This window comes from Manihot esculenta, chromosome 17 (genome assembly GCF_001659605.2).
Source record: "Manihot esculenta cultivar AM560-2 chromosome 17, M.esculenta_v8, whole genome shotgun sequence".
Classification (NCBI taxonomy): domain Eukaryota; kingdom Viridiplantae; phylum Streptophyta; class Magnoliopsida; order Malpighiales; family Euphorbiaceae; genus Manihot; species Manihot esculenta.
Window position 1 is genome coordinate 32,957,592 of NC_035177.2, and position 70,436 is coordinate 33,028,027.

The window sequence follows — 70,436 nt, forward strand, 5'->3', positions numbered from 1 at the left end:
TGAGAAAAAAAAAGATTAAAAAAGAAAGGAAAATGATAAAAAAATAATAAAATATAGATTTTTCCTTGATAGTAGAAGCGCTTACGGCAAGCCAGTCTTTCAAGAATGAGGGGATCAAAAGTTGAAGCCCATAGACGACATCTCCACTCTTTTAATTACAATAACAACAGCATCAAAATTTATCTTCAAGAGATTAAATATAGATAGAATCAAGTTGCGTTTGATCCCTAAAGGTTCTGTTTCAGAGGCAGTAACTTCAAAGTTGTTTTACCAAAAACTTAGAGCATTGCAATTTTTCCAAATGTGCCAAAGAAGAAATCCAGCCACTTGAATCAAATAGTCTCTTTCTGAATTATTGAAGAGATTAGCACGTAAGGCTGACCAATACTTTGATTCACCAGCATGGATGACCCAAGTCTAAGGCTTTAGACGGCCGATTTAGGTCCCCATGTTCCATAACAAACAGACAAAAATTTCCAGTGTTTGGACTGATAAGGTGGTCCATAAATAATTAGTTAAATTCTAAAATACAATTGGTGTACTAATTTTCAATAGGGCAAACAATAATTTACTAATTGTTTACTGAAATTTACACATATCTTTTTTAATTTTGAAAAAAAAAACTATATATTTAATTCTAATAATTAAAAAAACTGAAACTAATTTTTTTAATTACGAGAAATAAATTAATCTCCATTAATTAGGGATGAGCAGTGGGTGCAGAACGCCGTCTTTGAAATGTCTATTTCAGTTATCCTGATTTGATGATATCCCGACTTCAAGTTCAGTTTAAAAAAATACCGAAATCCGTGTAATTCATTTAATAATTTAGTGATAACTGGTATTGAATACTTATCTAAAATGGTGGCTTTGTTGAGAGCTCTGAAATCCACGCAAAATCTCCTACTTCTATTTTTCTTCCTAACCAATAAAATAGGACCGAAAAAGGGACTTGAATTGAGACGGATGATTCTCGCACTGTGGGAAACACTGGTATGGGAGGCCCAACATCGGATGGGGAGACTCTGATACCAAGTTAAATTTGGGCCAGGCCTAACTCACCCCAAAAGCTAGCTCAAGGGGAAGGATTGTCTATGGCCAATATAAGGGGCACATTACCCCTTTCCACAACCGATGTGGGATTCAACATAAAGTTTCCAACCACATGATTTCTAAAAGTATATCCACCCCATCCTAAAGGAAAGAGAAAAAAGTCAACAGTGATAGAAAAGTCCCCCATTAGAAGTGAAACACTCTACATTGCCCAGTCGATTACACACGATGACCATCTCCTAATTTCACACCAAAAAGGAGGGGTTTCCGTCACATGCAACTACAACCGAGAGACCAAGGTTCCCGAGATGAAGTTATAGCTCCTTCCGTTGTCTATCATCATTGTCATTATCCTGCCTTGAATAATACCATGGATCTTCATTGTTTTTGGAGAAGAAATTCCGCCAATAAAAAAACAAGGATATCTATACTCCGGAAGCATCAATCTCAATATATCCACCTTCTAAATCCGAATTAATGGAAGGAAGTTAATCATCCCCGAAAATCAGAACTCGGAGGGTCTTATTAGGGAATTCATACATGGGATGGATGGAAAGTTTACACTTGTAATAAAGACATTTGGCTCTCAAGTCTAAAAACTCTTGGTGAGAGTACTGTCGGGTGGGTCTTTGGCAAGAATACTAGGAGAAGGATTTGCAGTGGTTGGGTTGTGGGCTTTTTGCTTTTACAAATTAAAAAAAAAAAATTTCAGGAAAAATTTTTCTCGACTCTACTGCATTTTTAAAATGCGATAGAGTCTACCGCGCTTCAAAAACGCGATAAGAAAGAATAATTAAAAATAAAAAATAAAAAAATATTTAAATACATTACCGCACTTCAAAAGCGCAGTAATGCATGAGTGCGGGGTGAGCTGATTGAGAGTATAAATTTAATATTTAATATTTAATTTTATTTATTTAATTATATATTAAATTTATAAAATATAATTATAAAAATTATATTAATATTAATTAATAAATTTTTATTTAATTAATTATTATATTATATTTTATTAATTTAATTAATTATATATTAAATTTATAAAATATAGTTATAAAAATTATATTAATATTAATTAATTTAAATTATTTATAATATAATATTATATTTATCATATTTACTACTTTATTTTATTAATTTATATAATTTAATTAATGATAAGAATATATATAAATGTATTAATATAGTATTCACAGACTTAATCTTGCAGTAAGTTTATCTAAGTAAATTTGAGAAATCTTAGATTCTACTCTTCTATCTCAACTTTCAATTTAAAAAATATATTAGTATAATTTATTTTACAAATGCATTAACTAATGCTAAGGATATATACGATTTATTTTATTAATCATATTTATCAATGTAAAAAGTATAAAAAATTAAATAAAAAAATACATATAAATATTTAAAAACAGTAAAATATGATAAAAATAAATTAATATATACAAATGATAAAGTTAAAAAATAATATTAATAATGATCAAATATCCTCTTGTGCTATATAGATTTTTCGTCCGTTTTTGAGAATACCAAATTATATATGATGAGTCGCGTTGATACTCTCACTTTTCGCTATTAATATTTATGAAGGTTATAAAAATATTAAAAATTAATATTTATAGAATATTTTTATTTGAGAAAAAAATATAAAATAAAATAAATTTTAATTTTTTATAATTTTTATAATTCATAAATATTTATAAATTAATTGTAATAAAAATAATAAAATAAAATGATAAATATGAAAGATATAATGTTTTATTATAAATAAATTAAAATAATTAATATTTATAATAATATTAATATAATTTTTATAATTATATTTATATAAATTTAATATATAATTAAATTATATAAATTAATAAATATTATATTATATTATAAATAACTTAAATTAATTAATATTAATATTAATATAACTTTTATAATTATATTTTATAAATTTAATATATAATTAAATAAATAAAATTAAAAATTAAATTTATACTTTTAATTTATTGAGAGCCGCACTCATGCATTACCGTGATTCAAAGCGCGATAATACATTTAAATAATCTTTTTTAATTATTTTTTTATTACGTTTTTAAAATGCGATAGGTTCTAGTATATTTTTGAAATGCGATACCGCACTGTAAAAATGCGGTAAAATCACTTTTCACTCTGATTTTGGAAAAAAATTTTCTCATGGTTTAGAAATTTTTTTTTTTTTTTTAATTTGGAAAAACAAAAAGCCCTTGGGTTGTGCATCGTTTTGGGAGCAGGCAGAGGAGGATGATCAGGAGGTTGAGGGGCTGGAAGAGAAATATTTTTGTTAGACTAAAAAGTGGGCTGGGAAAGGTCGAGGTAGGGTGTAGGTGGAATCTGCGAGGCCCATTCTCACCCGAGTGTCGTGAGGAAGATGAGATCTATAGATATTTAGTCTCCATCTCAATCTCAAGAGTGAGAGTCATCGTAAAAACGAGATCGAAAGTATCATAGGAATGGGTCCGAACCCTTATCTCTTTCCATAAGCCACTAAGAAAATAGCCAAGAGATTGTTGATCAAACATACCTTCAACCTGTGCTGCCAACTCCATGAATACATCGGTGGACCCTTCTTACTGAATCGTAGCCAATTGTTCATATGGATTAGCCTGAATATCCCCACCATACTGATGCAAAAGTTTCCGAGAAAACTGAGACCAGGACAGACAGGGGAACGTTGACCTCCCATCGCAACCAATGAAAAGCTGGTCCGGACATACAAACCAATGCTAAATGAAGCTTCATGTCATCTCAGTACTCGTCAGCTCTCACGAGCCAACCCACTGGATCAACGCCGTCAAAATTAGACCGTTCAATTTTTTTAATTGCCAGGGATGTATTCTCCAGAAGAAATGGTGAAGGAGCAGGGCGGGAGGGGGGAACTGATGTCACCCATACTACCCATAGATGTTGGAGTGGAAGTTGCGCCTTCGTCAACTACTGCTTTTCCCGTACAAAGGAAGTGAGAAGGGATTCTAGGCGTGAAAACCTCTTATCCTACTCTGTTTGAAAAGTATTGAGTCGATTCTCTTATTCTAGTTTCATCGATAGGAGTTCCTCAAGATTGGACATGTTCTTCTATATTGTATCTACACGCCCTTCCATTTTTATTTTGGGCATGAGGGTGGAAAGCACCTCAGGTGGGAGTGGGACCAAAATTGATAGAGCGAAGAATATGGTAGAAAAGAACATTAAGAATTCGAAAAAGAAAAAGAAGGATTCAGGGACACAAATGGAGAAATCTCCTGAGTTTTCTATTTCAGTATTGATAATTCTTCTGCTAGTAAAATTCTAGCCCATAGCCATAGCTGTACCAAAAGCAGAATTCAATCAACATATATCTCTCCCATTTCTTGGTTATTTATACGCAGACGAGTAATCATGGCCTCCTTATTTCCATTCCGAGATTTCCGCTAACTAATTTCAATCGTCAGTCCTTCTTGGTTGTTCCGAGATTTCTGCTAACTAATTTCAACTGTCACTCCTTCTTCTTGGCTGTCTTTCTCTTGTGGAATATTTTCTCTCAGTCCCTTCTTGTAATATACCCTTAAAATTTCAAGTTCCCTTCTTATGCTCTCATTTTTCGATTTACTGCTATCAGAAAAGAAAGAGATTTATTCAGATCCGTAAATTCTATATTAGTGCAATGAACTTGTGGAAATAAAAAATCCTTGACCAACATTCCTAAGCTGGGAAATGGCATAGGAAACGGAAAGTTTTAGATGAACTAGATTGATAACAAATTTAAAAAATATTAAAGTTGATTTTTTTAGTGAAATTCATTTATTTGTGTTTTGGTCTATGATAAATAGAGTTCAAACAAATATCATCATAAAAAAACATGCCATGTCATTCTTTAGAGTAGAATAAGTCATGAGTTAATGTCAATCATTTCTCTGTGAGGTTCAAGTTCGGGAGTCTCTCCAAAGAACCAACAAAAAAAAAAAGTAACTTTCTTCATTCAACAAGTTTTTATCCTTTTTTATCTCCTTATTTTTCTCTATGTATGTCCTTTTTCCCATTAAAAAATAAGATAGTGTAAGAACATGGCGTATTAGGTGTATTTTGTCCACCCAAACCTTTGCTCGTGGTCTTTATAATAAATACTTGTCAGTATCATCACTTCCTTTTTCTTAATAGGATTTGCTTTAATTTTCTAACTAACAAAATTGACAAATTTTCTGTCGTATATGCAATATTTTTTGGACTCTTGTTTCAAATGAGGCAGAGAAGGAGTCCATTCATCCCTGCTATTTCTTGTGCTTACACAGATCCTCAATCCCAGAATTTCCTCTCAAAAAATGGATTTGGCTTCTTGGGTATGGAATTTAGCACCATTTGCAGCAATGATTGCTGTGGAATGCACAGATGTGGGTGCATCAACGATCAGTAAAGCTGCTTTGGCCCATGGAATGAGCAAATATGTTTCAGTTGTCTACTACAATGGCCTGGCCACTCTCATCCTTCTCCCTTATTTCATCTTTCACAGGTAATTTTCCCTTCTTTCTAGCAATACCCATTATTTCTCTCTTGACATTTGAAGCTTTCTTTTGCAGGAAGAAGCGAGCTCCTATCACTCTCTCACTTTTGGTGATCTTCTTCCTTCTTGCCTTAAATGGGTAAGTTCTTGTTTTGATTTTGTGTTCTTGAAATGGGATTTGTTTCTTGATGGGGAATGTTTCTGTTGCAGGAGTACTGGACAAATTTTGTTTCTAGCTGCTGTGAAGTTGAGTTCTCCTACTCTTTCTTCTGCGATGGCTAACCTTATCCCCATTTTCACTTTCCTTCTTGCGCTAATTACCAGGTAATTTTGCTAGTATCTGTGTTTTTGCCGCAATTTCTTCTTGGAAATAATTGTTTATGTGGGTAATTCTCTGAAATCAATAGGATGGAAACTCTAGATTTAAGAAGATCAAGTAGCCTAGCCAAATCTCTTGGGGCTATTGTTTCAGTAACTGGAGCTTTCATTGTGACCCTCTATAAAGGTCCTGCAGTCTTGACCCCTCCAACTTCTAGCTTTCACCATGATCAACTTCTTCTCTCACAGAAATCAGAGTGGATCTTAGGAGGTTTTCTACTTGTAATCGTCTGCCTTTTGTCTGCAACATGGAACATTGCCCAGGTATTTGGGAATTTCATCATATGTCTTCTTCCTTCTGATCTTTTCACATAGATTTGACCAAGAATTGAATTGTTGTTGCAGGGAGCTACTGTGAAGGAATACCCAGAAGAAATGACAATAGTATTCTTTTTCACGTTCTTTATCACAATCCAAAGTGCTATCTTCTCACTCATTTTGGAAAGAAATCCAAATGCTTGGAGATTGAATTCTACAATTGAAATTGTAGCCATTGTGTACACGGTGAGAAGAACTAGGAAGCCAAATAATTATTATATTTTTTTTTAGCATATAGCATTCAATATCCAAAATACACTTGCTTGGTTAATCCGGATTTGCTTTAAGCAGATCCATTAAAGAGATAAAGTGCTTGTACTCTATATCCAAAACTCAAATCTTGATCAAGTGAGAAAGGACTCATGTCATTCCATTACAGCCAAATAATTATTAGATTATGTTAATAATGCAGTCGCTTTCCATGTCCATTGTTGTTTGAAAAATCTCCTGAGTTTTATATGTAGTTGATGCTGATTGATGGTACTTTACACCAAACATGTTATGGTTGAAACTTACAAAGATTACTGATTTGGAGTCATTTTAATTAGGCTGTGTTTGGGAGTCTGTTTCGAATAGCTATTCACACCTGGTGCTTGCGCAAGAAGGGACCTGTATATGTAGCCATGTTCAAGCCCTTGGGAATTGCCATTGCTGTATTCATGACAGTAACCTTCCTTGGTGACAACCTTTATCTTGGCAGGTATATTTAACCATTTAATATTAATTATGTAGAATTTGTTAATTCTTTAATTTAATAAAATTATTCTACATATAATTTTTTTTTTTTTGGGAAATAATGTTTTAATATGATGGTGGTTGCAGTGTGATTGGATCAATCATAATTGCAGTTGGATTTTACAGTGTAATGTGGGGACAAATGAAAGAGATGAACATGGCCATGGCTTTGAATAATGAACCTTGTAGCTCTCAATCATCAACCCTAAAAGGCCCTCTTCTTCAAAGAGATGCCAGTGAAGAGATATGATGATACTTTTGTACACTATCAATATAAACAAATTTATGATTTTCCCCCCCTAATTTTGTAGTGAAGGAATTTGTTTTATGTGGGGAACTTTTGAATCTTAATTCCATTTCCTAGGAACTCTCACTCTTCACATTTCTGAAACTTTACAAATTTAGGAAGTCTTGTTCTTTAATAAATTATGATATTAATATAGATATTTTGTTATAATAGACACATAGATTTAAGGTTGATTTAACCTTTATATAATGTGTATGATTATTGTCACATTATTAATTTTTTTTATAATTTAAATATATATGGGGATTTTATTAAAAAGAAAAATATGATAGGTTGATTTATAAATAAGGGAAAATTTTTCTGATAATAGAGGCTTCATTTTCATTGTAGACCAAAATAAATCTTATACAATATAGTCATTTCAAAACTAATTAAATTTTTTACCCTCTTTAGAGTTTGCATCGCTATATTTTAATAAAAAAATAATAAAAAAATATTTTATAATTTCACTCATTTTCACTTTAAAATTTATAATTAAATTTATATTAAATTAATACTTTATTTTATCATGTGGACATGATCATAATAATAAAGAATTTATGTGATGACCATTAATGAAATTTATGTTTACAAAACGACATGAAGACAGCTCAGGCAGAAGTGGGAAGTATGTTTTAATTAAGACAATTCTATAAAGTAATAAAAGAATCTAATCCTGCACCAATCATATTTCATTTTCAAGGCAACAGTGATCACTAGGGCACTAACAGTATCAATAGAGCTCAACCCATATTGTCTTGCATTGATTCTTTTTGGACTTTGATATTATTTAAATCACGATTTGGAGAGAAACCAAAGGCAAAATGGCAGATGCTTGCGTGTAAAGATTCGTTAATCTGCAAAGAAAATTATATAATAATTAATGAAGATGTTTAGATACAGACAGATAAGTAAGTTTCTGCAGAATACTGCAAGGAGAAAACTAGCAGGTATCCTGGAGAGATAGCAAGCAAAGTTGATTTCTTCAGGGGAGGATTTGAAAATGGCAGCAAGATGTTATTACAAGGATCTCTTGCCTCTTACAGCAATGCTTGTAACTGTTATTATTGGTGTTGGCTCAAACATTCTATTCAAAGCTGCTTCTTTGAAAGGGATGAGCTACCTTGTCTTCCTCTTTTACTCTAACTTTATTAACACTCTTCTCATGCTTCCAGTTCCCTTTCTCCTTTGCCGGTATCTCTCTCTCTCTCTCTAGCTACCTTTCTTCTAGTTAATATTACTGGATTATTCTTTTTTTTTTTTTTTTTTAGATCTGAGTATGTACCTTTCTTTAATTATTAATTAGGGTAAAATACATATTAATATGCTAAAAATCAAAGATTAAAGTGTAATTTACCATATTAATTAATTTTGTTTCTGAATCTGTGCAGTAGAACTGTGTTTCCCTTGTTCAAGTTCCCTCTTCTCTCTAGAATCTGTGCCATTGGGACTATTGGGTATTGAAATATTTTCCAAGAAAACTTCTTTCTTTTATGTTACTCAAAATTATTGATAAGTATTTGAAGGCCCTCTTTTGATAATTTCTGGAGGTCAGGCTATTTTGTCAACTCATAGGATATAAAGGAATCCAATATAGTTCTCCAACAATGGCTTCTGCAATGAGCAATCTCATGCCAGCTTGGACTTTCTTATTTGCAGGCATTTTCAGGTTCTTTCATACTTTCTTGCTGTATAATTATCTTACTTTACATATCACTACTACATTTTAGGTCAGGGAGTGGTATTTTAGCAGCACTTATAAAATTATTGTCTTAATATTCTTAAGACAAAAATTTAATAACAGTTTCAAATTATTACAAATAAAATTTACTTTTTTTTTTATTATCCCAAAAAGGATGGAAAAACTGGATTGGAGGAGCTCAAGCACTCAGAGTAAAATCATTGGTACAATAGTTTCAATAATGGGTGCATTAATGATGGTTCTCTACAAAGGACCAAAACTTGAGTCATCAACTTCATCAAAAACTTCACCCATTTCACTTCATCATCAGCATATGGGATCTCCACTGTCACATTGGCTCATTGGTGGACTTTTTCTTGGCATCCAGCATATTGGCTTTGCATTCATTTACATTCTTCAGGTAATTATTTAATAATCAAGAACCCACTATAAAAACTCTTCTTCTCATGAATCTTGTTTTTCACTTTGCAGACCCAAATCATGCAAATATGTCCATCAGAGATCCTTTTAACATTCGCCTGCTTCCTGTACACTACTATAATAGCAGCACCAGTTTGTTTTATAGCAGAACCAGAGCTGAGTGCTTGGAGAATAAGCCCTGATATAACAATGGTTTCGATTCTATATGCGGTAAGAATTTGAAGGGTGATTATGCGCCCCTCGTATGACCTTAGCGCTTCTCTCGTTGAGTTAGTTTTTGGAGTAAGCTAAATTCATTCCATTTTCTTGAGATGGTATCAGAATTTTATGATTCAATTGTGAGCCTTCATAAGTATTTCATACTCTATTTACTTTATTCTGGATTGAGTATATTAATCTCCTATTAGTTTATGATAGAAGTAATGTGTTATATGTATGACTGTGAATTTACTGATATTACAGGGTTTAAATAGTAAATTTTCTTATATGGAAACATGTAATAAGAGATATTCACTGTGTATCTGCTCAGGGAGTTCTTGGAGGAGCTTTTCTGGGTATTATGCACTTATGGTGTCTGCACTTGAAGGGCCCTGTATATGTAGCAGCGTTTTCTCCGCTGACAATCGCCGTAGCAGCCGCCATGGCTAGTGCATTCCTTGGAGAAGCTCTTCATCTAGGGAGGTAAAGCTGAACTCTTGAAGCTACTTTGTCTTACAATTTTGCTGTTAGAATATCATTTCATTGGAAGAAAAGATTCAGATTAACAGAATGTTATGGATTTTGGATTGCAGTGTGATTGGAGCAGTTCTGATAACGAGTGGAGTGTACTCTGTGATATGGGGAAAGGCAAAAGAAGAAGAAATGAGAGAGATATTGAGCTCTAGTAGCACGGTATCTCCTTTGTTGAAAGCTCATGGAGTTGAAGAATCTCTGAACAAAAGTGAATGTTAAAGTTAGTATTTATGTATATTTTAAAAAATGCATTATAATAAATAAATAAATAAAAGCTAACACAAAGCAACAAGTTCATATATATAGTAAATTATTAAATATTTTTTTATATTATTTTATTATAGCATGATCCTTTCTTTCTTAATCAGAAGTTTTAAATTTAAACTCTAACGACTAGTAGATTTCAAACATTATATGATTTACATAAAAAAAATAATAGTTTTAAGATATGTCCGTAAAAATTTAATTGTGTTAATTTTGGTACAGCTTTGAAGATTATGTTAGTTACAGCTAGTGGATAAATCTGAGAACTTAAAGTATTGACATCCATGCTAATGTGACATTAATATTATTATTTTGACTATAATTGATGACATGGCAAAAAATTTTGTTAACTATGTTATAACAGTAATTTTTTAAAAAAATATATTATTTAATTTATATAATATTAAAAAATATATTAATTAATTTCTTAATTTTAAAATATATATTAAAATATTTTTAAAATTTTAAAAAATTATTAATTAATCTCCCTTTAATTTTAACGGTTAAATTAATAAAAAAAATTAAAATATTTTTAATAAAAAAATTATTTATAAAAAAAATTTAAAATATCTTTAATAAAAATGACTAATAAATAGTAAGAATATGCAATTCCGATTCCAACTTAAGATTTATGTAGAAACCAAAATGAAACTATAATTTAATACAATTCTAATTCATTATTTTAATTTGATTTGATATGATTTTCAGTAAGACTATTTGATTTTAATTCTAATACGGTTCTTATTAAGATTAGAATCAGAATTAAATCTCTAATTCTTCTATTGTTAAAAATTATATTTAAAATCAAATTTTGATACAGTTATGATATGATTTTGAGTAATTTTATATCGGTTCGATTTAAATTTTTATTTTTATTTTTTTAATTTTAGTTTGAGTTCAAATCTTTGAATTTTACAAATAAAATTATAACATTATTATAACATTATTATAATAATAATATTAGTGGATAAAAATGACATATGCAAATAGGAAAATTACAAACGAATTATAAATATATATATATATAATACAAATAATCACAAACGAAATATTCATCTGCAAAACAAACATCTTACAAATAGACAGTTTCAAATGAATTATAAATAGATTACAAATTAACCAGTTTCGATTTGTAAACTATTGGAAAAAATTAAAAGAAAATTACAAATGGATTTAGACATTCATTTGTTGTAATTTTGAAAAACAAATGATATTAATAAATCTTTATAATAATTATATTTAAAAAAAAAGCAAGTATTTTTTTGAAAAAATGGCTTATTTTTTTATTTAATTAAAAAATACTTTTTATTCACTAATTTTTCTTAGTCTTTTAACATTTTCTATGAGGCTTAAAGAAATTCTCATCTCCCACATTCTTATCTTTGGAAAAAAAGAAGCAAAGGAGCCAATCATTAAAGCACAAAGGAAGTAAAGCAATTATAAAAGAAACAAACAAAACCACTTGCTTGTATTGGCAAGTAATCAATCACCACTCACCACCAACAGTTCCAAATAAATTCTTACATAGACTCATCAGAATTGGTAGCTTGAGCAGAAATGGCAGGAAGGAATTATTGTGTGAGAGATGTTTTGCCATTTACATCTCTTGTAGCAATGGAGTGTGTCAACGTTGGCTTAAACACTCTTTACAAAGCAGCCACCTTGAAGGGCATGAACTACCTTGTCTTTATTGTATATGCTTACGCCATTGCTGCTCTTCTTCTTCTTCCTTCTCCTTTCATCTCCTGCAGGTTTCTTTCTTTTTTTCTTTTTTCAGCTTCTGATCATTCATACAAGAAAATTTTCCAAGTGGGTATTCAAGGAAATCAATTAACCATGAACAATCATTAATTTGTTTCTTTTTATGCAGATCAAGAGTACTTCCTCCCCTGAGCTTCTCCATACTCTCTAAAATTGGTCTTCTTGGGCTGATTGGGTAAGATTGATCAAAGCAAAGTATTTTTTTTTTTTTTTTTTTTTTTTTTTTTACTGATTATTATGAGTTGATGGAAAGCAGGAGCTCGTCTCAGATCATGGGTTTCACAGGCATAAATTATAGTTCTCCAACTCTTTCTTCAGCCATCAGCAATCTCACACCAGCTTTCACTTTCATTCTTGCCATCATTTTCCGGTACCTTCGCTTTCCTTTTTTGTTTGTGGAGTACATGAGTACCCTCATCTTCTTTATTATAATTTTTCCTAGCATCTATTTTCTTTATTTTGATTCTTTTTTTTACAATGTTTAGAGACAGAAAAATCAATAAACAGATTGATTGATTGATTGATTTAAGGATCTTATTTTTCAAAAATCAATAAACAGATTAATTGATTGATTTAAGGATTTTATTTTTTTGTTTAACTAATTTTTATCTTCAAACTAATTGAGTTGGAGTATATAAGGCTTGGTTTGATTTAAAATTTCTTCCCGAGAAGTATATTTGTTAATAAGTACACTTGCAAAAAATTTATGTATTAAAAAATATAGTATAATTGTATTTAGTATAAAAATTAATTTTCTAAAAATTAAAATTATTTATAAATATAAAAAATAATAATATTCATAATATGATTTCAAATGTAATAAATTAAGGGATAAATTGATAAATTTAATATAATTTAATTAAGCTAAGTGTAACTTACCAAGTTTCCCCTAAATAAGTTACTTATAAGGAAAGTAATTTCTAAGAAGTTAATTTGAAATGTGAACCAAATAAGAGAGGTTTTTGCACTTCTTTGGTCTACTTGTCCTCAACCAAACAAAACTTAAATATTTTGTAGTCACTACTATAGTAATAATAACTAAGAAAGAAAAACTATTATTAAATTTTTATATTGCGAAAAAATTTATTAATTAATTTTTTTTATTTTAAACAATATATTAATTATTATTAAATTTTTATATTATGAAAAAATTTATTAATTAATTTTTTTAATTTTAAAAAATATATTAAAATTTTTTAATATTTTAAAAAATTTATTAATTAGACTTTCATTGAGTTTAACAGTTAAATATTATAAAAAATTTAAAATATCTTAAATATAAAAAAATTAATTAATAAATTTTTATAAAATTAAGAGGTTAATTAATAAAATTTTTAAAATATAAAAATTATATAATAAAATATTTAATAGCAAAAGTTAATAAAATAATTAATTAGTATATTTTTTAAAACGTTAAATATATTTTAATATATTTTTTAAAATTAATTAATTAACCAATTAATTTCTTCTTAATATATTTTTTCTTAATACAGAAATTAAATAATAAATTTTTCATAAAAAATCAAAACCAAGCGATGTTTTTTCACTTTTTGCTTCATACAAGTGGATTGACTGAGACCCTATGCTACTGTTTATTCTCATCACCTAGTTCATTGCTCTTCAATTCACAGGACCACCACTAACTTTAATTATTCTCTTTCTTCAAATTCTTTTATCTTCTAATCCTTTTTTTTCCCTATATTTTCTTTGACAAGGATGGAAAGGGTTGCCATGAAAAGAAGAAGCAGCCAGGCTAAAGTATTGGGCACCATTGTTTCAATAGCTGGTGCATTTGTAGTCACTCTTTATAAGGGTCCACCAATTATCATTGTTTCTTCTCCATCTCTTTTATTCAATCAATCTCTTCAATCAACTCATCCCAATTGGATCCTTGGTGGGATCTTGCTCACAGCCGAGTATATACTAGTTCCCTTATGGTATATTGTTCAGGTACAGTAATTCCAAAATAAAAAACTTCAGCGTCTGTTCTTTCTGTAACACTTTTCAATGGTATTAGCTGTTTTAGTAGTTGTTAACTAAACTATATATAATCATTTTACTTAGTGTAAACACTATCTTAACTGAACTATTTAATCGTTTTACTTGGTGTAAACACGATCTTAAACGCTATTGTCGAACATGGCCTTGATAAAATCTGGCAATAATTGCTTGTAATACTTGGCAGACACAAATAATGAAGGAGTATCCAGCAGAGATGACAGTAGTCTTCTTCTATAATCTATCTGTGAGCATTATAGCAGCAATTGTAGCTCTATTCACTTATGGAGCTTCTTGTTCTTGGATCATACGGCCGGGTTTAGCTCTAGCTTCCATTGTATGCTCGGTGAGAGACGCCACAAGACTGGGAAATTTTTGGTGTTTAGTTCGTTTTCTGCCTTGTTTGTATGGTTCTTGTTCTAACTTCTGCACTTCATTTTGTACAGGGAGTGTTTGGATCATGCTTGAATAATACTGTTCACACATGGGCTCTGCACTTGAAGGGACCTGTTTTTGTTGCAATGTTCAAGCCTTTGTCAATTGCCATTGCAGTTGCTATGGGTGCCATGTTCCTTGGTGATGCTCTCCATCTTGGAAGGTATGGAATTATGACTCTTTTTCATGGAATTTTCAACATTCTCATCACTCTTCCAATCTATACCCATCTATTTAGACCTGAAGTATAATAATTATAGTGGAAATGGAATCCATATAAAAATAAGGATAATTTACTATGTAAATCTTGATATTTAGCAAAATCTACAGTTTAGCCATACTTTCTTAATAGTAAACAATTTAATATAGTTGCCAAATGTATAGAAAGGAACTTTCTTTCTTTTCTGTTCTTTTTCTTCCTTTGTTTAGGTAATAACTGGTTTTGCATGTTGTTGGTGCTGTGGGCAGTCTGATTGGAGCAATGATAATATCTATTGGATTTTACACTGTGATGTGGGGAAAGGCCAAAGAAGAGTTGACTGAGGATTACGGAGCTAGTACACTGGGATCTCCATCCACCCAGAAGGTTCCTCTGTTGCAAAGCTACAAAGATGAACATGTGTAGAGCAAAAAAATAAAAAGAAAGGCAAGACACAGATCAGTCTGGAAAAATGAGAATGCATCTGCAGTATACAACCAAATGCAGGGCCAGAATATAATGGAAATCTCTCCATTTTGACAGTTCGAGTCACCTGCCTGTACAGCTCAAGGGTGCAAAATAATCGAGGCCCAAGTGCGTGCTGGTCGACAGCTGATGGGAACTGCCTATACCAAATGTCTAAGTACTTAGTTTTTCTTTTTCTTTTTTTTTTTTTTTTTGTTTTTTTAGTGTTTTTAATTTGATTGCTCAATTCCATTTTTTATTTTATGAAACTCCTTTAATCTCAATTTAAATATTAGTAAAGTCTCTATTACCTGCATTTAAAGTAAACACAAATAAAGAATTATTTATTTGATCAGTTTAATTCAACATTAATTAAATAATTTCTTTCTCTTTCTCCTGATTCAACTATTTATTGTGTTGGCCTTCCATTCTCTAGTTTTAAGCTAGAGAGAATATTCTTTGTTTTTTTGTTTCAATTTCTTTTTTTTCGAGGAACTCGTCCTCTTTGATGCTAGCAAGCAACTTCTCCAGTCCGGTACTTCCTTTTTCCTCGCTCAAATTGTGGATTACTCTCTCCCCTCCAGTAGAGTGTATATATTTTATTTTAATTTGATTTATGTGGATGGTTAACAGCAGAGCTTCATGGCTGAGGGTTTTGAGTTTTTTTTTTATTGCAATGCGATTTCGTTTATCTTCTTTTTTTATTTTTTTTATTTTTGTGTTTGTAATTTCTCAGTAAAGATTTCTGGGGTGGCTCGTGTGTGTTGGTGCAAGTGGATAGCCTCAAGGTACTCCTCCATTGCCTTCGTCTAACTTGGTTAAGCCTATTTAAAGCCTCATCGAGCCTTGTGAGGCTTATCGAAAGTATCCCCTGGCTTGCATGTGACTTTTTCTTCTTTCCTTTTTGGACTAGAGTTGCCTATACATTTTCTTTCGAGTTTCTTCCGATTCCTCTGCGCTTCAATAAAATTGATTAGCTTGTTTGGCTATTGTTATGAGGACCTCTATCAGCCTCTAGAGGCGTTCTTCCTGTGCTCAGGCGATCAAAGATCTAAGTGGAGAAGGGAAATGAGGAAGCAACAATCCGGATCCTTACCGGGTCTACTTATGGATCGTGTTTTTAGGGCACAAGATATTTGGGCTTCTTTAGTTTCCTTTTTCTTATTTGACCCTTTATTTTCTCCAACGGTTTTTATGTTATCAGGCATAGGACCTGCCTTTACTTATGATAATGAAATCTTTCAACAACAAAAAAAACTATTTAACATACAACAGATAACAATTGGAAAAACAAAATAGCTTTGCTCTAAATGTGAAAGATGGTTTCGATTTAAGCTGATAGATGGCTTTTGTTTGTATAATACCAAATGGAGAAAGCCAATGTATTGACCTCGTTATGGTCACCATAATGAAAGTGATTGTCCAGGCTTTGGGACCAGCAGAAGCTGCGCAGGAGACAGAGGATATCATCAGTAGTGTTTCTCGTTGGTTCAAGTCCTGGTGAAAAATTAATTGGCTAACTGTATCTTTGATTTGAAGAATTTCCTGTTGTGATATCTGTAAATGAGAAAGAGTAGTCTCAAAAAAGAAAATTGAAAGAAAAAGAAGAAAGGAATGGGAGATGGAGAGAAGAGGCGAAAGGAAGAAGGGAAGAAACTAGAACTACAATTTAGAGGAAACGAAGGGAGGCAGCAGCAGCGGCGGCAGCAGAATGCAGTAAAACCAACTTTACCGTCTCTGTTTTTCTATCATTTGAATTTCCAGTTCTACATGATTCCATTGTATGCATGTTTATTTAGTAGTCCTTATAATGAATCACAAGAAATTGCAAAACTTGAAAATATTATTCATGCGCACACAATTGTGTATGTCCTATACGTTTGTTTAAAATGAAATAATTCAATTTTGCATACAGAACTATAAGTCTTGCATGAAAATATAAAAGAAAAAAAAATAGAGGTACAAATGAAAAACAAAGAAAGAAAAAAAAAAAGGGAAAAAAACACCCCTCGTGATGGAATAACTATTTGTATAATTTTCTGAAGGTAAGATAGGCCAAGAAATTGTATATAACCTGACAGAATTCTATGAGCAGGAGAAACCAATAACAAAAATCTCCTAGACCTAGGGAGAAAAAATCACAATGCTCCCTGCATTCTTCCACTTGCTACGGCATAAATTTGTGGATACAAATACAAATAAAAATACACACCTCAACTACCAAACAGACATCTGTCTGTAACAAAATAGTGCAACATACATACCAACCAACCATGCTACACCCCCCTCCCCTCCCCGAAAAAAAAAATGCTCCACCAAGAAAGAAAACCACAAGCAGGGACATGAAAACAGGAAATTACTGAACCTCCGAGACTGAGATAAATTGAAATGTTATATAGCAAAATTAGAATACTGGGCACCCAAAATGGCAGCAAGTTCTGTACCTTAAGAATGTAATTTTTTTGCTCTCAAGTCCTAAGATCTTCAGACATAGCAGATGGTATACAATGTGTTGCAAGGATATCTAAAGTTGCTGCACGGGCATTTTTGGTGTGTAGGACCACTATCTGCAGACAGAAAATTCAAAATTCTTTATGAATGGTAGAGAGAAAAGGATTGGAGAGAGAGAGAGAGAGAGAGAGAGAGAGAGAGACGAACCTGCTGGTATTCTAGGTCAAACTTTAAAAATTCATCAGCACAACTCTCCACCATGTCAGCCAAGCTCTTCAGATTCTTCACAGGTTGGCCATTGAAAGCAAGAACCTGCATAACATACAGAGTTTTAACACTGTACTTCAAGGTTCCTGCCACAAATGTACATCACCGATTGAGCAATATACCTGAGTATTGACAATTTCTTCATATCCAATATTAATGTCAGCCACGAGAACCTACACTCATTTCAAAAACAAATATGTAAGGAGTGAATTGTCTTTTTTCTTTCTTTCTTTTTTGCAGTAAAACCCAAAATGCTTGCCCAATAGTTTCAGAGAAATTATTTGGGGAAAAACATAGAACAATATTTTCTTTCGAGTGTGGTGGTTGGGAAAAACTGACCTGTGAAACAACCACCACTTGTTCATCTACAGATTGTGCCATTGCATGTAAATGCTTGTCCAAGAGTTTGACCGGAGCATCAAATTCATAGTCCTTTCCATACTGGAGCGAAGCACAATTTGAACAGTTATAAATTAGGCAAAATGCAAACCCTTTTATAAAGCAAACATAATTATACTACTTGCTACAGCATAATAAACAGGTGCTAGGATCACCAACTCTTGCACTGAGCTACCAATAAACTTAACTAGATACAGATTAAACCTATATTAGCATACATCCTATCACCAGCTACATACCAGTGTTACATATAAATATTTTCATAGATTCTTGCACTTGAAGGCAGCATCTCACAATAACCCAGTAAAAACGAAGACATGATCAGCCAAGAAATGGAAACCTTGAACTTGAATAAGGGCCTCCGTATGCAATATATTTTTTATTTGATATGTTACATGCAAAAAGAGAAAGAAAAAGGGGGGAACAAGCTATTGGTTTGATATGTTAGAACTAGATGCATTATTTAGAATCGAAGTAGAACATTCACAGTGCATGTCAGCAATTAGGACACAATTAAAAACTAATAACGCAAATTTGACCACAGGAGATTATAATCCTCTAGTTGATACATGATGTGGTACAAAGCAAAAAAATGGAACAAAAGAATTATACTTAGGGTGTCAAACCACAATTAAGTTTGACTTATCAACGGCATGACTAATTTGTATTTAATTATTATGATTTTTATAAGTTAGGTATTTAATAGGTTATGGTTTTAGTTCAAGTGTTTAATAGGTTAACCACAAATAGTATAAAGGAGCAAGTATATATTTAGCCTTATGAGAAGGAAAAAGAAAAAAGGAAAAAGAAAAAATAAACAGTAGATAAAACTTTTAAAAGAGAAAGGAACAAGCCACAAACAAAACAAAATGAAACTATTAATACACACCTCAGAACGCAGATATGGCACAGATACAGCAGTAAAAACAAATCCAGCAATAATGTAATAAGAAGGAGGTTTTCCCTTGATATGTGCTGGGATCAACCGTTTGTGTGTTGCAAGTTTTATGTTGAATTCAAGTATCTCTGAATTGCGAAGAACTTTCACCACAGCTTTGTCGCCAGTATACTTTTGAGAAACAAGGTAACTGAAACTAATTCGCTCTCCATGCCTGAATGGAACTGAAACAATCCAGTGGAGAGGATTATGATAATATGTGCAGAAATTATGACAATAATGATGAAACTGGTACAAGAAAATCCTTCAGAGGTTGACATTAATGAAAGATCAGCATGATAAGAAACACAATGTCTGGAACTAACAAAATTAAAATATTGGCTTAAATTGCAAATTGTTTAGGTCAATTGGTCCGTAAAGACACATAGTAATGTCAAATGACCTAATTCTTATGTGGTAAAAATAATTTTCAATACATAGTGTGAATTAAAGGTTAAACAGGGGGTAAAAAGGCGAAACAGAAGTTTATGGGCAGCAAACATGGCTGACAAAATTCACAAGAAAAATGCTTACTTGTTCCATCATTAGCAATTTTAACCCCATCAAAACTTAGGATAACATCAGATGGCTGCAAAACATGAGATTCTGGAGCTGTTGGTTCAATTCTTCTAATGCGTACACCCTTCATATCAGGTTCCATCCCCATTGACATTCGCAAATCAGGATTTTCCATCTTCTGCCACTCAACTCCAAGAATTGGGAAGCCTAAAACAACACAATTCTGACAGGATTAAGATGTGAAAAGCAGAATCTTTACAATCGCAACATCACAAAAAATATATATTAATAAAAAGATTATTTGCAGTTTCTAGTTGTAAGTCAATAAAGCGAGGAGAATACAATTGCACTTTGCATTCATCATTGCATGTCAGGGAAAGCTTTTTTTTATGGGGGGTTTTGGGGGTTGGGGGGGAAGAGAGTGGGATGACACTAGCAAAATGGGAGAAATGCCAAAGATACCTGTATAGGCCCCATTCTTTTCATAATCACAGATAAAATGTACTATAACAGGTGTGGGTATAACGTAGCCAATATTCTCCACATCTTCATGTTTCAGAGATTGAAATGCAATACCAACACATTTGCCCTTGTCATTAAAGGCAGGCCCCCCAGAATTTCCAGAGTTTATAGCTGCATCTATCTGCATTAAGAAGATATCATCCAGATATATCAATAACCAATCACTAAGAAAGCATGATTACTCATAGCACATAAAAATTATATTCTACAACCTGCAACCCTAAAAGCTCAGTTGATCCATGCACATAAGATAGTATCTCTATGCGTGAGACAACACCACTTGTCACAGAGATGGTGTCACCCCCAATCGGGTAACCCACAACAGTAACAGCATCTTGAAGGGCAGGCAAATCTCCAAATTCAACAGGGACAACCCCCTCCCAAAACTCGTCATCATTAACCGTCAATAATGCTAGCATCAAGAAAGAAGGGAATTGTTACAATCAAAAAAATTAAAATGTTTCACAGAAAGATATTCATTAGTGCGCCATGATACTGCTTAATTTGAAACTATATATTTTCAAAAATCTTTTCTTTTTCTTTATGCTTTAGTGCATTCATAAACACCCAACTGAACAGGCAAAGAAAGCAAAAGGATGTCAAATAATAGCCCAGCCAAGAAAATTCTAGGAGCAGTAATCAGGGTAAGATAGTTCTTAGGTCTCTCTTCATTTCAACAGACATATGCGAAAAATGAACTAGGAAAACAGTATCAGTTTTATGATCTTTAAGATCACAGTATTAAAGTGAATGAAATTTATTGCCACGCTCTCTTTTTTAAGGAAAATATAATGAAAAAGCCTTTACTATCAAGGCTATCCCACATGACAACAAATCCATAATTTCAATAAAATGCCAAAATCTATAAGTAAACCTAGAATTTAAAACCTCCTTCAGAACAGAAGTAAGCCCAAAAAAAAGAAACTCAGCGTTTCTTACATTCCCCTCCTCCTACATACTCAAAACCAGAAAGCTCAAACTGTCCAGTTTTTCATAACAGTTATCCAACCAACCCAATAAAACTCGCACATCATATCTTCTAACGAACAATAGCATTTATATTCCATCTTGAAAATCCAGAATCATGTTCATTCATTAGATTCCTAAAGAGAGCATTTATAGTAGTCATTTTAAACATATTCAAAAAGACTAGAACTTCAATACCAATATCGCACTCGGTGCCAATAGCCAAGACAGTAGCCAGATATTTGGTATCAGACCCTCGTTTTTTCAGCTTAACCTGAGTGTGATGCTCGACGGAATGCGCATTTGTCAACACTCTCCTTTCCCCAATAATAAACCCACTGCTACTCGAACTATACTGCCTTTTCCGCTGCCATGGCAATGAAAAATTTGGCTCAGTGTGAACACAGAACACCTTCACCACAGCATCCATTGCCGGCACCACTTTCACCACACTCTCCCACTCCGCCGCTGCAACCACCCCCACCATATTATTGTGCCTAATCTCACCACCGGGAGCATAGAATTCCCCGTTCTGCTCTCCATGGCGTGTCAGCCTCCGTTCTGGAGACTTGGGTTCCGATATTTCAGCGTGTTTTCCGATTTTCCTAGGTCTTCCACGGCCACGACCAGGGGGAGTAGGACTAACGCTAGTGCTAGGGGTTTCTGCAACAACGGTGGTGGCGGTGGCAGTGGAGGGGAGAGAAACGTTGTCGTTTTGGGTTGTGTTGGTGGTGAATTGGAAGTCCATAGTTTCTGGAGCCTGCGTTTTCTTGGGTTTTCGACCGCGTTTTCTGGGTTTGTTGTCCATTATTTTCGGGGTGTGCGTTTCAGTTTCAGGTGCTTGTTTTTCTGCTTTCAGGGTTTTGTTACGCTATTCTTCTGATGCTTTGATTCTGTGAATCAATGAAAAAGACGACTGAGAAGACACTGAATAGCCTTTTTGGGCCTCAAATGGGCCTCGTTCAAAATTAGGGCACAATTGATAAATGGATCAACGGGTCAGAGCCCTTTTTTTAAAAAAAATGGACCTTATTGAATTACAATTAAGCTTTTTTGTTTTTTCAAATTCATTGTATCAATTATAAAGTTTTCCCAATTTGATTCAATGAAGTATTATATTAATTTGGGAAATTCAAATTAAGCGAATTAGTAAATTTTTAATATGATATGATTTAGAAAATATCAATGTATAATTATAAAACTAGGGCACAATAGAAATAGGGTATGATCCACCACTAGAAGGCACTATTGAATGCTATTGTGCTTCATGTGCAAACATATTTCATATTTTTATTAAGGCTAAATTACAGAAACTAATTCAAATATTTTAGTGTTTTAATTTAAATAATTAATTTTTTATTTAATTATCTAAAATTATAAAATTTAAGAAAGTTGTATTCAAATTTTAAAATAAATTTGAAAAGAGTACTCCTCAATCAAACATGGCAGACCATTTTTTTTAATTAATAAATAGTTAATTCATGATAAATTCTTAAATTAATGTTGAATTTGATTATACGAGACTAAATCCCAAAAAAAAAAAAAATCTTTAAAGGTATTGAAACTCTAAGGGCGGAGTCGACGGCTAGAACGATCAAACCTCCTCTCTAGAAAAAAAACTAAAATACTTAATAATTAATGCTGGTACTATAATTTTTTTTAATTCAAAATTAGGGATAAACTTTTACTTTAAAAAATAACAATAATTAAATAATATTGAAATTAAGAATTTCTTGTTTAAATAATACTTGTACAACTAATTCAAAAAATTATAATTCTCTATAAAATTCAGATGAAAATTTTTTGTTAATTTTACTTTTACCAAATATTTAATCATTTACTTTTAAAATTAATTAAGTTTTATATTTATATTTTATAATATATTTTTATTATGTATAATTATTTATCTAAAAAATCCTAATAAGCATCTTAATAATTAAATCCTTAATTATAGCTAATTATATATTTATTTAAACTCTTGTTTTACATAAAGAGTATTTGGCTGAAATTCTAAATTTAAATTTAAATGGTCAAATTAAATGACAATTATATCATATAATTGACTATAAAATTTAATAAAAAGTTTATCAAAATAAACTAATCTTATTAATAAATAATTATCAATTAATTAAATATAAAAGATGTAAAATAAGAAGATAGTGAACAGTGATAACCTATAAATCTGCTATAGCATATTAGAATGATTTGTTTTACTATAAAAATAAAGTTGAATGATTTTACTAAAATAATATATATTTTTTTTAAGTGATAAGGTTATAGTTAAATGAGTATGAGAGAATAGACTATTTGATATTAGTATATAATATTAAGAAGAAATGAAGTATCATGTAAAGTCTTGACTGTCAAGAAATGAACAGCTTGATTTGCTTGTCTTCGTATATGTATGAAGGAGATAGACCGAACATGATATACCAAGAACTTGATATCTTTAATAATACCTTGAACTTGAGTCGGTGAAAAGAGACTGTCAATAGCAATAATAGTGTTTTGAGAGTTTCCTTCAATAAGAACATTGGTAAAACTTGAAATTTTTTGCAAGCAAAACAGCCTCCCTACCTGCTAAGGATTCCAACGTGAAGATATTTGAAATAGCAGGGTACCTCCTATAGCTCCAAGTCAAAGAATTAGTAAGTTTTAATATTTTAAAGTTTAAACGAAATGAGTTTTTGAAAGAAAAGAGCCAAGGAAGAAATGCGAGGTTCGGCAGCCGAAGGTGAAAGTTCGGCCGCCGAAGGTGAAAGTTCGGCCTCCGAACATGCATGAGTTTGGATTCACGTTAGGCCGCCGAAGGTGGTCTGGCCAGCCACCTATAAAAGGCCCTAGGTCGGTGAAATGGATAAGTTTCTTCCATTTTCACAGACAGAGGTGAGACCATGCTCTTCCTTGGGTGATCTTCATGATTTTTACAAATCTTTCAAAGTTTTGATGAATTTGTATGTTGTTTTGAAGGTTTTGAGCTAACAATCAAGATTTTGAAGTTTGGAGAGTTTGAGAGTGAGTTTCTCCACATCTCCACGTTAGGATCACATATCCTCTAGATCTTCAAGAGGTAAGTGTAGATCCTTAACTTCTGTGCTGTTTTATGAAGGTTTTATGGAGGTTTGTGGATAGAGAAGCATGATTAGGGTAAGTTGCGTTTTTGGTGAAGTTGTGGTCAAAGCATGCTTATGTGTTTAGTTGTGATGTTTGTTGGGGTTTTGAGGTAGTTTTGGACCCCTTTGTGCATATGCTTGAGTATATGTGTGGTGTAGAGTTGAGGTTTGCATGTTTGAGAAGTTTGGAGGAAGATTGCATGAAGTTGAGCAGGGTTCTGCCTTAGTGGTAAACCCAGTTTCGGCCGCCGAACATGCTAAGGAGGTGGTTTCGGCTGCCTAAGCTTGCCCCCGAAAGTTTGGACTTTCGGCTCTGGAGGGGGGTTTCGGCCGCCGAAGGTGCCGCCGAAGGTTAGGGACTTTCGTCTCTGGAGAGAACTTTCGGCAGCCGAAGTGCCGCCGAAAGTGCTTGAGTTTCGGCTCTGGAAGGGACTTTCGGCCGCTGAACCTGCCGCCGAAAGTGCCCTGTCCAGCCTTCTTTTGCATGTTTTTCTTGATTCTTTTAGGATGGTTTAAGGGGGTTTTGGGGAGGTTTATAGAGTTGTTCTTGAGTTAGTGTGGTCCCTCATTGGAGTCCATTTGTGTAGAAACGGACCAGAGGAACCAAAGAGATCAGCAGTGAGCACTGCTTCAGAGTTTTCAGCGTCAGTTCAAAGTCAGCCAGAGGTGAGTGGAACTAAACTAAACTTAAGCTTTTAATATGAGAACTTAAAAGAGCATGTTTCATGCATCATGATTGAGCAATAGGTTGATTGCATTTGTAATACCCGGCTAGATTCCGGCATCGGAATCCCTACCTTCCGGTGGAATCTTCGTTGGAATATGGAATTTTGATGATGCCAGAGTCTTCTAGAGGGGTAAAATGTGATTTCTAAAATGATTTTTACTGATTTCATGGTTTTAAATGAAAAAGATTTGAGTTTTGAAAAGAAAAGACCAAGGAGGTTTTTGCCAGGTTCGGCTGCCGAAAGTGAAGTTCGGCCGCCGAACGTGAAGTTCGGCCGCCGAACATGGGAAGGTTTCGGGAGTGCTTTTGGCCTCCGAAAGCCTTGTTTGAACAAACCAGGTTCGGCCGCCGAACCTCAAGTTCGGCCGCCGAACATGGGGGTGCTTTGCATGCACGTTAGGCCGTCGAAGGAGGTTGGGCTGGCCACCTATAAAAGCCCCTCAGACCGAAAATGGGCGAGATTTCTCCCCATTCTCGAGCTCAGGTGTGTTCATGTCCTCCTTTGGTCATTTTCATGTTTTCTCTTCATCTCCTTCATATTTTTATGAGTTCCATGGTTGTTTTGAAGAGTTTTCAAGCTTAGATCAAAGTTTTGGGAGCTTGGAGACCCAAGGAGTAGTTTCCTCCCATCTCCAAGTTAGAGCTCGCACAAACCCTCGATCTTCAAGAGGTAAGTGTGGATCTATGCTTTCCTTTACGTTTCATGAAGTTTTAAGTGAGTTTTAAGATGGTTTTGATGGTTGAGTATGGGTAGATATGCATGTTAGGGTTTATGTGGGTTTTATGCCCAATGTATGATAATGTATGTTCATGTGATGTTTGTGTTGGGGTTTAGGTAAGTTTTCAAGCCCCTTGAGCATATGGGAGAGAGTATGCATGATTGGGAGAGAGTATGTGAGGTTTGGTTTGTTTTGATGGTTTTGGCCTATGTGGGTCATAAACTATCTATGTATGCTTTAGATGTTGTTTTTGGGAGTTTAAGCTTGTTTGAGCTCCTTTGTGCATGGTTAAGGATGTATGCATGTGGTTGAGAAGTTGGGTGCATGTTTTGGGGTGTATGGAAGGTTTGGGAGGCTTGAAATGCACAAAGGCTGAGTTCTGGATGAACTCAGGTTCGGCCGCCGAAGGTGGTTTCGGCCGCCGAACCTGCCTGAGGATGCATGGTTTGGCCGCCTAACCTTGCCCCCGAAAGTTGAGTTTTGGCTTGAAAGCAGACTTTCGGCCGCCGAAGGTAATGTTCGGCCGCCGAAAGTGCCTGACTTTCGTCTCTGGAGAGAGGGTTCGGCCGCCGAAGGTGCCCCCGAACCTGCCTGACTTTCGTCTCTGTCTGGGACTTTCGGCCGCCGAAGGTGCCGCCGAAAGTGCCCTGTCCAGCCTTTTCTTAAGTGTTTTCTATGCATGTTTAAGTGATGCTTTAGGGGGTTTTTGGGTAGTTGTTTATGAGTTGTTTAGAGTATGTTTGGCACCTCACTAGAGTCCACCTGTGTAGGATCGGACCCGAGGAACCGAGGTGTTTAGCAGTGTTAGTTGCTTCAGAGTTAGTCCAGAGCTAGCCAAAGGTGAGTGGAACTAACCCTTATGTTTTAAATCAAATGTTTTCAGCATGTTCAAGCATGTTCATGCATCATGAATACCATGTTATGCAATAGGTTGTTTGCATTAGGATTCACGAATATGATGCATTGCATAATACGATGATAATGATGTGGATGGATACTGGATGATCCTCTAGCCCTCAGTATGTTATGACATGATATGAAATGATATGATATGGCATGTACGATATGATATGAGATGAGAAGTCCAGGTGTGGCCGTATCGCCCCTGGCATAGAGCATGAGAAGTCCAGGTGTGGCCGTATCGCCCCTGGCATAGAGCATATGAAGTCCAGGCGTGGCCGCATCGCCCCTGGCATAGAGTATTGTTGACTTGTTATGGTACGAGATTGATATGTAGAGGGCTATTGGTGACAGATTCATCCTTGAGGTGATATATTTGTGATGTGACGCATTCCATGATAGCATACGTTAAAATGAACTGTTTTCTTTTATGGTTTCTGCTCACTGGGCTTTTTAGCTCACCCCTCTTCCCTAACCCCAGGCTTGCAGGGTCAGAGGTAGTTCAGGAAGACGACGAGATACGGTTATGGTTATGGCATGTAATAGAATAGTAGTGGACATGATGTAATGTAAGGTTATGTATTGATGTAAAAGGTGATGTATTGCATAATGATATTATGTTATATGTTCAGAGTTATAGTATTGTGCTTGGCCCGAGTGGGTTAATCCCTTTATACATGAGTTTTATTTCATGTTGATATATGTGTTGGACCGAGTTTGACATAGGGTATGCTGACCCTAGGGGTTCTATGAGTTCAGTCATAGTGCATACACAGGTCAAGCTGGGTAAAAGGTAAAGTTTTAAATGTTTTATGGTTATGTTTGATCATGTTTGGGATTATACCAGCTATACAGGATGTATGTTAGGCTTGCTACGGGTCCCGGCGACCTTAAGTTGACCTGGATCCTAGCGCCGGTAGCAGTCCGGATTTCCGGGTCGTTACAGAATGGTATCAGAGCCCTAGGTTCACATGGTCGGACCTATAGTGTGTCGGGCTCATAGAGGTTATAGTAGGGCAAGCACAATAGGAAGATCATGTCCACTAGGATAGGATATGGAGTCCTGTCTTGTATGATGATGTGAAATGCCATGATGATGAGCATGTGCATTAATGCTATGATATGTATGTTATGTATGTGATGCAGGTTCATGTGTTTCCACGTGAACCATAAGATGCTAATGTTTATGTGCTATGTTATGCTTTCAGAAGTCAAGATGAGAGGAACTCGTAGATCTGCGAGATTGACTGGAGCTCCGCCAGAGAATGAGGGCATGGATGCCCATTCCCCTACTCTGCAGAGAGCAAGATCTTGTAGGACAATCAGGGAAAGTACATCAAGGGACCCTAGAAGGTCTTTTGATGCAGGTCGGAGGAGATTAGTTTATGAAGGTATGTCAGCGGATGTGATGGAAACAGAGGAGGATAACCAGAGAAGAGATAGTAGTTTGGGCATGAGTATGTCAGTAGAGGATATGGGAGAGTCCCAAGGAGGCACTCAGGCCTCGGGCTTTGTTCCACCACAGTATCCACCCTACCCGCAAGGGCCAGGGTATCCGATGGGAGGTACATCGGATTTCTTTAGCCATAACCCATATCCCACCTTTATGCCCTATCCTCCCTTTTACCCACAGTACCCCATGTTTCCATCCTCACCCTTTTTCCCAGGTCCAGCAAACCCTAACCCAGGGGATGCTACACCTCCTCCTCCACCAGCAGAACCAATAGTCCCTGATGTCCGGATACCCAAACCTGGTTCATCAGTTGGGGGTAAAGTAAAGATGACAGATTACCTCAAGTTGGATGCCTCCAAGTTCGAAGCAGGCGATGACCCCTTTGAGTACCTCAGAACGGTAAAGATGATAACAGATGAGCTAGGAGCAAGTGACAGTAGAGCCATTCAGATGGCAGGGTTCACATTGAAATGCAAGAAGGCAAGGGAGTGGTTCAAAAACTATGTGGACCCAAGGTTGGAGAGCTTATCCTGGGAGCAGTTTGCCAATGAGTTTGCAGGATGGGCTTTTCCAGATAGTTCCAGAGAACTTAAGATGATTGAGTTTGAGCAGCTAAGGCAGACGGAAGAGATGAGCGTAGAGGAGTTTACGGACAGGTTCCTGGAGCTGTTGCCGTTTGCAGGACAAGGTCTTGACACAGACATGAAGAAGTCTAGGAAATATGTTATGAAGCTTCACTCCAGGTATTCCTCGTTGATTCAAGCAGCAGAAAGGGAGAGTTTCCATGCTATAGTGGATATGGCACGGAAAATGGAGGCTAGTGCTATCATTTAAGGAACAGTTAAACAGTACGTGGCACAGTCTTCGGGTTCCAAACTCCCGAGGACAAGTGATGTTAATCTCTCCCCTCTGAGCGAGGCTGTCACAAAAAGTAAGAAGGGAGATAGAGGTCTCAGAAGATCAAAGAAGAACAAGTTCTGGAATCGGATAAAGTCTGGTCTGGGTTTAGGAGGTGGCTCGAGCTCAGGCACAGAAGTTGCAGAGTGTACGAGGTGCGGTAGGCCGCACAAGGGAGTCTGTCAGTTTGGGACTACGGCATGTTACAGATGCGGCCAGGAGGGGCACATAGCTCGAGAGTGCCCTAAGGCAGCTTTTATGACACCGTCCCATCAGACAACTCCAGGCAGTATGGCACAGCCATCAGCTCCAGTCATGTTTCAGGGCAGTGGTAGAGGCGGAGACAGGGGGACAGCCCCTTCTTCAGCAGGTTCCCGTGGGGAAGGTCCATCAGCTCCAGCGCGGATCTTCGCCATGACTCAGCAGGAGGCTAACACATCGAACCCGATGGGATCAGGTAATCTCACTCTGGTGTGTTCTGGTGTGTATGTTTCATGAACCCTGATGTTTCTCTTTTCTTTGTTTGCTTGTGAGCCCTTGTGAGGTTGGGTTGATAGCTTATGGGTTAGAGTATTCCCTTGGGGTCAGTGCACCCAAGTGTGATCCATCTGTGGCAGAGTCAGTCTGCCGGTATAGTCAGAGTATGTGTTGTGAGTAGATGCCTTCCAGCTGACCTAGCGGTTCTAGATTTGACTGTTTGACGTCATTCTAGGGTTGGATTGGTTCTTCTACTAGTGGTACTACCTAGTCTGCAGAGACAAGGTAGTCAGGTTCAGAGGTCGGGATGGATCAAAGGTAGTCCTTAGAGGGGACAGAATAGGGATACCTAGAGGTTCAGTATCAACCCTATAGGCTCGTAGGTTGTTCAGGAAAAGTGATCAGGGGTTCTAGCTCTTCAGAGAGAGTATAGCGGTCAGGTCAGAGAGCCCGCCTCAGTGCCCATTGTTAGAGAGTTTAGATGTTTCCCCAGATGAGTTCCCAGGACTACCACCTGTTAGGGAGATAGAGTTCAAAATAGAAGTAATGCATGGAATTGGACCAATCTCTATCCCTCCCCACAGGATGGTATCAACAGAGTTAAAAGAGTTATAAGGATCAGTTGTAAGAGTTGGTAGTTAAGGGTTCCCATCTGACTGAGCACCTCGCCTTGGGGTGTTCCAGTGTTGTTATGAGGATGAAGGATGGATCCCTAGGACTTTGTGTCGACCACTAGTCGTTGAACAAAGTCACTACCCAGAATAAGTATTGGTTACCTTGGATCGACGATCTATTTTAAGCCAGCTAGCAGGAGTTACTCGCCTTTCCAAGATAGATCTGAAGTCTAGGTACCATCAGTTAAGATCAAGGAAGAAGATGTACAGAGAGCAGTGCTTAGAACCAGATATGGGCACTATGAGTTCCTAGGAGTGTCGTTCGGGTTAATGAACGCCCCTACATCATTCATGGATCTCATAAGCAGAGTTTTAATCGGTTTCTGGATCACTCCGTTATTGTCTTCATTGACGGTACCTCGGTGAGTCCCAGAAATGCAGAAGAGTATGCCCATTATCTGAAATCAGGATTGCAGATCCTGAGAGAACATGGCTTGGATGCCTAGTTCTCCAATGTGAGTTCTGGTCAAGGAGCATATCCTTCTTGGGTCATGTGTGTCGGAGAAAGGAAAGTGAAGTAGACCTGAGAAAGTTGAAGTTGTAGCCGACTAGCCCAGGCCCATGGTAATGACAAAGATTAAGAACTTTTGGGTTGGGCAGGTTACCTAATGGAGGTTCATCTAGAACTTCTCTAGAGTTGCCGCTCCTATGGCCAGATGGATCAAGAAGAACCAGAGGGTGTGTGGTCTACTCAGAGTGAAGAGGGCTTTGAAAAGCCAAAGGAAATGTTCATGTCAGCACCAGTGGCGGCTCTGTCCGCCAGTGATGGAGATTTCACAGTGTCCTGTGATGCGTCCCGTGTGGGACTAGGTTGTGTGTTAATGTAAAGTGGTAGGATGATTGCTTATGCTTCTAGGTAGCTGAAGAAGCATGAGTTGAATCATCTTACACACGATCCAGAGATGGCAATGGTAATACTTGCACTCAAGATATGGAGGCGATACCTGTATAAGGTATGTGGACAGATCCTTATAGATCGAAAGAGCTTGCAATACATCTTGAGTCAAGGGAGAAGAACATGAGGTATAGGAGATGGGTAAAAACTGCGTGGTATTCACGGCTTCAAGGTTCAGTATATTCGGTTGAGGCAGATATTTCGATAGATGCCCTCAACCGGAAACCACTTGGCAGCTTACCCCATCCCTTAGTACAGTAAGAAGAAGGCCAATAGTCAGAAGATGAGAAGAATCAGAACTGCTGTGAGTCGGCAGGAGAGTATGAAGTCGTCCGCAAGAGGCATGTAGAGTTTCAGAAGAGAAGAAGAGTTTTTGTCAGAGTGCGCGGCGGAAGCGTGTTGAGGTTCTTGAGGAAGTTGAGGTTTGCTGGAGGTGTCTCCTAAAGAGAGGGTGATTCGTTATGGGCAGAAAGGTAAATCAGCTCTCGGATACATTAGACCCTTTGAAATCCTGCAAAGGATTTGGGAATGCATCCCACAAGTTAGGTTTACCCACTTCAATGGAAGAGATCCATTCATTTTTCCATGTTTCCACGATGTATGAGTTCGTGTCGGGTCCGAGTGAGGTTCTTAAAGGAACCAGAGGTGGAGACCATAGAGAATCTCACCTATGTTGAGCAGCTAGTATGGACTGCAGACACACAAGTCAGAAAGTGTGGAAACAAGGAAATCCCGATGGTGAAAGCCCCTTAGAATCACCTTAAGATGAAAAGTTCACCGGGGAGACCGAGAGTTTATACTCCAGCAATGACCGTGTCTCTCTTTTAGAAGAGAGGTTTTTAGGTTTTGCTTGCTTGTTGCTTGCTTGCTTATGTATGTTAGATGCTATGTTTGAACATTCGAGGACGAATGTTCTTAAAGGGGGGAAGAATGTAATACCCGGCTAGATTCCGGCATCGGAATCCCTACCTTCCGGCGGAATCTCCGTTGGAATATGGAATTTTGATGATGCCAGAGTCTTCTAGAGGGGTAAAATGTGATTTCTAAAATGATTTTTACTGATTTCATGGTTTTAAATGAAAAAGATTTGAGTTTTGAAAAGAAAAGACCAAGGAGGTTTTTGCCAGGTTCGGCTGCCGAAAGTGAAGTTCGGCCGCCGAACATGGGAAGGTTTCGGGAGTGCTTTTGGCCTCCGAAAGCCTTGTTTGAACAAACCAGGTTCGGCCGCCGAACCTCAAGTTCGGCCGCCGAACCTCAAGTTCGGCCGCCGAACATGGGGGTGTTTTGCATGCACGTTAGGCCGCCGAAGGAGGTTGGGCTGGCCACCTATAAAAGCCCCTCAGACCGAAAATGGGCGAGATTTCTCCCCATTCTCGAGCTCAGGTGTGTTCATGTCCTCCTTTGTTCATTTTCATGTTTTCTCTTCATCTCCTTCATATTTTTATGAGTTCCATGGTTGTTTTGAAGAGTTTTCAAGCTTAGATCAAAGTTTTGGGAGCTTGGAGACCCAAGGAGTAGTTTCCTCCCATCTCCAAGTTAGAGCTCACACAAACCCTCGATCTTCAAGAGGTAAGTGTGGATCTATGCTTTCCTTTACGTTTCATGAAGTTTTAAGTGAGTTTTAAGATGGTTTTGATGGTTGAGTATGGGTAGATATGCATGTTAGGGTTTATGTGGGTTTTATGCCCAATGTATGATAATGTATGTTCATGTGATGTTTGTGTTGGGGTTTAGGTAAGTTTTCAAGCCCCTTGAGCATATGGGAGAGAGTATGCATGATTGGGAGAGAGTATGTGAGGTTTGGTTTGTTTTGATGGTTTTGGCCTATGTGGGTCATAAACTATCTATGTATGCTTTAGATGTTGTTTTTGGGAGTTTAAGCTTGTAATACCCGGCTAGACTCTGGTATCGGAATTCCTACCGTCTGGTGGAATCTCGGATGTCGGAGACCTCTAGAAGGGTAGAATCATGTTTTATAAAATGTTTTAATGTGTTTTAATGGTTTTAAAGTATGAAACTAAATGAGTTTTTCATGAGAAGTCTTTGGAGGAAAACTCAGGTTCGGCCGCCGAAAGGCAAGTTCGGCCGCCGAACATGCATGCGTTTTGGAGGCACGTTAGGCCCCCGAAAGCATGAGTGAGGGAAGTCCAGGTTCGGCCGCCGAACCTCATGTTCGGCCGCCGAACATGGCATGCATGCGGAGGCACATTCGGCCCCCGAACGTGGTCTGGCCAGCCACTATAAAAGGGTCCCTTAGCCGAAAACGGGCGAGCTTTTCCCCATTTTCGGCCAAGGTGAGCTTTCCGCCGCCCCTCACCCATTTTTGATGTTCTTCCTCTAAATCTTTCAAGATTTTCACTTGTTTTCCCTTGGTTTTGAAGATTTAAGCTTTTGAAACAAGTTTTGGAGCTTTGGGAACTCAGGAGCTCATTTTCGTGGATCTCCAAGTTTAGGTCGTCTCCCTCTCGATCTTCAAGAGGTAAGAGCCGATCTTAAGCTCCTTATGTGTTTTAAATAAGTTCTATGCAAGATCTATGGGTAGAAATGCATGTTAGGGTATATGTTGAGTTTATGGGTTTTGATGCTTTGATGAACAATGTAGCTTGTTTTTGTGTGTTTGAAGTGTTGTAGTTGGGGTATATGATAGCTTGAGACCCCTAGGTGTAATGTATGTGAGGTATGCATGTTTTAGAACTAGTTTTTACATGATTTGAGCTTGGGAGGCAAAAATGCTTAAGGGAGCCAAGTTTCTGCCCTTTTTCAGAAACCAGGTTCGGCAGCCGAAGGGAGTTTCGGCCGCCGAACATGGCTTGAGAGGCAGCTTTAGGCTGCCGAAGCTTGCCCCCAAAAGTTGGAGTTTCGGCTCTGTCCGAGACTTTCGGCCGCCGAAGGTGCCGCCGAACATGCATGAGTTTCGCCTCTGTCTGGGAGTTTCGGCCGCCGAACCTGCCTGACTTTCGGCTCTGGAGGGACTTCCGGCCGCCGAAGGTGCCGCCGAAAGTGCCCTGTCCAGCCTTTTCTTGCATGCTTCCTAGGAGTGTTTTGAGGTGTTTTTAGGAGGTTGTTGGGGGTATGTTTAGAGTTTTGTTCTTGTTGTTTTGGTGCCTCATTTGAGTCCACCTGTGTAGGTTCGGACCCGAGGAACCGAGACCCCCGGTTGTGAGATAGTCGTTCAGAGTTCGTTGTTAAAGCTTCAGTCACCAGGTGAGTGGAACACCCCTTAAGTTTTAAAGTAAAGTAAATGAATAAATGAATGAATCATAAAGCATTGCCCATGCATCATTATGCCATGCAATATTTCAGGATGTTTGCATTAGAATTCACGAATATGCTGCATTGCATAAATTGATGTTGATGTGGATGGTTGTTGGGTGATCCATAGTCCTCTGATGTTATGTTATGATGATATGTTATGGAAGACCAGCGAGGCCCATTCTACGCCCCTGGCATTATGTAAGAGAAAGACCAGCGAGGCCCATTCTACGCCCCTGGCATTTTAGAATGTTATGTTATGAAAGAGAAAGACCAGTGAGGCCCATTCTACGCCCCTGGCATTTGGAGATGTTGAGGACTAATGGTGACAATACCATCCTTTTATGTGATTAGCTGTGATGTGTTGCATTTCATGAAAGCATGAATAAGAAAAAGAAAGAAAAAGTTAAATAATATAATAATTATAATAATAATAAAATGAATAATAATATACCTAAAAAATGGAGGAATTAAAGCAAAATGTTTTTTTTAGTTTCTGCTCATTGGGCTTTATAGCTCACCCCCTCTCCCCTAACCCCAGTCTTGCAGGTGCAGAGTAGATAGAGAAGTCAGCAGAGTAAGAGAAGTTTATGTAATAGCTTAGCTGTGGACATGGTTTGTTGGTAATGTAAAAGTATGAGATGTAATGTAATGTAAGTTGATAATGTGCTTGACTAGAGTCTGTTGAATTCCCTGTACACATGGTCTTGTATGAGATATAATGTTTTATGACGCCTATGTAATCCAAGCCCATGTTATGTTATGTTACCCCATGGGAGTATTTGATGAGGACTCCAATGAGGGGTTTATGTTATGGTTGTGCATGCACAGGCTAGGCTTGGCAAAGAAATGTTTGAATGAAAGAAAAGTTTTTAATTTTTTCTGTATGTTGTTGACCATGTATGGGATTAAACAGGTTCACAGGATGTATGTTTGGCTTGCTACGGGTTCTGGCGGCCTTAAGCCGACCTGAATCCTAGTGCCGGTAGCGGTCCAGTTTCCGGGTCGTTACAAAGCTTGTTTGAGCTCCTTTGTGCATGGTTAAGGATGTATGCATGTGGTTGAGAAGTTGGGTGCATGTTTTGGGGTGTATGGAAGGTTTGGGAGGCTTGAAATGCACAAAGGCTGAGTTCTGGATGAACTCAGGTTCGGCCGCCGAAGGTGGTTTCGGCCGCCGAACCTGCCTGAGGATGCATGGTTTGGCCGCCTAACCTTGCCCCCGAAAGTTGAGTTTTGGCTTGAAAGCAGACTTTCGGCCGCCGAAGGTAATGTTCGGCCGCCGAAAGTGCCTGACTTTCATCTCTGGAGAGAGGGTTCGGCCGCCGAAGGTGCCCCCGAACCTGCCTGACTTTCGTCTTTGTATGGGACTTTCGGCCGCCGAAGGTGCCGCCGAAAGTGCCCTGTCCAGCCTTTTCTTGAGTGTTTTCTATGCATGTTTAAGTGATGCTTTAGGGGGTTTTTGGGTAGTTGTTTATGAGTTGTTTAGAGTATGTTTGGCACCTCACTAGAGTCCACCTGTGTAGGATCGGACCCGAGGAACCGAGGTGTTTAGCAGTGTTAGTTGCTTCAGAGTTAGTCCAGAGCTAGCCAAAGGTGAGTGGAACTAACCCTTATGTTTTAAATCAAATGTTTTCAGCATGTTCAAGCATGTTCATGCATCATGAATACCATGTTATGCAATAGGTTGTTTGCATTAGGATTCACGAATATGATGCATTGCATAATACGATGATAATGATGTGGATGGATACTGGATGATCCTCTAGCCCTCAGTATGTTATGACATGATATGAAATGATATGATATGGCATGTACGATATGATATGAGATGAGAAGTCCAGGTGTGGCCGTATCGCCCCTGGCATAGAGCATGAGAAGTCCAGGTGTGGCCGTATCGTCCCTGGAATAGAGCATATGAAGTCCAGGCGTCGCCGCATCGCCCCTGGCATAGAGTATTGTTGACTTGTTATGGTACGAGATTGATATGTAGAGGGCTATTGGTGACAGATTCATCCTTGAGGTGATATATTTGTGATGTGACGCATTCCATGATAGCATACGTTAAAATGAACTGTTTTCTTTTATGGTTTCTGCTCACTGGGCTTTTTAGCTCACCCCTCTTCCCTAACCCCAGGCTTGCAGGGTCAGAGGTAGTTCAGGAAGACGACGAGATACGGTTATGGTTATGGCATGTAATAGAATAGTAGTGGACATGATGTAATGTAAGGTTATGTATTGATGTAAAAAGTGATGTATTGCATAATGATATTATGTTATATGTTCAGAGTTATAGTATTGTGCTTGGCCCGAGTGGGTAAATCCCTTTATACATGAGTTTTATTTCATGTTGATATATGTGTTGGACCGAGTTTGACATAGGGTATGCTGACCCTAGGGGTTCTATGAGTTCAGTCATAGTGCATACACAGGTCAAGCTGGGTAAAAGGTAAAGTTTTAAATGTTTTATGGTTATGTTTGATCATGTTTGGGATTATACCAGCTATACAGGATGTATGTTAGGCTTGCTACGGGTCCCGGCGACCTTAAGTTGACCTGGATCCTAGCGCCGGTAGCAGTCTGGATTTCCGGGTCGTTACAGAATGGTATCAGAGCCCTAGGTTCACATGGTCGGACCTATAGTGTGTCGGGCTCATAGAGGTTATAGTAGGGCAAGCACAATAGGAAGATCATGTCCACTAGGATAGGATATGGAGTCCTGTCTTGTATGATGATGTGAAATGCCATGATGATGAGCATGTGCATTAATGCTATGATATGTATGTTATGTATGTGATGCAGGTTCATGTGTTTCCACGTGAACCATAAGATGCTAATGTTTATGTGCTATGTTATGCTTTCAGAAGTCAAGATGAGAGGAACTCGTCGATCTGCGAGATTGACTGGAGCTCCGCCAGAGAATGAGGGCATGGATGCCCATTCCCCTGCTCTGCAGAGAGCAAGATCTTGTAGGACAATCAGGGAAAGTACATCAAGGGACCCTAGAAGGTCTTTTGATGCAGGTCAGAGGAGATCAGTTCATGACGGTATGTCAGCGGATGTGATGGAAACAGAGGAGGATAACCAGAGAAGAGATAGTAGTTTGGGCATGAGTATGTCAGTAGAGGATATGAGAGAGTCCCAAGGAGGCACTCAGGCCTCGGGCTTTGTTCCACCACAGTATCCACCCTACCCGCAAGGGCCAGGGTATCCGATGGGAGGTACATCGGATTTCTTTAGCCATAACCCATATCCCACCTTTATGCCCTATCCTCCCTTTTACCCACAGTACCCCATGTTTCCATCCTCACCCTTTTTCCCAGGTCCAGCAAACCCTAACCCAGGGGATGCTACACCTCCTCCTCCACCAGCAGAACCAATAGTCCCTGATGTCCGGATACCCAAACCTGGTTCATCAGTTGGGGGTAAAGTAAAGATGACAGATTACCTCAAGTTGGATGCCTCCAAGTTCGAAGCAGGCGATGACCCCTTTGAGTACCTCAGAACGGTAAAGATGATAACAGATGAGCTAGGAGCAAGTGACAGTAGAGCCATTCAGATGGCAGGGTTCACATTGAAATGCAAGAAGGCAAGGGAGTGGTTTAAAAACTATGTGGACCCAAGGTTGGAGAGCTTATCCTGGGAGCAGTTTGCCAATGAGTTTGCAGGATGGGCTTTTCCAGATAGTTCCAGAGAACTTAAGATGATTGAGTTTGAGCAGCTAAGGCAGACGGAAGAGATGAGCGTAGAGGAGTTTACGGACAGGTTCCTGGAGCTGTTGCCGTTTGCAGGACAAGGTCTTGACACAGACATGAAGAAGTCTAGGAAATATGTTATGAAGCTTCACTCCAGTTTTTATTGAGGGAAGATGCCTCTCCGCCGACCTTGTGGTTCTAGATTTGACAGACTTTGACGTCATTCTAGGGATGGATTGGCTATCTACCCATGGTGCTACCTTGGACTGCAGGGACAAAGTAGTCAAGTTCAGAGATCAGAACGGGTCAGAGGTCGTCTTCAGAGGAGACAAGAGGGGCACACCTAGAGGTCTGATATCAGCTCTTCAGGCTCGTAGGTTGCTTAGGAAGGGATGTCAGGGGTACTTAGCTCATGTGAGAGAGCTAGACAGTCAGGTCAGGGAGCCGGCCTTGGTGCCAGTTGTCAGAGAGTTTCAGGATGTTTTTCCGGATGAGCTTCCAGGTTTACCACCTGCTAGGGAGATAGAGTTCGAGATAGAGTTGGTGCCTAGAACTAGACCGATCTCTATCCCTCCCTACAGGATGGCTCCAGCCGAGTTAAAGGAGTTGAAAGAGCAATTACAAGAGTTGGTAGAAAAGGGTTTCATCCGACAGAGTACCTCACCTTGGGGTGCTCCGGTCTTGTTTGTGAGAAAGAAGGATGGATCCCTTAGACTTTGTATCGACTACAGGCAGTTGAACAAAGTCACTACCAAGAATAGGTACCCTTTGCCAAGGATCGATGATCTATTCGACCAGTTAGCAGGAGCAGGTTGTTTCTCCAAAATAGATCTGAGATCGGGGTACCATCAGCTAAGGATAAGGGATGAAGATGTGCCGAAGACAGCTTTCAGGACCAGATATGGGCATTTTGAGTTCCTTGTGATGCCGTTCGGGTTAACCAACGCCCCTGCAGCATTCATGGATCTCATGAACAGAGTGTTTAGCCAATACCTGGATCACTTTGTTATTGTCTTCATAGTTGATATCTTAGTGTATTCCAGGAATGCAGAGGAGCATGCCCATCATCTGCGGTTGGTCTTGCAGACCTTGAGGGAACATGGCTTGTATGCCAAGTTCTCTAAATGTGAATTCTGGCTGAGGAGCATTTCGTTCTTGGGGCATGTAGTGTCAGAGAATGGGATTGAGGTAGACCCCAAGAAGACAGAAACTGTGGCTAACTGGCCTAGACCCACTTCAGTGACAGAGATTAGAAGTTTCTTGGGTTTGGCAGGTTACTACAGGAGGTTCGTTCAGGACTTCTCTAAGATAGCAGCTCATCTGACCAGGTTAACCAGGAAGAATCAGAAGTTTCTGTGGACCGACCAGTGCGAAGAGAGTTTTGAAGAGCTTAAGAAGAGGTTGACTTCAGCACCAGTTTTAGCTCTGCCATCTTGTGATGAGGACTTTACGGTCTTTTGTGATGCATCCCGTGTGGGACTGGGTTGTGCACTGATGCAGAATGAGAGGGTGATCGCTTATGCTTCTAGGCAACTGAAGAAGCACGAGTTGAATTACCCCACACATGACCTGGAGATGGCAGCAGTAATCTTTGCACTCAAGATGTGGAGGCACTACCTCTATGGGGTAAAATGTGAGATCTTCACAGATCATAAAAGCCTGCAGTACATCCTGAGTCAAAGAGATTTGAACTTGAGACAGAGGAGATGGGTGGAGCTGCTAAGTGACTATGATTGCAAGATTCAGTATCATCCGGGTAAGGCGAATGTCGTGGCAGACGCCCTAAGCCGGAAGTCACTAGGCAGTTTATCCCACATATCGGCAGAGAGGAGGCCAGTGGTGAAGGAGTTCTACAAGCTCATTGAGGAAGGTCTACAGATGGAGTTGTCTGGTACAGGTGCCTTGGTGGCCCAGATGAGAGTAGCACCTGTGTTTCTGGAGCAGGTGGCTCAGAAACAGCATGAGGACCCGGAGTTAGTGAAGATTGCCAGGACTATTCAGTCAGGCAATGACAGTGAGTTCAGATTTGATAGCAAGGGGATCCTCCGCTATGGGAGCAGACTATGCGTACCAGATGACATTGGGCTAAAAGGAGACATTATGAGAGAGGCTCATAATGCAAGATACAGCATTCACCCCGGAGCCACCAAGATGTATCAAGATCTAAAAAGGGTTTATTGGTGGCCAGCTATGAAGAAAGAAGTGGCACAGTTCGTGTCAGCCTGCGAAGTGTGTCAGAGGGTGAAGCTGGAACATCAGAAGCCGGCTGGAATGCTTAACCCGCTACCTATTCCAGAGTTACCTTTCTTCCCGAAGCGAACCACTCCCTTCATTGGAGACACCTTGAGCAATACCAGATCCCCCTCCTGAAACTCTAACTGCCGTCTGCGGATGTCTGCATAACTCTTCTGTCTGCTTGCAGCAGTCTTGATCCTTTCTCTGATTATGGGTACTACCCTGCTGGTGATCTCAACAAGCTCAGGCCCTGCCAAGGCCTTTTCTCCAACCTCTTCCCAGCAAACAGGTGATCTGCACTTCCTTCCATATAAAGCTTCATATGGAGCCATCCCGATGCTAGCATGATGGCTGTTATTGTAGGCAAACTCCACCAAAGGTAGATGCTGCCTCCAAGAACCGCCAAAGTCCAGCACACACATTCTGAGCATATCCTCTATGGTCTGGATGGTCCTTTCTGACTGTCCATCAGTCTGGGGGTGGAAGGCAGTACTGAAATCCAACCTAGTACCCATGGCATTTTGCAGACTCCGCCAAAATCTGGAGGTGAACTGCGCCCTCTATCTAACACTATCGAAACAGGAACCCCATGCAGCCTGACGATCTCATCCACATACACCTGCGCCAACTTGTCCACAGAATAGCCACTCCTGACAGGAATGAAGTGAGCAGATTTGGTGAGTCTGTCCACAATCACCCATATGGAGTCTACTCTGTTGGACGCTGCTGGTAACCCCACTACGAAGTCCATAGCTATATTCTCCCATTTCGGACCCTTTGAAATCTTGCAAAAGATTGGGAATATGTCGTACAAGCTGGATTTACCTGCTTCAATGGAAAGAATCCATCCGGTTTTCCATGTTTCGATGTTGAGGAAGTTTGTGTCAGATCCGAGCAAGGTTCTTAGTGAGCCTGATGTGGAGGTCCAAGAGGATCTCACCCATGTTGAACAACCAGTACGGATCATAGACACCCAGATCAGAAAGTTAAGGAACAAGGAAATCCCGATGGTGAAAGTCCTGTGGAACCACCACAACTTGGAAGAATGCACTTGGGAGACACGGGAGTCTATGCTCCAGCAATACCCTCACCTCTTTTAAGGTTAGATCTCTTTGTGTTTATGTGCTATATGTATGTTATGTTTTATGCCATGCTGTGTGTGCTAGTTGAGGTACATTCGGGGACGAATGTTCTTAAGGGGGGAGAATGTAATACCCGGCTAGACTCCGGTATCGGAATTCCTACCGTCCGGTGGAATCTCGGATGTCGGAAGCCTCTAGTAGGGTAGAAACATGTTTTCTTAAAATGTTTTAAGGTATTTCATGGTTTTAAGTATGAAAATTTAATGAGTTTTTGCATGAAAAGTCTTTGGAGGAAAACCCAGGTTTGGCCGCCGAAAGTCAAGTTCGGCCGCCGAACATGCATGCGTTTTGGAGGCACGTTAGGCCCCCGAAAGCATGAGTGAGGGAAGTTCAGGTTTGGCCGCCGAAAGTCAAGTTCGGCCGCCGAACATGGCATGCATGCGGAGGCAAGTTCGGCCCCCGAACGTGGCCTGGCCAGCCACTATAAAAGGGTCACTTGGCCGAAATGGGCGAGCTTCCTCCCATTTTCGGCCACAGCTAGCTTCTGACCTCCCTCTTCCAAATCTAGTGTTCTTCCTTCAAATCCCCACCATTTTTCTTGAGTTTTAAGCTTGCATTGAAGGTTTTGAACTTTTGAAACAAGTTTTGGAGCTTTGGGGAACTCAGGAGCTCATTTTTGTGGATCTCCAAGTTTAGGTCGTCTCCCTCCCGATCTTCAAGAGGTAAGAGCCGATCTTAAGCTCCTTATGTGTTTTAAGTAAGTTTTAAGTTGTTTTATGGGGTAGAAATGCATGTTAGGCTTTAAGTTGAGTTTATGGGTTTTGATGATGATTTGAGCAATGTATGTTGATTGTGTGTGTTTGAAGTGTTGTAGTTGGGGTATTTGATAGTTTGAGACCCCTAGGTGTGTTATATGGTGTTTATGCATGTTTTAGAACAAGTTTATGCATGTTGGAAGAGTTAGGAGGCAAATGTGCACAAATGAGCCAAGTTTCTGCCCTTTGGCAGAAACCAGGTTCGGCAGCCGAAGGAGCTTTCGGCCGCCGAAGATGGCTGGGGAGGCAGGCCTTTCGGCTGCCGAAGTTGCCCCCGAAAGGAGACTTTCGTCTCTGTCTGGCACTTTCGGCCGCCGAAGGTGCCGCCGAACATGCATGAGTTTCGCCTCTGTCTGGGACTTTCGGCCGCCGAACCTGCCGCCGAAAGTGCCCTGTTCAGCCATTTCTTGCATGTTTTTATGTGATGTTTTTATGATGTTTTAGGGGGTTTTTGGGGAGTATATTAGAGTTATGTTTATGTATGTTTGGTCCCTCATTGGAGTCCACCTGTGTAGGTTCGGACCCGAGGAACCGAGGACCTCAGCAGTGAGCCAGCTGCTACAGAGTTTGTCAGAGCTAGCCAGAGGTGAGTGGAATAAACCTTAAGTTTTAAAATAAATGAAATATGAATTTCGAGCATGATCCATGCATCATGAATGCCATGAGATATAGTAGGTTGTTTGCATTAGTATTCACGAATATGTTGCATTGCATTTACGATGTTGATGTGGATTGGTTATTGGATGATCCTTTAGTCCTCATATGGCATGATGATGTTACGGCATGATATGGTATGGAAGTCCAGGTTGTACCCATTCTACGTCCCTGGCACGATGTAAGAGAAAGTCCAGGTTGTACCCATTCTACGTCCCTGGCACATTGGAATGTTATGATATGTTATGTTAAGAGAAAGACCGGTTGTACCCATTCTACGTCCCGGCACTTTGGACTATGTAGAGGACTATTGGTGACAATACCATCCGATATGTGATTTGTTGTGATGTGTTGCATTTCATAATGGCATGAAATTTTAATGTGTGATTTCATTATTCTGCTCACTGGGCTTTGTAGCTCACCCCTCTCCCCTAACCCCAGATGTGCAGGTACAGGGTAGACCAGGAGGTTAGCCAGAGTTTTGAAGTATGCTTATGTAATAGTTAGACTGTGGACATGACAATTGTGTTATGATGTAATGTAAGAGTTTTCAGTATGTATGTAATGAGGTATATTGAGGTTATAGATGTGCTTGACCCTATGAGTATTGTAATCCCTTTTGATGCATGATCTTAGATATTTGATGATACAGATGTAAGCCAACTCATCTCATGATGTATTTGCCCATTGGGGCATTGTTGAGATCCCACAGAGGGGTCATGTTTTTTGTTATGTAATGTATATTCAGGTTGAGTTGGATGTATGAAAGAAAGGTTTTAAATTCTTTATGTTTTTCCTTGATCATGTATGGGATTAAACAGGTTTCCAGGATGTATGTTTGGCTTGCTACGGGTCCCGGCGGCCTTAAGTCGACCCGGATCCTAGCGCCGGTAGCGGTCCGATTTTCGGATCGTTACACCCTATGTACCCACCCCCATCTTTCTATCCAGGTACAGCAAACCCTACCCCAGGGGATGCTGCACCTCCTCCACCACCAGCAGTACCTACTATCCCAGAAACCCAAATGCCTAAACCTAGCTCATCTGGGGGGAGCAAGGTCAAGATGACCGACTACATGAAGCTGGGTGCTCCCCAGTTTGAGACCGGTGATGACCCATTTGTGTACCTTGAGAGGGTCAAGACAATTACAGATGAGATAGGAGCTGATGACAGTAGAGCCATTCAGATGGCTGGGTTCACACTAAAATGCAAGAAGGCCCGAGAGTGGTTTAAGAACTATGTGAACCCGAGGTTGGACAGCCTATCATGGGAGGAGTTTGCAAATGAGTTTGCAGGATGGGCTTTCCCTAACAGTTCAAGAGAATTGAAGATGATTGAGTTTGAACAGTTGAGGCAGACAGATGAGATGAGTGTGGATGAGTATACAGACAGATTCTTGGAGCTGTTGCCATTTGCTGGGCAGAATCTAGACACAGATCAGAAGAAGTCAAGGAGGTATATCATGAAGCTCCATTCCAAGTATTCCTCCTTGATTCAGTCAGCAGAGAGGGAGAGTTTCTATGCCATAGTGGATATGGCTCGGAGGATGGAGGCTAGTGCTATCATCGAAGGGAAAGTCAAGCAGTCAGTGGCATAGCCTTCTGGTTCCAAGACCTCAGGTGGGGGAAAGTTAGACCCTTCTTCTCTGAGTTCAGGCAGTAAGAAATGGGACAGAGGCCCCAGGAAGTCAAAGAAAAACAAGTTTTGGAGCAAGATTAAGTCAGGTCTGGGATTAGGGAGTGGCTCAAGCTCAGGTGCAGATAATGCAGTATGCAAGAAGTGTGGGAAGCCGCACAAAGGAGTATGTCTGGTTGGGACGACAGCCTGCTTCAAATGTGGGCAGGAGGGCCACTTGGCTCGGGAGTGTCCTAGGGCAGCTTTTGGGGCACAGTCTCAGCAGACAGCTTCAGGTAGTGTGGCACAGCCAGTAGCTCCAGCCGTGACTCAGGCTAGTGGCAGAGGCAGAGGAAGAGGGGCAGCCTCTTCTTCAGCGGGATTCAGGGGTGAGGGTCCGTCAGCTCCAGCACGGATCTTCACCATGAATCAGCAGGAGGCAAACACATCCAACACCGTGGTGTCAGGTAATCTCATCATTGGTTGTTCTGATGTGTATACATTAATGGACCCTGGTGCATCTCATTCTTTCATTGCTCTAAGGGCCGTCGAGAGGTTGGGATTGATGGTCTCTGGGTTAGAGTGTCCCCTATAGGTCAGTGGACCCAAGTGTGACCCGTCAGTGGCAGAGTCAGTCTGCCAGTATAGTCCAGTTTTTGTTGAGGGAAGATGCCTTTCTGCCGACCTTGTGGTTCTAGACTTGACAGATTTTGACGTCATTCTAGGGATGGATTGACTATCTACCCATGGTGCTACCTTGGATTGCAGAGACAAGGTAGTCAGGTTCAGATGTCAGGATGGGTCAGAGGTTGTCTTCAGAGGAGACAGGGGGAGTACACCTAGAGGTTTGATATCAGCCCTTCAGGCTCGTAGGCTACTTAGGAGGGGTTGTCAGGGTTTTCTGGCTCATGTGAGGGAGATGGATAGTCATGTTAGAGAGCCCGCCTCAGTGCCAGTGGTCAGAGAGTTCTTAGACGTTTTCCCAGACGAGCTGCCAGGTTTACCACCAGCTAGGGAGATAGAGTTTGAAATTGAATTGATGCCTGGAACTAGACCGATCTCTATCCCTCCCTACAGGATGGCACCAGCAGAATTGAAGGAGCTTAAGGAGCAGTTGCAAGAGTTGGTAGACAGAGGATTCATCCGACCGAGTACCTCACCTTGAGGTGCTCCAGTACTATTTGTGAAAAAGAAGGATGGATCTCTCAGACTTTGTATCGACTACAGGCAATTGAACAAGGTCACTACCAAGAATAAGTACCCGTTGCCAAGGATCGACGATCTATTTGACCAGCTAGCCGGAGCAGGTTGTTTCTCCAAAATAGATCTGAGATCGGGGTACCATCAGCTAAGGATAAGAGAAGAGGATGTGCCAAAGACAGCCTTCAGGACCAGATATGGGCATTATGAGTTCCTTGTGATGCCGTTCGGGTTAACCAATGCCCCTGCAGCATTCATGGATCTCATGAACAGAGTGTTTAGCCAGTACCTGGATCACTTTGTTATTGTCTTCATAGATGATATCTTAGTGTATTCCAGGAATGCAGAGGAGCATGCCCATCATATGAGGATAGTTCTGCAGGCCTTGAGGGAACATGGCTTGTATGCCAAGTTCTCCAAGTGTGAGTTCTGGCTGAGAAGCATGTCCTTCTTGGGGCATGTGGTGTCAGAAAATGGAATCGAGGTAGACCCCAAGAAAGTGGAAGCTGTAGCTAACTGGCCTAGACCCACTACTGTGACAGAGATCAAGAGCTTCTTGGGTTTAGCAGGTTACTATAGGAGGTTCGTTCAGGACTTCTCTAAAATTGCAGCTCCTATGACCAGACTAACTAAGAAGAACCAGAGGTTTGTGTGGACCGACCAGTGTGAGGAGAGCTTTGAGGAGCTAAAGAAGAGGTTGACTTCAGCACCAGTGTTAGCTCTGCCATCTAGTAATGAAGACTTCTCAGTCTATTGTGATGCGTCCCGTGTGGGACTGGGTTGTGTGCTAATGCAGAATGAAAGGGTGATTGCTTATGCTTCTAGGCAGTTGAAGAAGCACGAGTTGAATTACCCTACACATGACCTAGAGATGGCAGCGGTAATCTTTGCACTCAAGATGTGGAGGCATTACCTTTATGGGGTAAAATGTGAGATCTTCACAGATCATAAGAGCCTGCAGTACATCCTGAGTCAGAGAGATTTGAATTTGAGGCAGAGAAGATGGGTAGAACTGCTCAGTGATTATGATTGTAAGATCCAGTACCATCCGGGTAAGGCGAATGTTGTGGCAGACGCCTTAAGCCGGAAATCACTTGGCAGTTTGTCCCATATTTTAGCAGAGAGGAGGCCAGTAGTGAGGGAGTTCTTCGAGCTCATGAATGAAGGTCTACAGTTGGAGTTGTCTGGTACAGGTGCTTTGATAGCCCAGATGAGAGTGGCACCCGTGTTTCTAGAGCAGGTGGCTCAGAAACAGCATGAGGACCCAGAGTTAGTGAAGATTGCCAGGACTGTTCAGTCAGGCAAGGATAGTGAGTTCAGATTCGACAGCAAGGGGATCCTCCGCTATGGGAGCAGACTATGTGTACCAGATGACATAGGGCTAAAGGGAGACATTATGAGAGAGGCTCATAATGCCAGATACAACGTTCACCCCGGGGCCACCAAGATGTATCAAGATCTGAAGAAAGTGTATTGGTGGCCAGCTATGAAAAGAGAAGTGGTGAGTTGTCTGGTACAGGTGCTTTGATAGCCCAGATGAGAGTGGCACCCGTGTTTCTAGAGCAGGTGGCTCAGAAACAGCATGAGGACCCAGAGTTAGTGAAGATTGCCAGGACTGTTCAGTCAGGCAAGGATAGTGAGTTCAGATTCGACAGCAAGGGGATCCTCCGCTATGGGAGCAGACTATGTGTACCAGATGACATAGGGCTAAAGGGAGACATTATGAGAGAGGCTCATAATGCCAGATACAACGTTCACCCCGGGGCCACCAAGATGTATCAAGATCTGAAGAAAGTGTATTGGTGGCCAGCTATGAAAAGAGAAGTGGCACAGTTTGTGTCAGCCTGCGAAATATGTCAGAGGGTGAAGCTGGAACGTCAGAGGGTGAAGCTGGAACATCAGAAGCCGGCTGGAATGCTTAACCCACTACCTATTCTAGAGTGGAAATGGAAGAATATAGCTATGGACTTCGTGGTGGGGTTACCGACAACGTCCAACAGATTGGACTCCATATGGGTGATTATGGATAGACTGACCAAATCTACTCACTTCATCCCTGTCAGGAGTGGCTATTCTGTGGACAAGTTGGCGCAGGTGTATGTTGATGAGATCGTCAGGCTGCATGGGGTTCCTGTTTCAATAGTGTCTGATAGAGGAACCCAGTTCACCTCCAGGTTTTGGCGGAGTCTGCAGAACGCTATGGGTACCAGATTGGATTTTAGCACTGCTTTCCATCCACAGACGAACGGACAGTCAGAAAGGACCATCCAGACGATAGAGGATATGCTCAGAATGTGTGTGTTGGATTTTGGCGATTCTTGGAGGCAGCATCTACCTTTAGTGGAGTTTGCCTACAATAACAGCCATCATGCCAGCATAGGGATGGCCCCATATGAAGCTTTGTATGGAAGGAAGTGCAGGTCACCTGTCTGTTGGGAGGAAGTAGGAGAAAAGGCCTTGGCAGGGCCTGAGCTAGTACAGATCACCAGTAGAGTGGTGCCCATAATCAGAGAAAGGATCAAGACTGCTGCAAGCAGACAAAAGAGTTATGTAGATATCCGTAGAAGGCAAGTAGAGTTTCAAGAGGGGGATTTGGTATTGCTCAAGGTGTCTTCAATGAAAGGGGTGATTCGGTTTGGGAAGAAAGGTAAGCTGGCTCCACGGTACATCGGACCCTTCGAAGTCTTGCAAAAGATTGGGAATGTATCGTACAAGCTGGACTTGCCTGCTTCAATGGAGAGAATCCATCCGGTTTTCCATGTTTCTATGTTGAGGAAATTCGTGTCAGATCCGGGCAAGGTTCTTAGTGAGCCTGATGTGGAGATCCAAGAGGATCTCATCTATGTTGAACAGCCAGTACGGATCCTGGACACCCAGATCAGAAAGCTAAGGAACAAGGAAATCCTGATGGTGAAAGTCCTTTGGAATCACCACAACATCGAAGAGTGTACCTGGGAGACACGGGAGTCTATGCTCCGGCAATATCCTCATCTCTTCTAAGGTGAGTTTTTATGTGCTTTGTATGAATGTTTATGTTTTGTGCCATGCTATGTTTGTTTGGTGAACATTCGGGGACGAATGTTCTTAAGGGGGGAAGAATGTAATACCCGGCTAGACTCCGGTATCGGAATTCCTACCGTCCGGTGGAATCTCGGATGTCGGAAACCTCTAGAAGGGTAAAATCATGTTTTTATAAAATGTTTTAATGTATTTTATGTTTTTAAGTAAAAAGGAAATTGATTTTTGTATGAAAAAGACCAAGGAGGCATTTCCAGGTTCGGCCGCCGAACCTCAAGTTCGGCCGCCGAACGTGGGATGGTTTGGGGGGGCATGTTAGGCTTCCGAAAGTCTCAAAGGTTCGGCCACCGAACCTCATGTTCGGCCGCCGAACTTGCATGAGATGTGGGGGCACGTTCGGCTGCCGAAAGGTGGTTTGCCAGCCCTATATAAGAGCTCCATGGCCGAAACGGACGAGTTTTCTCCCCATTTTCGGCCACGGTGAGTTCATGCTCTCCTATGGTTCATTTTTTATGTTTTTCCTCCGATCTTTCATGTTTTAACAAGCTTTATGTTGATTTGAAGAGATTTGAGCAAAAAGAGCAAGTTTTGGAAACTTGGAGACCAAAGACCGGATCTCTCCCATCTCCAAGTTGGATCGTCTCTCCTCTCGTTCTTCAAGAGGTAAGAGTAGATCCATAGTTTCTTTAAAGTTTTAAGTAAGTTTTATGAAGATTTATGGGGTAGAAATGCATGTTTAGGTTAGTTGAACTTTGTTAGGTTTTATGTGGATATATGGACAATGTATGTTGGTTATGCATGTTTGATGTGTTGTAGTTGGGGTATATGATAGTTTGAAGCCCCTAGGAGCTTGTATGCTTGAGTATGCATGTTGTAGAATAGGAAAATGCATGATTGAATGAGTTGGGAGGCGTTTATGCATGTTGAGCTAAGTTTCTGCCCTTTTGGAAGAAACCAGGTTCGGCAGCCGAAGGTTCTTTCGGCCGCCGAACCTGCCTGTGGTAGCATGAATCGGCTGCCAAACCCTGCCCCCGAAAGATGACTTTTGGCTCTGGAAGGGAGTTTCGGCCGCCGAAGGTGCCGCCGAACATGCATGAGTTTCGTCTCTGGAGGGAACCTTCGGCCGCCGAAGGTGCATGACTTTCGACTCTGGAGGGCCTTTCGGCCACCGAACCTGCCGCCGAAAGTGCCCTGTTCAGCCCTCCTTTGCATGATTTATGTGATTGTTTTAAGGTGTTTTGAGGGGTTTTTGGGGAGTATTTTAGAGTCATATTCATAGATGTTTGGTCCCTCATTTGAGTCCACCTGTGTAGGTTCGGACCCGAGGAACCGAGGACCCCAGCAGTGAGTTCAGCTGCTTCAGAGTCCTTAGAGCTTCAGCCAAAAGTGAGTGGAATAAACACTTATGTTTTAAAGCAATTAAATATTGATTTGAGCATGTTCATGCATCATGAATGCCATGTGATATTCTAAGTTGTTTGCATTAGAATTCACGAATATGTTGCATTGCATAACTTGATGATGATGTGGATGGATGTTGGATGATCCTTAGTCCTCAATATGATACGATGTAATATGATATGGTATGATATGGTATGGAAGTCCGGTTGACCCATTCTACGTCCCGACACTATGTAAGAGAAAGACCGGTTGACCCATTCTACGTCCTGGCACGTTGGAATGTTATGATATGTATGTTTAAGAGAAAGTCCGGTTGACCCATTCTACGTCCTGGCACCTTGGAATGTAGAGGACTATAGGTGACAATGCCATCCTTGATATGATTTTTTTGTGCTGTGTTGCATTTCATGAAAGCATGAAATATAAACTGAATATGTTATTATTCTGCTCACTGGACTTTATAGCTCACCCCTCTCCCTTAACCCCCAGGATTGCAGGTACAGGGTAGACCAGGAGGTCAGCAGGAGTAGAGTTTTGTTTGATGTAATAGCTAGTTGTGGACATGAATATGTTGTAATGTTATGTAATGATTCTTATGGGAGTTTAGAGTTGTGCTTGACCATAGTATTGTGTTAATCCCTTTCTAGTACATGATCTTAATGTTTAATGATGATTACTGTAAACCAAACTTAATTTATGTTATGTCACCCCATTGGAGCATTGATGAGGACTCCAAGGTGGGGTTAATGTTTATGACTATGTATAGCGCATGCACAGGTTGAGTTTGGTGAATGAAAGAATGAATAAATGTAAATAAAAGTTCAAAATTTTTATGTATGTTGTTGATCATGTATGGGATTAAACAGGTTTATAGGATGGTTGTTTGGCTTGCTACGGGTCCCGGCGGCCTTATGCCGACCTGGATCCTAGCGCCGGTAGCGGTCCGATTTTCGGGTCGTTACATGCAGGATCAGAGTACAGGGGAAGTCAGAAGAGTACAGAAAGAGTAAAGAGTTTTGTAATAGCATAGTGTGGACATGTAATATTTGTAAAGAGATGTAATGGTATTGTATAGAGTTTAGTATTATGCTAGACCTAGATGTGTTGTAAAGCTTTTGGTATACATGATCTGTTTATTGTATGTAAATGTTTTTATGAGTATGGAAATTAGGCTTACCATAGTATGAGTTGAACCCGTCTAGAGCAAGCTCTAGTAAGGGGTTCTGTAAGTATAGAGATAGTGCATGCACAGGTTGAGCCATGGTTCAGAGCAGAGTTTTATGCTTTTACAGAGAATGTATGATCATGTATGGGATTCTACAGGTACACAGACAGTATAGCAGGCTTGCTACGGGTCCCGGCGACCTTAAGTCGACCTGGATCCTAGCGCCGGTAGCGGTCCGGATTCCAGATCGTTACAAACCCGATTCTGATTCCAAGAGTAGTGTTGCTAATCAATGAGCTGAGAAACCCATACTATGGAAGGATCATGGTTTGGAACAAGTCTAGGCAGTCGGGGAAAAAGCTTTGGAAAAAAGCTCTGGGACCTAGTTATCCTCCTTATAGAGAATTGAGCAGCCATCATTCGCTTGCCAATGTATTCCTTTATCAATGACTTGTCTGCCCAAAATAATGCTCCTCCAACCCTAAGAAGGATTGCTACCCAATTTAGCTTGAAGAAAAGAGCAATGTGGATAATATTAACTTTTGAACATCCTAGTTAGAAGAGAATATGGTTCCGAAAGAAGTTTTCAGCTTTGTTTGGCAAGTAGAGCTAAATTAAAAGCTTCTAGGTCTCTAAAGCCTAAACCACCTCTTGATTTTGATTCACAAAGTTGATTCAAAGTAATCCAATGCAATTTCCTCTCGTTCTGTTTTTTACCCCACCAAAATTTGGATGTCATGCTGTTAATACTATCACAAAGATTTTTAGGAAGCTTGAAGCACGACATAGTATAGACATGAATTGCTTGAGAAACTGCTTTGATCAAAACTTCTCTTTCACCTTTAGATAATAATCGCTCCTTCCATCCGGCTATTTTCTTTTGGATTCTTTCTTTTATATATTCAAATGTTTGTTGTTTTGATCTAGAAATCAAAGAGGGCAGACCCAGAAATCTATCTTGTCCCCCAACATTTGGAACTCTCAAGATATTTGCGAGCGAAGGATCCGTGGGGTATTCCTATTGAAACATAGAGCTGATTTCGCTAAATTGATGTTTGTCCACTAATAGAGGAGTAGTCTTGGAGAATTTGCATAGTTTTTTTAGCTTGCAAGGTAGAAGCCTTAGTAAAAAAATAGAATCATCAGTGAAAATTGAATGAGTGGGAGAAGGACCTTCCTTAGATATGGATATTCCTGAGAGAGCTGAGTTTTTTATGATGTGCAACAGTCCTTCAGTGCAAAGGAGGTATAAATAAGAAGATAATGGATCTCCTTTTCATAATCCTCTAGATGGTTGTAGGAACCCAACCTTGTGGCCATTTATCGGGAAGGACTATGTGACAGTCATGATCCATGTAATCCATTTTTCACAAAAGCCCAACTTCTGGAGTATAGATTCTAGAAAATTCTATTCAACACACTCATACGCTTCGCTGATGTCTAATTTGAGACCCATTCCATAATTCTTCCCCTTCCTCCTTTGATTGAGATTATGCATAACTTTATAACAAATAAGAATGTTATATGAGATCAACCTTTCTTTAGTGAAAGCACTTTGCTCCAGGCTTATAATCCTATTCATAATAGGCTGCATTCTACTGGTTAGAACTTTGGAGATGATTTTATGGATAACATTGCATAGACTGATAGGTCTAAGGTCCTTCATGGTAGAAACGTGATGAATCTTAGGGATTAAGGTGATAATGGTATGATTGATCCCTCTAAGCATGCGACTAATGTTAAAGAATTCTTCAACTGCTAAGCACACCTCATCACCAATGGTTTCCCAATACTTTTGGAAGAAAAGTCCAATAAGACCATCATTTCCTAGAGCTTTATTTGGATTTATAGAAAAGGCTACTCTTTTGATTTCTTCTCTAGAGATAGGTGCTGTAAGATTAGTATTATCCAACTCTGAGAGGTAAGGATTCAAACCATGCAGGACAACTCTAAAATTGCTCGAGTTTGAGGAAGAATAATACCTGAAAAATAATCAAGAACAACATTAGTAATTTCGAACAAGGTATATTTCCACATACCTGAATTATCTTGGATTTTGCTGATGCGGTTACGCCTTCTTCGTTGGTGGTTTTAGCATGGAAAAATGATGTGCTTTTATCTCCAGCTTGTAACCAATGTTGTCTTGCCTTTTGTGCCCATTATTTTTCTTCTTTATGCAGTTCCATTTTTAGTTCTTGTTCCATAGAACGAATTTGTTCATTATCCCAAACCACTACATTATTTTTGTAATGAGAGAGTTGGTGTCTAAGGTCCTTGATTCGCTTATGAGAGTTGTTGTTGACTTAATTGTTTCATGAGAGAAGGGCATGGCGATATTTCTTTAGTTTTTGAAAGAGTTGAAATTGTCTATGTCCTTGAATTTGCTTGGACCATGCAATATTAATGATATTTTTAGTTTCAAAATTTCCAACCCATCTCATATCAAACTTGAACCTCCTTTTGGATTTCTTAAGAGTAGGATCTGCAATTAGAAGAAGAGGTTTGTGATCTGATCCTACGTCCTCAATATGGTGAACCATTGCATATGGATATAAATTCAACCACCTTGGAGAAGCACATGCTCTATCTAATCTCTCCTGAATGTTGAAAGAGCTATCTCTTTGATTGTTCCATGTGAAAGGAGAACCTTGATAACCTAAGTCCAAGAGTCTGAAACCATTCAAAAGGCTCCTAAAAGATTGAACTTTAATTGCATGATGTATATCAACCCCCCTCCCTTTCTTTTCTTTGGCCGAGAGATAAGCATTAAAATACCCTAATATAAGAATATTATGGATGAGGCTTTGTTTGTACTGAAGCTAAAAATCAAACTGAGTAAGTCTTAAATCATCAACACTACTAGTATAGCAGAACAAAATATCCCATTTCTCATTGAAAGCCGGGGCATTGATACAACCATGGAAGAAGAAATCTCCTTCATACAAAATAGATATATCATAATTAGAATGTCAGGGGGTTCTCCACACTCTGAAAATTCCATGAATGCAGGTTCATTGATCCAATTGGGACCACTCTTGGCTGGCTACCTCCACCGTTTCAGAAGTATTAGGTTTGGTGCATTGCTTCTTCGCTTCACTCTTTATTTCTATAGCCCTATGTCTTTTTTCTCGGCTTCCATCATGGTCCATGTGGTTGGTTCCTTTTGGTATAGTCTCAATTTTATGGATGACAACTAATGAAGATCTTCCTTTTTCTCTGGCTTTCCTTTTCCAATTTTGTTTCAAGTTATGGTTTGAAAAAAATTGTTGGTCAAAGTTGACAGTAGATTCCTCAGACAAGTTAATTGCTTGAGTTTCAGGTGAGTTATTTGTCAAAGGATTGGTAAGATGGTTAGCAATTTGGATCAATTCTTCAAAAGGAATAAGTTTTGAGGGGTCCATTTCTCTAGTTGGAACAGAAAAATATGGGCTATTGATAAGGGAATTTATTTTTCTCTCTTTCCATGGGTTTAGATAATGCAGTTGGCTCAAGAAGGTTTCATTAAAGGTCTATGGTCTGGTATTAAGAGTTGGGCTAGGTATGGGCTTAATTGGTGAGTCTCGGTCCAAGATGTTGAGACTATATGAGAGAGAAAAAGAATTAGTTGGTGTGTTGGGATTTTCTGACGATGGGGTTCGTTTATGTGATTTGGTAAAGATTTTTTCAGCTTTTTGTTTGAAGTAGTTTAGCAAATAGGGAAAATCTTGAAAAAATTGTTGGGTGTTGACCTGAGTAATTCCTAAAGTAACGAGATATTCTCTAAAGAGGATTAGGATTTCCTCTGAAGTAATGTTGGTACTGTGGTGAGTCTGTGGAACTAGCACACTACTCGAAGCATCATCATTTTTGTAGAGCCTAAAGGTTTTCTTGTAAAGTTTGAACAGTTCCTTTGCAGGAAAGGATACTCTGATGTGGATCTGAACGGGCAAATTGTTGTGGATTCCCCATGAACTTTGGCGCTGATGCAAATAGCAAACCATGGGCATTCATGTGGGTTTTCCAAGGTAAATGTAGGTTTGGAGATGATATTGTGTATGGAATTTGGAGTGTGTTGGGTGGGGAGCTATTTTGTGAATGAGGAACAAGAGAAAAAAGGTTTTGTCCAGATTGTGTATGGTTCAGGTGATTGTGGATGGTGGTTTCAAAGGCTAAGCGGTGAGGTTGGTAATCTAAGATTGGACAAGTTATGGTTTTGCATAAATGGAGAGATTTGTAGGACTTGTTCCGGTTGGTCTTGTGTCAGCTGTTCTTGACTTATCAAGTTATTGGTAGAGGTAGTGCAATTCCGATCAATTTCCTTGGTTTTATTATTTTGTAGGTTTGGTAAGACAATTTGCCTTGCATTTTGAATTTTTAGAGTTGTAGCCATCTTCAACCATGGATTGTATTTCTCCTTGCATTTGCTTGAGCTTCCTTAATTCATTGCTGGCATTTCACAATTCTTGTTGAGATGTCCAATTCTTCCATATTTGTAGCAAGCATCAGGGAATTTTTCATATTTAAATTGAATCCATTGTATTTCCCATTGTCTTTTTTGCTGTGGAACCTAGTAATAAGTGGTTTCTCAATGTTTATCATGGCTTGGATTCTCAACAGATTTGGTAGAATGAGTGAGCCATCATGTGAGAATTCATGGTCCAGATATTATCCAAGGAAGTTGCTGATGGTTTTGCTATTGTTTGGGGTGACTTTGTTTGGTGGTAAATTTGGAATTTTGATCCAGAAGAGGGATTCATGGAAGAGAATGTCATGGAAGGCTAAGTCAGGGGGCCATTTGCTTAGACAGGAAAGAGATCAAGGCAAGGAAGATGAGAAGGTTCACTGAAGGAACCCAAAATATAAGACAAAGCTCAAGGAAGAATACCCAGTGAAAGGAATAGACCCCAAATAACGTTAAGTTTTTAATGTAAATCATTGTTTTTGGTTTGTGTTTGTGCCGGGAGCATGTGTGGAATGAATCTTATTTAAATAAATTAAAGTTTAATAGTAAAATTGAAATATATATCAAAAGTTAAATGATTATAAATGAGAGTTATTCAAATTTTCTAACAAACAAGAATCGTTTGACGAAGGGGCCTTCAACTTGAAAGGGAATGAAATGTTTCTTACCTTTAATAAAGATAGAAAAAATATATATAAATGAAACATTATGATTAAAAAATAATAATTTAATATGTGAATTTTATTAGATTTATAAAAATAAAATAAAATCAATTTTGAATAGAAATCGAATCAAATAGAATCAATCTGATTTAGTTCGATTTGATTTGATCGGTTAAATTTTTTAATAGACTTTATTTTTTACACCTTATTTTTAATATTTTAAAATTTAATTAAAATATTTCAACTTTAATTATAATCTAATCTTTATATTATTAAAAATAATATAGAAAATTTATAATTTAGTCTCTAAGTATTGTCATTATTAACAAGTCAGTCTCAGTATTTTTAAAAACATATTAAAACGTTTTTATCTTTTCTCTCCGTCAATTCTCTCCGTCAATGAAATAGTCATTCCTTCTATTTTTACCGTTAAAAATATAGTAAAAGACTAAATTACCCCCTATTATTTTCCTCTTCTCCTCCTCTTCCTCCTTCATTTTCTTCATCAATGCTTTCTCCTTCCTCTGCTTCTTCTTCTTCTTCTGCTTCTTCTTCTTCTCCTTCTCCTCCTCCTTCTTCTCCTTCTTCTTTTTCTTCTTCTTTTGCTTCTTTTTCTTCTTTTTCTTCTTTCTCTTCTTCTTCTTCTCCTTCTTCTTTTTCTTCTTTTTTTTCTTCTTTTTCTTCTTTCTCTTCTTCTTCTTCTCCTTCTTCTTCTTCTTTTTCTTTTTCTTCTTCTTTTTCCTTTTCGGAAGAGGAGGAGGAGGAGGAAAAAAAAGATAGGGACTATTTCGTTGACAAAAAGAAACGATAATAACATTTTAATAGATTTCAAAAAATTATTGGGAGGGACGATTTCGTTGACGGAAAGAAACGGTGAGGAGAGACTATTTCGTTGACGGAAAGAAATGATAAGAATGTTTTAATAGATATGAGAAAAGATAGGGACTATTTCATTGACGGAAAGAAATGATAAGGACGTTTTAATAGATATGAAAAAAAATAAAAATGTTTTAATAGATTTTTAAAAATATAATGATTAACTTGTTAATAATAACAATATCTAATAACTAAATAAATGATTTTATTTGAGGGTAAAATTGAATTTTAAAAATTTTCTCTCTCCTCTTTTATCTAATTTTAACGGAAAAGAGGATGGAAGGACTATTTCGTTAATAAAAAGAAAACATAAGGACGTTTTAATAAATTTCTAAAAATACATTGATTTGTTAATAATGACAATACCCAAATACTAAATCGTAAATCTCCCAAATAATATATTATTATCACTAATCGAGTCGATTCGATTTTTTTAATTTTTTTTATTAAAATTGAATTGAAATAATTAAAATTTTTAAAATTAAAAATTAAATTAAAATAAATAAAAAATCAAATTAAAATTTTAAATTAATTCAGTTTAATCTAAATACTGCTTACTTTTAATTAATAATTTATAAAAAATTAATTTTATATGAACAGTAGAATAGACTTTCAATAATATTCAAGTGAACTCAGCTAAAACAAAGTGAATGAGAAAGGTAAAAAGATTACTCAATTTTGTATTTGTTTTATGATTTGGATAAGATTTTTATGTTTGAATTATAATAAATAAAGTTTAATTAAAAAATAGTTAAATTAATATTATAATTTAACTTTTTATTAAGTAATTAATTGGGGTTATGGTAAGACCATAAATGAATTTGACAAGAAATCAACTACCATGAAGACCTTTTTTTATTATTATTATTATTTTATAAGGAGAGGATTTTATTCTATAAAAGATAAGATCATAGGTTGAGTGTTGCTATCATTCACTCAACATATGAATTGAAAATTGCCAAGAAAAGTAATTATATTCAAAGTCCTAATTATTTTCCTTTTTTAAATAAGTTCAACCCACGAGCCTTTTTGGTTTCTTTTCCCACAAGGCTTTATTTTTATTACTAATTTATGTATAAAGACGTAATTTAGCATTATTAAATAAATTAGGAATCTTTAACTTTTTAATATAATTAACGGATTAATTATTATATTTATAAAATTAAATGCTTAAATTTTTATAGAATCAATATGTTCAAATTAGAACCGTCCATAGTTTTATTAGTCAATTAATTAAAAAAAATATTTCAAATACTTAAAATATTCTATTATTACTTAAATTCTTTATATAAACTATATTTTGATCCTTAAATTTTAGTGTAATCAGTCCTTGTATAACTAATTTCTTAAATTTTCTATATTTAATTTGTCTAAGATTATAGTTCATCCATCTATTATAGACATTAATTCAAAACTAGTGTATGATTCAATTTCTTTTGAAAATATAATTTCTTCTTGAAATACTCTTTATAAAAATTTACAATTTACATAAAAGTTATTTGGTACCGCTTAAAAATAGTTGAATTTGTATGTATCTTATGAAAGTTCTAAAATTATAAGTATTAAAGTATTTTAATGGATGAAAATAAGAATAAAAAGTGTTAAAAATTAGTTAAATGAGATATTATATATAAAGTTAATGGTGATTTAAGTGTTCTTTTAAATTAAAAAAAAGATCAAAATATTTAAATTATAATAGATGAGAATGAATTAATCATAGAGAGATTTAAGTGTATTATTTTAAAGATACAGGTACCGATCAATATTAAATCTGACCGTTATGATTTTATTATATTATTTCAAAATTTTTATAATAGTTTACGACCGCTATTTTTTCCATTATAAATAACTTGCATATTCATAAAAAATGTCACTCCCATTTTCTACTTTATTTCTTCGTTTTTCTATGTTTTCTGCTGCGCTATAAATTAGAGATAGATTGTTGTTATTCTGATCTTGAAATTAAAATTTCAAACGAGCATATTTAATCCTGGGAGATTGCAAAATAAATCATTAATAACAGTGTCTAACACGACTCAGATTTTATTATTCTATTTTATTATTCTATCCTATTTTTCCAACAATCTTAAGGATTTATCATTATCTTTCAATAGTATGAGAAAATCTTATCTTTCAATGGTGAGAGAAAATTTCATTTTTCAATTGTGGGAGACAATGAAACCAGCATCGCTGTTGTTGCAGAGCCATGGTACATCGTCACCGGAAACAACTGTTTGTGTTCAAATTAAGGACAAAATTGAATTGATAGAAATTGAGAAAAAGATATCCAATCGACTTCTCAACACTCTCTGCCATTTCAATCTCCAATCCAGGCTATGTGTCGCAAGTGGTTGGGTTCGTGTCAAGATTCTAAATAAAGAAATACTTGCTATCTATTAGAAAAAAGGCACATAGACTTGGTATTATTCTACAGTATGGAATCCATTTCTTCTCTTATGGGTTATTTTTATTTAAAAACCAATTTTATTTGAAAATTTAAAAAGACTTTGAAGGTTTATTTATCTGAAAATTTGTATATTTCTTTTGTCTTTCTTTCTGCTTTTCACTTTCTAATCAATTATTTAAGTTAACTACACTAAACATATTCATATATTTTTTGTGCTTATATTTAGAGTGAAATACATTGGAAGTGAACTGAATGACATAATTAACAAAATTTGTAAAATTATAAAACACTTCATTTTTTCACGGTAAAACAATAACATCGTCTTGACTTTTGAAGATCTCTTAACTGCAGAAATTCCATATTATTCTTTTTCTTTCCTTTTTATTACATTGTCCTATATTTCTTTGAAGACTATTAGTGCTTAGTCTAACTTTAGCTTTCTAAGTTGTGCCCTGTATTAAATGGCTATTGTTTTATATAGTCTTTGAGATGAGAAAGGAAAAATTATGTATTTTTAGTTATTGACTCTAAAAATATTTTTTATTATTTTTTAGATAATATATATTATTAAAATTATCTATTTATTTTTATTCTATAATAAATAGATTTTTAATAGTATTAAGAGTACTTTGATAGAAAAAAATAATAAATTTTGCTAAAAATATGTTTATATTTTGTGTGGCATAAGAGTTGCTCTGTTTCTAATCAAGGAAATAAAATTCTTAGATTTTTATATGGTTTGAAATAAACACTTGAATAGTGATATGAGATATTTCACTAAGTTTTGGCTAATATATATGTTTATAAAGTTTATACATAATAAACATGTGATTATTTATTTATATGTGAATGATATACTTATATTTGATACAAATTATAATATAGTATGTAAAATTAAATATTTTTCTATTCATAAATTTGATATAAAATATATAAGCAAATGTAATTTGGGATGATAGTATAATTATATTGCAAAAGCATTAATATTGAGTTTTTTCTAAAGAAGTTTGGACATCTCAATGTCAAACTAGTGAATACCCATATAATTCTAATTCTCAAAAAATAATAGTGATGAAATTATTACTCAATTTAGATATTCATATATTATTAGAAGATTGTTGCATTTCATAAAATTTTCAAACTTGATATAGCTTATACTATATAGATTGAACAGATTTATAATAGGTACCATGAGTTATGATATTATATATAGTGGATGTCACACTGTATTAGAAGAATACAGTAATATTAATTGAAATTTAGATTCAAATGAGATAAAATCCACTAGTGATTATGTATTTAATTGGTGTTATAATTACTTGAAAATCCATTATTATTGCCAAAACCATTATGGAGTCAAAATTTATTGCTCTGGAATTAGATGACAACAAGACTTGAGTGGCTAAGAAATTTCTTAGCGAATACTATGTTGAAAATAAAATCAATATCATTCGTGTGTTGTGATTGCTAAACAGCAATAGCTATTGCAAAGAATAAAACTTTTAATAGTAAAAATAAATATATTTGTCTAAGACATGATATGGTTGAGCAGCAGTTGAGAAATAGAATTATATCCATTAATTATGTAGAGTTAGAAGTGGATTTGACTAATCCTCTGACTAAATCTTTAAGAAAAAAATTAATAAATTGAACATCGAGGGAAATGGGACTTTAGTCAATCTGAAATTAACAGTGATAGAAACCCAACATTTGTAATTGGAGATCTCATGAAAAAGATTCATATGGATAATAACAAGTCACTTATGAGTTCTGCAAGCACTATTTAACACTGTCCCTTCCTATAGTGTGAGAAGTGTTAGACTGCATTAATGAGAGAATGAGCTGAAAACTCTTAATGATATTCATATCCCTTATTGGTAGTGTATAAATTGCAGTATACACTTAATGATATCATCTATATAAGTATAGAGTGGAGCCGTTTCTATGAGATTGTGACATAATCTCGAGATCACTTATAAACTATAGGCATACACATGGCCTATTAGTACAAAACAACGTTGACAACAAGATTTATGGAGTATTATGAGATATTAGTATTAAAAAAAAAGAGTTTTTGGTTCATAGAAATAAAAGTTTCACTAATTATTATGTATGTTAAGTCTTATTAATCTAATTCTAGTTCATAGCCTAAAAGACACTAGATTCGAAATATATACACTAAATTTTTAAACCCAGCAATGAAAAATCTTTTAAAATATGTGAGGCATTGTTGTAAAATGAATTTAAATTTCAAAAAATTTTGTGATCATTAAGATTGTATGGTCGTTGAAAATTTTATTTTTGAAATTTTTTAGCTGTCGTAGGTTTGATATTTAAATTTAATATTAAATCTAACCATTACGATTTTATTATATTATCTCAAAATTATTATAACAGTTTACAATGATTCCATTTAAAAAAAATAAAAACAGTTTACAATGAGTACTTTTTTCATTATAAATAGTCTGCATATTCATAAAGAAAGTTACTCCTTTTTTCTATTTTATTCCTTTTTTTTCTTTATGTTTTCTGTTGAATTATAAATTATAAATAAATTCTTATTATTTTGATCCAGCAAATTAAAATATAAGGAATGTTTAATTAAGTTACTAAAAAATAGGGATTAATAGTTAATTTTGACAAAATAGAGTACCTAATAGTAAATTTACAGTAGTTATCATTGAATGCTCGATTTTCTTTGGAAAAATTAAAAAAAAAAAATTGCGGAAAGATCCATTTAAAATTAAATAATGCTGAAATCATCCATACCAATTAAAAAGAATAACTTGCGACTATCCAAACCAAACTTTTGATTTGTTAATGACATCTACAATTTTAATTTCAACAAGCTTACAAATTAATTTAATAACATATTGCTATCTTTTTTTATTTTGACTGAACTTCTAATTGTATTTATTTTACGATTAAAAAAATAATTTTTAAAATTTTTGATGGTTTTCTCAACAATATCATCTTTAAAAATTGAAAATGAATTCTTTTCTTAAGAGAGCAGTGACCTCACTCTGAATCTGACACTTGTTGATAATTTAAATTATATTTATTTGTATTCAAAATTCAAAATTCAAATTATTTTTATTTTTATATTTAATGTCTCTAAAATATTATAATTATTAATTTTAATATGTTTTATGTAAAATATTCTATAATAAATATAAAATTAAAATGAAAAATCCGCTCATCCTTAGTTCACAGAAAACCTTAATCAGTCATTGTGATCAATTTGTTGTCTTTGGTCAATTCAACTGAAATTCTTAATATGAAATGATCATAAGGAAGAGGAACAATTAATTATTGCCATAAGGAAACTCTTTTGTTTACATTTTAATATAGTGATTTAATAATTGAAAACATTGGAGCAGCCGCTCGCCAAACTTCTCATTTAAATTTTAAAAGGTGGTAACCTTATTTAGCATGAAAATTAATATTATCGTAAAATTTTTATTATTAATTTTAATATTTATTGTAATGTATTTTTAAATTAAAATATACGAAAAATTTAGGTTTATTTTCATTAATTACAAAATAATTTTGATTCTAATTCCGCCGCTTGTATATGGAGGAATTTGGTTTCCATTCAATTTCAATTTCAATTTGTCAACTAAACGAGCTCTAAAAGTAAATTTTGAGGAAAAAAAGGGAGCTATCATATTTTGGCAATGAATTTTACGAAAGTGGAATAATTTGGCAGTTTAATCTCGACAAGTTTCTAGAATTTTTTTTTTTAAATGAAAATATTACATATTTAAGAAAATAAATAATTATTTAAATATAAAGGAAATTTTTTTAATTAAATATCGAAATTTTCATTTAATAAAACAAAATTTTAGTGAATAAATTATTTGTAATTAAAGAACAGTTAATAGAATTATTTTTTTAGAGTGTAAAATATTATTAATGAGATTGAACTAAAAAAATTGTATTATAATGAGTAGATTAATTTAATTTAATGTATTTTTTTTTATTTTTTAAATTTGAGTAGCATTTTAATTAAAATTAAAATAATGATTTATATTTGATCTAAGTATAATAAAAATCTGACTTAAATATTAAATAAATTAAAGAGAAAAATTATTAAATTTAAACTATAAGGCAAACTTAATAAATTTAGCTAGGGGAACAAAATTAATAAATTTAGTGAATTATGGAGGGCAAATTTGAAAGATTTAATGGGGACAACTCCAGAATAACTTAATTATATATAAAATTTATATCCACTTTTCTGAAAAAAAAAAAAAAAAAAGAATTTGCGTTATTTAGAGGTCTGAATAAGCCATACTTAGCCACCCATGCAAAGACAACGTCACGTAGCCAAAATAGAATAGTACACCTAGTGTATATGGGCAGAAATTACCTATCCAATGAATATTCTTTATAGGCTGCTTCATTTTTTTTATCTATCAAAATTCTCTATGTAATAATCCAAGTCAGCCAATCCATGCATGACAACTCCAAATTCTTATGGCTGCGGCTGCTGCTGGTGGCTGTAACTTTCAAGCCAATTGCACCTTTTTGTTTTTTTTTGTTTTTAAGAAAAATGTTGTCTTTATATATATGTTACTTTGATTTGGTCTTTATTCTTCGTCGCCACTAAAAACACATGGCCAGCCCATTGGAAAAGTCTGCGTCCCCAGTCTTTATATACCCCGTGTTGGCTTGGGTGCTTTCTACATTCCAACACTTGCGAGTTTCTACAAACCAAAAATGTTTTCATTCATAATGAAATCTCTGAAATCTCTCTTAACTTCTCATCTCCACCGTTACATCCATGAAGATTTTCATGCAGTTGTTGCTCAGATGACCATCGTCGACACTTTCCTCTTCCTTGTAATTTACGCTACTCTACTTCTCCATTAATAATAATTAAGTATTATATATTATTACTGTGTTATTTAAATTCTTGTACGTACGTACGTTTTCATGCAGATTGTGCACTCCATTGATAAGCTGGGAATATGGCCAAAGCTACCTGTGTTTTTAGGCCTGTTTTATCTGGCTATCCGCCGGCATCTTCACCAGGAATACAACTTATTGAACGTTGGCAAAACTCCCACTGGCGTTCGCTTTAATCCCGTCGATTATCCTTACAGGACAGCCGATGGAAAATTCAATGATCCCTTCAATGAAGGTGCAGGCAGCCAAGGAAGCTTTTTCGGCCGAAATATGCTTCCTGTTGATCAGAAAGATAAGGTATACATACCTATAATACCTCTCGGTAGATTAGAATCATTAAATAGTAGAGATTAATTATGGGCCTGTAAAATATTTTTTGGTTTGATAATTATAATAATGGTGATGATGTTGTACATATGTAGTTGAAGAAGCCAGATCCTATGGTGGTAGCTACAAAACTACTAGCTCGGAGAAAATTTATAGACACAGGAAAGCAATTCAACATGATTGCAGCTTCTTGGATTCAGTTTATGATCCATGACTGGATTGATCACTTGGAGGAAACCAATCAGGTCTCTATCACATTTATTTTTCACTTGATAGATATAGACAAGCTTTTATATTATATATATATATATATATATCCTACAATAAAATCACGCACGGATCAATTTTTATTTTTTCTTATAGATTTAAGATTTATAAGAGTTTATTCTAAATTAATATGAGATTTAATACACTCATCACGCTTGGAATTATATTAAAACGTAATACATTTATAAAAAATTTAGTATCAGTTGGTGATTATAATATTATATTAAATTTGTATCATACTTAATTCACCCAAAAATTAATTCAAAAAAAAATATTTAAAACAGATAAATTACCTCTATTTTAAATTGATATATGAAATAATGAGTGTTTTAGATATTTTTCCTTTTTTATTGAGATTTTCGAATGAGTTAATTTAACTTTTTACGAAAATTAATTAATGTTGTTGGGTTGTTCAGATTTCAATTTCAATGTTGCTCCATGACTTAAAACATAAATAGTGTCATTAATTATACTATATGAAGATTCATGTGCCTTACGTTTCTTCTTCTTTGGTCTTTTTCCAACTATAATTTCCTCGTTAAGTACTAAGATAGTAGGTAGATAGCTGATAATATGTAGCCATCGCATTAAGTCCGCTACTTTTATCCAACGGTCAATTTTTACCTAAATTCTACAGTAAATTTAAAATACAAATAAATGTATCATATTTAATTTTTATATGAAATTTTTTCTCTCATTACAACTAAAAAAGGCAATTTAATTTTTTTTAACTAAAACCCTTTTTTTAAAAAAAAAATATTATTATTTACCCCATTAAATTAATGAAATATTCTATAGTTTAACTGTAACTCTCTGTTTATGAAAATTCAATTAATTTTTTTAGGTTAAAAAATTTTTATTTAAAAAAATAATAATCATCCATATATAATAATTCATTTAAATTATTTTTTTATTAATGATTTTTTTTTTAAATGTAGCCTAGAGATACTATTGATTTTCATTTCAGCTATATATATATATTTTCCATTTACTAAATTTCAAGCAAAATCATAAAAAGAAAGATAAAAATTTCATGTTCACAGTTAAAACAATTGCATTTTTTTAATTATCTTTTTGTTTGTTTTTAATTTTTTTTTTGTTAAAAAGTGTTTTTTAAAAAATTATTCAAAAGAGAGAGGACTTAATCTTCAAAAAAAATTTCAAATATGCAAAATGACTAGAAATAATAATAATCAAAGTTTAATAAAATAAAGAAGCTGAATTGCTGAAATTTCTAGTTTTAATTCTTTTCATGCTTAAAAAATAATTTATATATTTTGTGTGATTTTATAAACAGATTGAACTCACTGCTCCTAGAGAGGTTGTAAGCCAATGTCCCCTTAAATCCTTCAAGTTCTACAAGACAAAGCAAGTTCCGACAGGCTTCTACGAGATTAAGACAGGCACAATGAACATCCGCACACCTTGGTGGTAAGAAACATCACATGCGATACGATCTTCACGATATTGAAATTCAAACTCGAGAACTTATAACTCCGAATATTATATTAAAGATAAAAAAAATTTGTGCATGTGAAGGGATGGAAGTGCAGTATATGGTAGCAATGCAGAAACCCTAAACAAGGTGAGGACATATAAAGATGGAAAGCTTAAAATTTCAGAAGATGATGGCCTTCTCCTCCATGACCAAGACGGCATTGCTTTATCTGGAGATGTTCGAAATAGCTGGATTGGTGTCTCCACTTTGCAGGCTCTCTTTGTCAAGGAGCACAATGCAGTATGCGATGCACTCAAGGTAATTTTACTGATATAGCTGGCTAGTTAACGTGCTCCATTTTTTAACACTATGTTATTAACTTTTGTTTTTGTGATGTTTTAGAAGGAATATCCAGATATGGATGACGAAGAATTATATAGGCATGCAAGATTGGTTACAGCTGCTGTAATTGCTAAGATTCACACCATTGATTGGACTGTGGAGCTTCTTAAAACTGATACACTGTTGGCAGGAATGCGTGCCAATTGGTAAATTAAAACTCTACTTTTTTTATTTAGCGGTGTCTTCACACTCGAATCTTATTATATTTATCTATTTTAATATTATAAATATTTTAAAAAATTTATATCAACATTAATATTGTTGCTATAAAAACTAATATAAAGTAATAATATGAATAATTGCTACTGGTAATTATCTTTATAATCTAATAACCAAAGTTTTTTTTAGTAGTAATACTTAATGCTATAGGCACATTATCCTATTCCAAACCGATGTGGGATTAACACCATTTCACGTCCAAGACTACACTAGAATGCGTGATATATTTATGAAAAGTCCAATATTACTGAATATATAGACTATAATATCACATTAAATTTGAGTCAGAACTAACTCACTCCAAAAAGCTAGTTTAAGGGGAGGAGTGAAGCACTTATAAGAATACATTATTCCTATCTCAAATCTACATTGGATTCAACAACTTGAGTAACTTTATCTTTATCTTTACTTCAACTCGTGTTGTTATGGAAATTTAATCGTTGAAATTTTTATTTCAGGTATGGATTGCTAGGAAAGAAATTTAAGGACACATTTGGGCATGTAGGAAATGCCGTATTAGGAGGGCTTGTTGGTACGAAGAAACCTGAAAATCATGGAGTTCCATATTCATTGACTGAGGAATTTGTGAGTGTTTATAGGATGCACTCACTTCTGCCTGATCATCTTGCTCTTAGAGACATCTCAAGTGAACCAGGCCCCAACAAATCTCTACCATTGAAAGAAGAGTGAGTTTACCACTCTGATCACATCTACACCATTCCTTTTCCAACGTAATTGATTAATTATTCAACTACAAGTTTATTGTATGTAATGCATGTACAGGATTCCCATGCAAAACCTAATAGGCCTCAAAGGTGAAAAAGCTCTACCAAGAATTGGATTTACGAGCCAAATGGTGTCAATGGGTCACCAAGCTTGTGGAGCCCTAGAGCTCTGGAACTACCCTCTCTGGCTCAGGGATCTTATCCCACAAGACATCACTGGCCATGATAGGTTGGACCACGTCGACCTACCAGCTCTTGAAGGTATTTTGTTACTGAGCAGATCATGGCTCTTGCTGGTTTCTGAATATTTTTTATAAAGTGATTTATCACAATATGATATTAAATTATTAATCTGTTTGAGAATATTGATGCAGTTTACAGGGACAGGGAAAGGAATGTTGCAAGGTACAATGACTTTCGCAGATCCTTACTGCTGATACCCATATCAAAATGGGAAGATCTGACGGATGATAAAGAGGCCATTGAAGTCTTAAATGAAGTGTACGGTGATGATGTGGAAGAACTTGATGTTCAAGTAGGTCTCATGGCAGAGAAGAAGATCAAAGGATTCGCCATTAGTGAGACTGCTTTCATCATATTCCTTGTCATGGCAACCAGGTAATCAATCAATCAATCAATCAAGCAACATAATAATGATTAATTTTCGTTAATCTAAATGCTGGGTTGGTGGAAAATGCAGGAGGCTAGAAGCTGACAGATTCTTCACAAGTAATTTCAATGAAGAAACATATACAAAGAAAGGATTTGAATGGGTGAATACTACAGAGAGTTTGAAAGATGTTCTTGATCGTCACTACCCAGAAATGACGAAGAAGTGGATGAATTCTGCAAGTGCATTCTCAGTCTGGGACTCACCTCCTGCAGCTCGCAATCCCATTCCTCTCTATCTTCGTGTTCCACAGTGAAAATTAAGCCGATGCATGCTTCTCAAATTGTAATTTACGTGCTGTTATATGAATAAAGTTGATGGAGGATATATATATATATATATAATTCCATCACCCACAATTTCATTTATTGTATAATAAATTTATTTATTTTATTCATATTATAACTTTGTAAATTCTTTTGCTCTTTTGCTATTAGTGATATCCATAAATTTTCAATTCCATATTCTTAATCGATTAAATTAACCATGATATTATTTATCATGTGGTTTAAAATTGTAATTTTTGTTAGTATAGGATATAAAGCTTAAAAACTCAACAAAAACATTCAAAAGTATAAAAATTAATCGTAGGTCGTGGCCCATATGCCCACCAATGTAGACTACTACTCATCTATGCCATGACTCAGTTTTAGCAAAACCTCTGACAAAAAAAATTAGCAAAACATGTTTAGTTAATGATAACTTATAAAATATAAGTTTCTTTTGGATGAGGACACTTATATTAAATTTCTAGAGCATAATTTAAAGGACTCATTCAATTTCGACGGGCGCTTAACATCTCGATCAGTCTCAATCGGATGCTCAATAACCCTATCGGTCTCGATCGGATTTCATTCCTGCATGATCTTTCACAGGCATAATCTGACATCAACACCTCAAACTTCGACTTCTCGAAGAATAAATGTCCAATCTCTAATCTCTAGCGACAGAATAGAATTTTAAATGCGCGTGTTATAATAATCCTAATATAACTTGTGTGTCAAGGAAGATAAGGTTTTAATATTAATGAGTGAATTGCTCTATTTTAATAAATAGTTTGAAAAGTCTGCAAAAAGTATAGTTGTCCTTTCTGAAAGAATAGGCAATGAACTTGTGATGTACAACCCGAGTATATATATCAATGCTGTACTAAAATAGAAATCATCTTCTTTATCTTTTAAAATATCATTTACTTGCTGATATCCCAAACTTTAATCTTACTAAAAATATTATCTAACTCCATTACTCTCATTTACTGCTCTCAATTTCGAATGGAGTTCATTCACTTTCTCTTAAAGTCACTTCGCAAACCAAATGTTACGACTTAATATTCCAAGATTTTAACTTCATCGATTAGTAGTAGTTTTGGTTATTCTTAAATCTATTCCTTTTGTGATACGTCTTAATACTTTATTTTAAATAATTCATATTATTTAAAAAAATAATTTAAATGAATTTTTTTAAAAAATTACACATAATTTCAAACTTTTTAAAATAAATTTTTTTAAACTACAAACAATTAATTTTTTTTAATTTAAACTATTTAGTATCCGTTGTCTACTACTGTGACTAATATGAATTTCATCAATCATTGCAAAATTATCATTTCTATTCTTTATTTTTATTTATCCTAACCAAACTATATTTGGATGTCTTAATAAATATGTACCATTTCAGTATAATTATTATTTTTTTATTAATTAATTTAAAAATTATCCAATTAGTAAACCATATTTAAGCAAGAAATTAAAATCCCAATTGATTTTATACATATTTTTGGGAAAAAATACATTTGAG

At 36.7% G+C, this 70,436-nt stretch overlaps 5 protein-coding genes across 9 annotated transcripts; 4 read left to right on the forward strand and 1 right to left on the reverse strand.

Moving 5' to 3' along the window:
• Positions 1-5,035: 5,035 nt before the first annotated feature.
• LOC110604536 (WAT1-related protein At5g40240) lies at positions 5,036-7,451 on the forward strand. 2 transcript variants are annotated; one of them, XM_043952242.1, is made up of 8 exons: positions 5,036-5,186; positions 5,349-5,566; positions 5,634-5,696; positions 5,768-5,881; positions 5,965-6,199; positions 6,281-6,439; positions 6,802-6,953; positions 7,076-7,451. In XM_043952242.1, the coding sequence occupies exons 2-8, from the start codon at positions 5,379-5,381 to the stop codon at positions 7,236-7,238; spliced, it is 1,074 nt and encodes a 357-aa protein (XP_043808177.1). In that variant the 5' UTR covers positions 5,036-5,186; positions 5,349-5,378; the 3' UTR covers positions 7,239-7,451. The 2 variants fall into 2 exon arrangements, with proteins under 2 accessions (XP_043808177.1, XP_021598432.1); XM_021742740.2 differs by lacking the exon at positions 5,036-5,186 and having other exon boundaries at positions 5,229-5,566.
• A 317-nt stretch (positions 7,452-7,768) lies between these two features.
• On the forward strand, positions 7,769-10,459 carry LOC110605580 (WAT1-related protein At5g40240). Of its 2 annotated transcripts, none has more exons than XM_043952241.1 (7): positions 7,769-8,468; positions 8,669-8,731; positions 8,830-8,943; positions 9,130-9,376; positions 9,448-9,606; positions 9,926-10,077; positions 10,188-10,459. In XM_043952241.1, the coding sequence occupies exons 1-7, from the start codon at positions 8,278-8,280 to the stop codon at positions 10,345-10,347; spliced, it is 1,086 nt and encodes a 361-aa protein (XP_043808176.1). In that variant the 5' UTR covers positions 7,769-8,277; the 3' UTR covers positions 10,348-10,459. The 2 variants fall into 2 exon arrangements, with proteins under 2 accessions (XP_043808176.1, XP_021599895.1); XM_021744203.2 differs by having other exon boundaries at positions 7,777-8,468; positions 8,666-8,731; positions 10,188-10,457.
• A 1,333-nt stretch (positions 10,460-11,792) lies between these two features.
• On the forward strand, positions 11,793-17,083 carry LOC110605116 (WAT1-related protein At3g28050). 3 transcript variants are annotated; one of them, XR_006349205.1, is made up of 9 exons: positions 11,793-12,143; positions 12,263-12,328; positions 12,410-12,523; positions 13,869-14,103; positions 14,339-14,497; positions 14,598-14,749; positions 15,055-15,428; positions 15,987-16,038; positions 16,164-17,083. XR_006349205.1 is itself a non-coding variant. In XM_021743440.2 (7 exons), the coding sequence occupies exons 1-7, from the start codon at positions 11,950-11,952 to the stop codon at positions 15,209-15,211; spliced, it is 1,077 nt and encodes a 358-aa protein (XP_021599132.1). In that variant the 5' UTR covers positions 11,793-11,949; the 3' UTR covers positions 15,212-15,605. The 3 variants fall into 3 exon arrangements, 1 of the variants encoding a protein (XP_021599132.1); XR_006349204.1 differs by having other exon boundaries at positions 15,987-17,083; XM_021743440.2 differs by lacking the exons at positions 15,987-16,038; positions 16,164-17,083 and having other exon boundaries at positions 15,055-15,605.
• Positions 17,084-17,262: 179 nt separating this feature from the next.
• LOC110605115 (protease Do-like 9) lies at positions 17,263-22,201 on the reverse strand. Its single transcript, XM_021743439.2, has 9 exons — positions 21,510-22,201; positions 20,558-20,757; positions 20,286-20,466; positions 19,839-20,030; positions 19,257-19,489; positions 18,308-18,409; positions 18,091-18,141; positions 17,909-18,013; positions 17,263-17,817 (listed from the first exon to the last, which is right to left on the reverse strand). Exons 1-9 carry the CDS (start codon positions 22,117-22,119, stop codon positions 17,719-17,721), a joined length of 1,773 nt encoding a protein of 590 aa, XP_021599131.1. The 5' UTR covers positions 22,120-22,201; the 3' UTR covers positions 17,263-17,718.
• A 42,146-nt stretch (positions 22,202-64,347) lies between these two features.
• Positions 64,348-69,083, forward strand: LOC110604715 (alpha-dioxygenase 1). The gene is made up of 10 exons (XM_021742994.2): positions 64,348-64,525; positions 64,625-64,888; positions 65,014-65,163; positions 66,483-66,616; positions 66,725-66,941; positions 67,026-67,171; positions 67,703-67,930; positions 68,028-68,230; positions 68,344-68,587; positions 68,670-69,083. The coding sequence occupies exons 1-10, from the start codon at positions 64,403-64,405 to the stop codon at positions 68,893-68,895; spliced, it is 1,935 nt and encodes a 644-aa protein (XP_021598686.1). The 5' UTR covers positions 64,348-64,402; the 3' UTR covers positions 68,896-69,083.
• The last annotated feature ends 1,353 nt before the right edge of the window (positions 69,084-70,436 follow it).

What these genes read in the sequence shown, in the direction of transcription:
- LOC110605115 (XM_021743439.2), bottom strand. Translation starts at nt 22,119, where the DNA reads ATGGACAACAAACCCAGAAAACGCGGTCGAAAACCCAAGAAAACGCAG. An exon ending in AAAGAATGGGGCCTATACAG is followed by an intron (nt 20,031 to 20,285) that starts GTATCTTTGGCA and finishes GTGTTGTTTTAG; the next exon opens with GCTTCCCAATTCTTGGAGTT. An exon ending in AATTGCTAATGATGGAACAA is followed by an intron (nt 19,490 to 19,838) that starts GTAAGCATTTTT and finishes GGATTGTTTCAG; the next exon opens with TTCCATTCAGGCATGGAGAG.
- LOC110604536 (XM_043952242.1), top strand. Translation starts at nt 5,379, where the DNA reads ATGGATTTGGCTTCTTGGGTATGGAATTTAGCACCATTTGCAGCAATG. An exon ending in CTTCTTGCGCTAATTACCAG is followed by an intron (nt 5,882 to 5,964) that starts GTAATTTTGCTA and finishes TGAAATCAATAG; the next exon opens with GATGGAAACTCTAGATTTAA. An exon ending in TTGTAGCCATTGTGTACACG is followed by an intron (nt 6,440 to 6,801) that starts GTGAGAAGAACT and finishes CATTTTAATTAG; the next exon opens with GCTGTGTTTGGGAGTCTGTT.
- LOC110604715 (XM_021742994.2), top strand. Translation starts at nt 64,403, where the DNA reads ATGTTTTCATTCATAATGAAATCTCTGAAATCTCTCTTAACTTCTCAT. An exon ending in AACATCCGCACACCTTGGTG is followed by an intron (nt 66,617 to 66,724) that starts GTAAGAAACATC and finishes GTGCATGTGAAG; the next exon opens with GGATGGAAGTGCAGTATATG. An exon ending in TTCCTTGTCATGGCAACCAG is followed by an intron (nt 68,588 to 68,669) that starts GTAATCAATCAA and finishes TGGAAAATGCAG; the next exon opens with GAGGCTAGAAGCTGACAGAT.
- LOC110605116 (XM_021743440.2), top strand. Translation starts at nt 11,950, where the DNA reads ATGGCAGGAAGGAATTATTGTGTGAGAGATGTTTTGCCATTTACATCT. An exon ending in TCTCCTTTCATCTCCTGCAG is followed by an intron (nt 12,144 to 12,262) that starts GTTTCTTTCTTT and finishes CTTTTTATGCAG; the next exon opens with ATCAAGAGTACTTCCTCCCC. An exon ending in CCTTATGGTATATTGTTCAG is followed by an intron (nt 14,104 to 14,338) that starts GTACAGTAATTC and finishes AATACTTGGCAG; the next exon opens with ACACAAATAATGAAGGAGTA.
- LOC110605580 (XM_021744203.2), top strand. Translation starts at nt 8,278, where the DNA reads ATGGCAGCAAGATGTTATTACAAGGATCTCTTGCCTCTTACAGCAATG. An exon ending in GTTCCCTTTCTCCTTTGCCG is followed by an intron (nt 8,469 to 8,665) that starts GTATCTCTCTCT and finishes GAATCTGTGCAG; the next exon opens with TAGAACTGTGTTTCCCTTGT. An exon ending in TGTGCCATTGGGACTATTGG is followed by an intron (nt 8,732 to 8,829) that starts GTATTGAAATAT and finishes TCTGGAGGTCAG; the next exon opens with GCTATTTTGTCAACTCATAG.